We start from the raw sequence: 71697 nt of genomic DNA, 5'->3' as shown, positions 1-71697 counted from the left end.
AGTCAGATACAGCTGACTCATATACAATATGACCTTTGCACCCTTGCCATGACGCGGCTGACATTTCCATGTATGTTATACATTGTCACTTATCCTTAACTTTAAAGAATGACAAAATATCTTTTCACCACAACGACATACTTGAAAGACAGCTTACCTTGTACTCTATATTCCCCTCTTCAGCCTAAGACAAGAGACAGAGCAGTGACACAAAAGGGCAAATTGTTATTTGTTAGAAGACACAAAGAAAAGCAAATTAACTTAGTGGGTTGTCAGTGCACGACTGCAAGTCGTTACTCCATAAGATCCGTACGAACTACTTAGCCAGCTACACAGATTTATGATATAATATTAGAAAAAGCCCCAAAACGTTGGTTTTTATTCAAAACTGAGCCTCATATTAACCTGCAGGACTGTGTGGCTTGAACTGTTGATCAGCTGTCAAAACTTTCCCCACTTTATAAACTTGGTGCCATGAGGACACTGACCATCGTGTTCAGCAGACTTTAATTGCATTAGTTTAATATCGGAAATAAACAATCCAACATCCCTGTCACAACCATATTTTTCAATATGTAAAAACTGAATGAATCACGTAAAATGGATTTAAAAACACTGGGGATTAGCTACCTGCCAAAGCAGTTGTTAAATAGTAGATATCGGAAAAAAAAACAACAACCTAATATCATGCATACCGACATTTATTGATATTAAAATGCACAGTGATTTTATCCAAACTGCTTCGGTATGGCTACAAGTTAAAACTGACAGCTTTAGCTAGCTTGAGGTCAACATTCTATCACATTGAGAGAAAGTCAAATTAATTAATAAAATAGGTCAAGTATATCATTACAGTGTAGTAACATTGTCTGGATAAATGCCAGGAGTAACATTAGACGGATACACGGTGACCGAGGGGACTAGACACCCGCCCCCTGTTAAATATTTACAAACACAGCTGTTCCTCAGTGCTAGCTAGCTATATTCTGCCCTCTCGCCCACAAAAAATGACACTTTTAACTAACACATTCGATAAATATACACAGCGGTGACACGACAGCACATGTACTTACTTAAAGCCGAATATGAACCTTTACCTATCGTTTTTGTTGCCAACTAGCTAACCTACGTGTCACTGAGGGGTCAGAGACGAGCCATGGTGGACTAGCTAACCCCGCCACTCACATTACACATGCACACAAATGCTAATCCCAGTAAAATGTTACAGACAGAGAGGACAATTAGTCGTTAACAAAATTAGCTTGAATTTAAGTGCCGAGGCAGGCAGCGGTTGTTTGACCCTTACCTCTGGAGGTAGATATGGGGTGTTGTTGCTGGGTTTGAAGCTGCGAAAGGACCGAGCCTTTGCTCTCTTGCTCTTCGATGATGCTTTTTTGGGGATTCCTCCGTGTCCATTCCCCAACTTGATGTTGGATGCAACACCTTGAGCTCCGGAACCATGTCCATTTCCAGAGCCAAATAAATCTGATACCCGCGCATCCATCGGCTACTTGAGGACCTTGCGATAACTTATGAGCGTTCCACAAACTGGATAAATAAATATAGGTAAAATGTCCCTCAGTCGAAGCATGCAAGTCGTAGCTCACAGTCATTCAAATCAAAACAAAGGCACCGATCACTCGAAACTCTTCAGGCCGGACAGTATAACAGCGTCGCTGGAGATCGTTTTGAGTTTACAGCGGACATACGTAACAGAACTCAATTCGAAAAGGAGCGCTTGATTTTTTTTACACGTCAAGACGAGCGGGCGGCTTCCATGGTTTCCTACCTTGCGTTTGATGGGCCACAGGTTTAAACCCCAGCCCGTCTAGCTGCTCCGGTGTCAACACAGTTCATATATGTACACGCCGCTTTGCAGCACTTTGCATCAGACGAAATAGGAAGTTGTTTACAAAAGAGACCGATGAAAGTTTACGTTCCAAAGACGAAACCCGGAAATCCAACCAGGTGTCATCCGTTTCAGAGAGATAATGTGACCTTCTGAAACACTGACGAGTCCCTAACTAACCCTAATTCATACGTATTTACGGAAGTGTCTCAGTTTTTAGTTTCATGCACGAGAGCTCAAGGCTCATTTTGCCACCAACAAAGTTTATTGAAATATGATCAAGGTTTCGTGTGCTGACGTTGTCAAGATCATGTCTCATACGATTTTACTGGCGGCAGTTAGTCAAGGTTGAATTGGAATTCGTGTGATTTTACAGAACTTCTGAAATCTCTTACATAAAAAAAAGACATTTACGATGATATCTTCATTTTTCAACAAAGTTTCTGATATTTTTTCTTCAAAAAGAATAAAACTGTCATTGACTACAAGTTATTTTAAAAAGATATACATTCGGCCATATGTAGTATTAATTATTTAATTATTTTCATTTTATAATGAAAACCAAGAGCTGAGATGGAAAAGCATTGGAAGGGCATATGGGAAAAAGAAGCATCACTCAACACTGATGCACAGTGGCTAGTGGACCTGAGAACTGACCACAGAAACCTCCCAGAACAAGAACCAGTAACCATTTCAATGGCAGACATCCAAGACAGAGTGTCAAAGATGAAGAGCTGATCCATGTGTACTGGCTGAAGAAGCTTACTGCACTCCATGAACGCCTTGCAGCACAGATGAACCAGCTGCTCAGGGATGGGATGCACCCAGAGTGGCTGGCCCAGGGCAGGATAGTCCTGATCATGAAGGACCCCTAGAAGAGACCCATTCCTTCCGACCAATAAGCTGCCTCTCCACAACGTGGAAGCTCCTGTCAGGTATCATAGTGGCACGTGGGTCAATACATGAAAGGGGCTCAGAAAGGAATTGGCACCAACACTGAGGTGCCAAGCACCAGCTACTAATTGACAGAGCAGTTGCCCGAGACTGTAAGAGCAGACAGACCAACCTGCGCACCGCCTGGATTGATTACAAGGAAGCCTACGACTCAGTGCCGCACACAGTGTGGAACTACATCAACAGTAACCTGAGAGCCTTCGTCAGAAACTCAATGGGGATGTTGAATACGACCCTAGAGGCCAACTCAAAGCCAGTAGCCCAGTAAACATCAAGCGCGGCACATACCAAGGAGACGCACTGTCACCATTCCTGTTCTGAATGGGCCTGAACCCCCTCAGTCAGATCATCACAAGAAGTGGTTACAGATACCGATACCGGAGTGTGGCAACAATCAGCCACCTGCTCTATACGGATGACATCAAGCAGGAATGAGCAAGAAATTGACTCACTGATTCACACCACCAGGATCTACAGCAAGGACATAGGGCTGTCATTCGGATTGGACAAATGTGGCCGGTAGGTATCAAGGAGAGGCAAGATGATCAGAACAAAGGGGTCAACCTACCAAACAAAACATCTTGCTTTGAGTTTTTTTTTTACATCATCTACCTACAAATAATAAATATTTTTTTTCTCAACTAAACAATTCAGTTGGATCTCTTATGTTCATAGGACCATCAGAAATATGTTAAAACTAATTTCTCTTTGTTGAACTTTTAATCAAGAGGCTTTTTTAAAAAAATTCTATCTCTGTTTGAATAATTATATTTGCTGTTATTATGGTGCCTTTTGCATAGAACATTTCATCTGTCCAGTTATTGTGGCACACATCAGTAAAAGGGTGTTATATTTCAACACAGACCCTCCCTCAACATAAACTGTGAGTGTAAACTTTGGGCAAATAGACTGAGATTTAGAGAAAAACCAGCCAACTCCCCTGTGGGGAGTGAATACTTGGGGAGTGTGACATTTCTGCAACTCTACACTGATTGGACAGGCGACCTCTGATGTAGGGGCTCAGCCCATTCTGTCCTGGCTGAGAGAAGTGTTTTTGAGACTTTTACAGTCTCAGTTTCCCTCAAATATCCACATTCACATCTCCACTCACACACGTTCAAGTGCATCATCGCTTCTGTTCTGCTCTTGAACTGGAAATGAAAATGAACTATCCACTAGTGATTCTGCTCTGTGTGGGACTGCTGCACCAGACCTCGAAGGCCATCCTCATGGATAAACTAGCAGACAAAAAGAGTTGTGGGGATGCAGAATGCTCACGTAAGTCAGACGAACATAAAGAAGTCCAGTTGACATCTTCGGCATGAACGCATGTACTCGATAACACTTTGGTATTATTATACTTCTCTTTCCTTATGTGTTTTCTTAGATGTTCTCTCCATGGCCACGGCCTTGGATGACTTCATCGCTCCTGATTGCAGATTCATCAACATTAGGAAGGGTCAGATGGTTTATGTGTATTCTAAACTCATACCAGAGGAGGGCGCTGGAGTCTTCTGGTCTGGAAGTGTACGTGCAAACACTTGGAATCAGTTGGGAATGTGCAGCCCTTAAAATAATATGTCAGTGAGGACATTTGGTTGGATGTTTAGCTCCTGCATGGAGTGAGATAGATGATTTAAGTCCAGTATGGAACTCTTTAAATGATACTGTATGATGTAATGTATTATAATTTGTTAAAACAGGCTTACAGTGATCGCTATGTGGATCAGATGGGCACAATTGGCTACTTCCCTGCAACCATGGTGAAGGAGACACACAGTTTCATACAAGACACAGTGGAGATTCCCACAACTGTGCGTGAACACACGCTGCATCCAATGTATCTTTTCTTTCTTTCAGTTACTCATTATTGGTTGACATTTACCTAATTTGATGTAATGATTGTTTTTGCAGGCCATGGATTTCTACTGTGATTAGGATGTAACAGGCCCAACACACGCTGAGTCTGCCGCCGCCGCCGCCGCCGCCGCTGACTCCTGTCCGTCTTGCTCTGATTTACACGCCACATTTATTTGCTGAATAAATCTCTTTTTCGTGTCAATCCAAAGATAATCATTTGTTTTGATTGCATCTTCAGAAGTGGTAATTGCATTCTTAAACTCTGTTGACTCGGTTTTTTTTAGCTTGCTTTGAACAGCTGACAAGTTGAAGATCATCTTTTGTACAATAAATTCATTCTTTATCCTGCTGTTGCTTTTTTTTATTGCAGTGTCAAGAGCTCTTGATTCTGTTAATAAAGATTGTTTCATTTAATTATTTGCGTTGCGCAAATTAATGACACGTAAAATATTCACATCATTTTTCATGAAAAGCGTTCAGATATCCTCTATGGGTCCCATGTGGAGAGACAAGAGTAGCCTCTAAATTAGATCATTTAATCTCATTCAAGTTAGTGGAAGGTTAAACTGCAAGTTGGAGGTATCTAATGCACTTCCTGTATTAGCATCTCTAGCTCACACAGGAAGCGCACTAGTGTGTCCTTCTTACCTTTCTATTTTTAGGCTCCGCCTCTGATGTGTACATCCAAGGTTTGTCCGAAAGAGATGCTGTATGGAACACTGCGCTTGGTTTGAGAAGTAGTTCAATATTACATAATCTTGTCATTTCAACAACAACAACAACAAAAAATGTTATGCCTTGCTCTAATTCCATGAATGCTGGCAAAGAGTACTTTGGAGAAAAGTGTACTCGATGACTTCTGCTAACCTGCACGACTAAGCTAACTCTCTGTGGGTCTCAGCTCTTTGACACAGAATAAAGGAGAGAAGGGTCATCTGACTCTGGACAATAAGCGTATTTCCTCAAACGTTGGTGTGTTCCTGCCAAATAATTAGATGTTTTGTAATTTCTTTGTATTATGATAAAGTTAAATGATTCATGTTAAAATCCTTTGCCATGATTATACTGTTGTAACTGTTAAGACTTTCCAAATGATGACTTGAAATTATTTTTTTGATTGCTTTTGAATCATCATCATTATTTCTTCTCTCTGCGTCATAACCCTCCAAGATACGGTGGAGAATGAAATATCTCAATCAAACCTTCCCCGGGGTGGATTATCAGAATGTTTCATTTCAACAGACATGGTAATTTAGTTCATGTTCCTTCTATTTCTCTTCCATGGGTTACTTGACTGCTGCATACACCGATTTGTAGAGCCACTCAACAGGATATTTTCATTACAGTATTTTTGTTTCCTTGACCTCAGGCAGAAAGGTAGGAAATAAGGCTGTCACCTGTTAGCTCAATCTCCTGTCCCTTTCTCTATTCGGATCAATACAAACCTGTTAAAACATAGATGTCGACCTCAGGGGTGTTCCTCAGGCCCATCTTCACCAGTAGCAGCAGTTTCACCATATATAGTAAAAATATGAGGAAAGTAGAGAATTTTGAGAGGTTACCTCAATAAGTGGTTGTCGAGTAGAACGGGTGTTGACCGTACATCTCCACAGCTGCTTGTGATTGATGAGATGAAAGAATAAGCACATTTTAAAACAGTTGCATTACTCCTGACGAGTGACTTACTCCTTACTAAAGTCACTCCTCTGTCAGACAACTGTAGCTTTATGGTGTTACCATGGTGACAGGCATGGATATTGTGACAGAAAAGATTGATGCATATGTGTGTGTGTGTGTGTGTGTGTGTGTGTGCATCCTGTGTGTGTTTGAGCTTAAAGGAGCAGCTGTCAAACACAGGCAACTGTAGATGCTGTTGCTGTGTTTTGTTTTTTTTTTCCATCCGGCGGTGTTCCACCCACACCTCAGCCGGTGGCAGCACACAGCACCCCCGTCGAGCTGTGAAATCAACCGCTTCAGGCTAGGATATCATCTGAGCGTGACATTTTAGACCGAGGCATCATCAGTCGCTGTTTGACGTCCCGTGTGTCTGCTTGATGCAACGTGTTGTGATGCTGTGGAAAAACAACGAATACATTTAAAAAGCTCCTAATCAGAAAACACAAATAGTTTCAAGCAAATGCAGCTAATTGTTGGGATAACACACAATTACATGAGGGAAGAATGATAATTCAACTTTTGTCTGAGAACAACTGACAGAATATAAAACATCGCATTGAGCAGGGATGAGGTGAGTCAGGGGAACATTTGAAGTGAGAACATATTTGTTTCTGGACATGAGGTGACTCAAGGAAAATGTAGTTGTTGATGAAACAGCTCTTTTTTTCCCTTAGGGGGCACACAAGAAGTGGTATTTACAGAGATACACAGAAAGCTTCATTTGTTATCATCGAGGGACTGAAAACTGCTGCATGTGTGTAGACACGCTTGTGTGGTCAGAATTATTCCACCACTGAGTCATCCTATAGTATCCCTTGAAATCAATTGATCAAATCGTCAAATTTCATTTATAAAGCTCAAAATCACAAATCTGCCTCAAGGGACTTCCCAAACTATAGACAATGCAACATCCTCTATCCTCTGATCCTTGATCGGGGTGAGGCAAAACTTCAGGATGTTCAGGATGTGGAGCAGTTTTTAAAATCACCAGGTGGAACACATGTCCTTATCTCTTCCAAGACCCTCGGCTGGGTGGCGTGTGCTAAGGTTATGTCAGAATAATGAGATCTTTCAATAAAACGTTACTGAACAACTAGAACAAAAATGCTTTCGTACAGTAAAATAAAATAAGTTGTGCCTGTATGAAAAAAAGCAGCACTAAAGAGTAATCGCAACTCTTCGAGAATGCACTTTAACTTTGTTAATAGCAATAAAATGGAAAAGTAAACCGCTTAATTCATCAAGGTGGTGGATCTGTCAAGCTGCTTTGAATGAAGGGATGATGAAATCAGAAGAACTTTTAGGACAACATGCGTCTCCCGATGTTAGAAAAATAAGTTTGAGATGAAAGTTTTAAATTTTCAGCCAGACAAGGACACAAAACCGGCAACCCAAAAAGAAACAAAATGAATATTCTATTCTGGGCGGCAATGAGTTTTGACTCAAATTTAAAAAAGAGCTCTACAAACTGTCAGGTGCAAGAGGCATGCTGTTTCCAGCCAAATACTATGAAAGGGTACAAGTGACTGTGTCCAGACGAAATTTAGCGTCTGTATTATCGAATGCTTACCTTGGATACTTCATCAAATGTTCAGATTTTAAAAAATGGATTAATTTGCATAAATTCAAGATATTCAGAGGTACTGTGTGTAGAATGCTTGAAGAAGAGCAGCGCGAGAATGAATCCTAAAACCAGTAAAGGTGTTTGCATTGTTGGATGTCAAGTTCTCTGAAAGTCATCTGAGAGTCAGTCGGCTTTTGATTAAATGCCTCAAATTAAGTCTTTGGTTAACACAACTTTAAGATATTTCACAGCATAAATATGTTATTTTAAGTTTTTTTTTTCTTTATGTGCTTCTATAAAGGCCTTGCGAACAGGTAGCTTTACAAGTCTATAGAGTTTTTCATGGACATTAAATGTCATCATGCCCCAAAATCTAATGTAACAATCCTATTGATTTTCATTCAAAGGGAGTGCTAATTTCATCCCTGCCGCATTCTGTTTGGCAGTTCCAATAATTCTGAGTAAGTAGTGACTGACTTCGAAGCTCTAACGTCTTCCTGTCTTTGAAAAGATAATGTGTCGTCACAGATTTACTTCAAGAGCGCCAGAAAATGCCAGGTCACTCAACTAAATCAATCAATCAGTCAACATGAATCAGTCACGGCTAAACCCTGAGGATCATACGTGTCTTTCTCCATGGCGTCTAAATTTCAAATTGCATTAGTCAGTCTTGTTTTGTGTCAGGAATATCCAGCCACCAACCGGCCACGCCACGTCTGCTATTTCCGTATCTCAAGGAAAAAGTCACAGCCAGCATAAAGTGCACCTTTAACCATGTTATTTTATCTTTTTCAGTCTTTGTCTATCTTTCTCTTTTCTGTGTGTGTGTGTGTGTGTGTGTGTGTGTGTGTGTGTGTGTGTGTTTGCATTCTATCTCTGACTCATGTAATTGCACAAGCTGGTGTAATTCCACCCATTTTCTCTGTCACAAAACCACACAAAGAAACCATTGATTTCATTTGGTGTGTGTTCAACCCTGTAAACAACTCAGGAGGACTCCCATGTGTCTAATACTTGAAAGTTGCACAACTATTTAGGGAGAAAATAACACACAATTGAATTTTGCATTTGGAGAAATCAGGTTGGAGTGATCATCAACATGTTGTTCTTGATTTCTTGTCTCATCTCAAACGATCCTTCCTCTACCTTCCATATCCAAGGAAAATTGTTACATAACGGAACGTCATTTCCATTTTGCTGTGCACTACGGTATGTGACAAGAGAGATTTAGAAGCCCGGTCTCCTTCATATGTATGACCAGTCTAATTATTCATAATGGGATTGTTAAGTGTGCAACAGAAAGTTCCTTAAATTCTGATTTATTAGGCAAATCATAGCGCATCAGGGATCCAAGGTCATTTTTCCGGTAGCAAGTCACACTCTCGCTTCACTCTGACCATGATTTGAGTTTAGACTGAAGACGCAGGCGTCAGAACGTGTTTTCCATCAGTCCGGTATTTTAAGACACTTCTTGTACATTCATGGTGAGCCTTGACCCGGCTAAATCTACAGAAGGGTTTCTAGTGTTGGAGGAGCAGGTACCAAGGTCATCAAGAAACGATGAAGTATCATCACTGAGCTGTTGACCAGTCATCCTATGATGTAAAAGTAAACAGGAAGTAATTGTAAGAGCTGTTATCGGATGAAAGTATGAACAATTGTTTCTTAAGAATTTCCAACAACAAGGGACATCATTGGGGACATTGCACATAGCAGCTGTGTTGCACTGTCTTCATGCTGAGTTCCCTAGAATGTTCCTTAACTGTACAATACAGAGATACAGAAGAGTAAATCTCAGTAGCGAGGACCAGAATGTTGGAAGTTCCTCATCTTTTCATTGGAAAATAAAATATGTTACATCCCTGTAGTTGAAGCCTGCAAGATTTAGGTTAAGGTAACAAAAAATATAACAAACAACAAAAGAACAGTCTTAAAATGTCTCATACAAACATCCAATTCTGTTGTCATCAGGATCATGACTAAAAAAAACAAACATCAGGTTTCTGTTCTCTGCTGCAAAAAAAAGTCTGGCTGTTTCTGTGGTATAAATGACTCAAAAGCACAAAATAACACATTTGGAGCAGAAATGCAAAGTGTTTTTTTTTTAAAAGAACATTATTCACTTGCTTTGATTGTGACTACACTGAAATTAAAGATAAAGAATGTAGAATCAGGTGACATGATTGGAGACTGAAACCCCTCCCCTCCCTCAATAAAGCTTGCAGGGCCTTTCATGTCTAATCCTACAATTCTCTAATCGGGGTTCTCAAATCTTAATCCCTGTAACAAAATTTCTTTGTTAGCTAAAATGCTTAAAGAAATTAGGAAATACAACATCAGCTGACTTTCTAAACTGATCTACAGGAAGTAAATCTATAGATAAATGCTGCTTCTAAGATAGATTTAGATCTTTTTATTTGCAACAAACAGATCCCAACTATCATTTGATGCTTCATCTGGTTTGCCCGCAAGCGAGCAACTTCTAAAATGCTGGTTGTCTGAATGGATCAGGTACATGGATAAGGTATAAATCTCCTCTTCTAAAAGCTTTGAAAGCTTTCTGAAAATGTCCAGCGATCCTGATGAGCAAGTTCAAAGAAACAAAAATGTCCTCAACTCATTCATTGCGTTATAAAATGTCAGTTCACCGATGTCTCATGCTGTATTGATTTTACTGCAACATGAATAAGTATGTGTTCAGAATGCTGCCTGCTGTTTTTGATGCCTGCATATCATGTTTTTTTTTCTTGCAAACATTAAGAATTCCAGCAGAGGAAAGAATGCTTTTCACTGTGATGCTAATGAATATGATTCACTGTCTTCCTTTTTCATTTCCTTCAATATTTATTCACTTCAAATAGCTTTTTTTTTCTTCTAAGTAATGCAAATGTGAGCTCCATTTCATCTGGAGGAGTCTACCAGCATCATGTCTGAGCAGATGAGAAGAACCAGGCTTTTATTTGCCTTCTTTTACCTCGGTTTTTGAGTGGCAGCAGGCTTCCATCACAAAAATATCCTATATCCATCCATCCATCTATTTCCTATACCACTTATCCATTAAGGGTTGCGGGGGGGGGGGGGGGGGGCAGCACTGGAGCCTATCCTAGCTGATGTTGGGTGAGAAGTGGGGTTCACACTGTTCGGGTTGCAAAGCCATCAGGAGCAATTAGGGGCTCAATATCTTGCTCTCCTATGTCCATCCATCCATGCATCCATTTTCTACTGCTTATCCTGTTTAGGGTCACAAGGGGGCTGGAGCCTATCCCAGCAACTTATGGGCAAGAGGCGGGGTTCACCCTGGACAGGTCACCAGTCCATCGCAGGGCCGACACATACAGACAGACAACCATTCACACTGATTATTAATGTTAATTAAGAGTATCAATCAGCCTCGTCCCACGCAGGCACAGGGAGAACATGCAAACTCCACAAAAAGATCCCGTGACTGAGCTGGGACTCAAATCCGGAACCTTCTTGCTGTGAGGCACAGTGCTAGCCACTGCACCACTGTGCCTCCCAGTCTCCTATGTCCTGTCTTCAAATATTTTTGCAAAAGTTTTTTTTAAATTTTTTGTCCAGTTGCTGAGCTATGAATAGATTTGGAGTGTTTGTCATGACAACCAATTACCTGTTACAAAGCCAGTGAGGCTTGTAATGGAAAATTTTAATATCATGCTGTGTTTTCTTATGTTTTTAACTTTAATTGAGCCTTGTGTTGTTTTTCTATTTGCACTATGTTTGAACTTTGTGGTCAAGTGGCTATAAGTTTGAGACAGTTGTATGTTTGGAAAACGTCTAGTGCCAGACTTCCTGTTTTCTGCAACGGAGCGATAAGTGCTATGTTGATTGCTTCTTAGAATTTTCACACCTAGCAGATGCGCAAGCTGATGAGACCCCACTTTCAGCTTCTTGTATATGACAGCAGATTTACATGTTCATATAAACCTTAAAAGGAAAACCTTAAGTATAGGTGGGAGTTAATCTGCAGGGGCGACAAAGAATGTATAAAAGCACAGGTGACTCTGTACTCTGGGGATTCTTCTTCAGCATATGCTCGTTGTGTGTTGAACAAATTTCTCTCTTGCAAGATAAAATAATCGCTCAGACTCAACAGCAGTTTGTTTGGCTATTGTTTCTCATCTCACCAGAAAGTGGAGCCTCTCGGGACAAACATTGTGTCCATCTTAATATGTGTCCACCACAGGCTAAGTTAGGCAGTTAAGAGATGAAACAATATTGTCTGTTGCAGGATTCCTTGATGTGTGTGTGTGTGTTTTTCACATATTTACATGACCACATAGAAAAATGTTCTTTTGACCTAAATGTGTGGAGTCTGCAGCGCAGTTCAACTGTGGTGGCAGTAATCATACAACTTTTTTTTTTAAAAATTGAGCATTTAATAATTTTTTTTTATTTCACTGCTTACAATGGCTTAAGTTGCTCATTATTATTAGGAGGAGCAGTGTTACAAGTTATTCATTATAAAATTGTGACTGAAGAATGTAAGCTAAAACATTTCCATTTCATAATTGAGGAACAACAAACTAAAAATACATAATTTCTCACCCAATGTCAGCTGGGACAGGCTCCAGCCACCACCATCCCAACAGACAAGTGGTACAGAAAATGGATGGATAGATAAAAAGCATTATAAAAATAATTTTCCACCTTCCAGTGAGAGGCGGGGTTCACCCTGGACGGGTCACCAGTCCATCGCAGGGCCAACACACAGAGACACACAACCATTCACACTCACAGTCACACCTATGGTCAATTAAGAGTATCAATCAGCCTCGTCCTCTCTTGATGTCTTTGGACTGTGGGAGGAAGCTGGAGTACCAGAGAGAACCCACACAGGAACAGGGAGAACATGGAGACTCCACACAGAAAGATCCCGCACTGGAGCCGGGGCTCGAACCGGGAACCTTCTTGCTGTGAGGCGACAGTGCTGACCACTGCACCAACGTGCTGCGAAAAGTTTATAATTTTGTAATAAAGTTTGAAATTTAAGTAAAATGTACAATTTGTGGAATTTGTGGTCATTTTACTCACATGAAAATTATTTAATGCCAAACAATACATAATCAATATATTTCAATTTACACTCTTCATATGTAGGTGGATGGGTTCTTAATTTGCATTGCTCTGCTGTAGACCCATATCCAAATAGAAGTGTTCTTTTAAGTTAAGAAAGAAATGCTTTATCATGGTCTCATGTTCGATCAGATTTGTGATTAAATATTAGATATTTCAAATTGGGTCACACCTTTCTCACATTTGGTAAATCAAGCCATATGTCCTGTCAGGAAGTGACTTTTGATCACTGAATTGTTGTGTTCTTTTGGGGTTTTTTTTGCATAGCCGTAGCCAATCATTTTGAACGTACCGTGTCAGCGTGCTGCATAAGACGTTGGTTTATTAGGTTTTGTCCTGCTTCTTTCAAGCTCCATATCTCAGTCTTGCAGCCATCCAAAGCGTGTTGCTCGAGAATGACATGAGTGAAAATGATAAAAACACTAACTGCTATCTGGAACTTCTCATAATGGGAAAAAATAAATCGTCATGCTTTGCTCCATTTGCTGAATGTCAAATCGCAGTGGTGTAAACCGAGCGCAAGCACATGTCGGAGGCTTTTCTTCCATGCAGCAGTTATCTGCGCCCACACATGTACAGTAATAAATGTTTTTGAAGTGGTAGAATATAGTATAAAGCCATTACAGGTGGGCACGCGGCTTCAAAGTACATGGTTGCTTTGCAGAGCCTGTGGGAATTTTATAGTCTAACCAGGTTTGTTAAGCTTAATGGTCCTTGTATTGATTGGCTGGGGTATCCTCACAGATCGCAGGGGCAGAATGAACAATGAGCTTCTCAATGAGGATCTTTAAATGCATTTGGGCTTGTAGTTTTATTGACCCTCCTGGAATAGCCAGCGTAGGGTTTATTTACACACTTTTGCTTTCAGGATGGCTTTACAATGGAGTGATGATCAGTAAAAGAGGTGAGGAAGGAAGGATTGTACATCATCAGCCGCTCAGTTGAGCTGTTAGGATGAAGTGAACATCCTCTAGTGCAGCTGTTGTGTAAGGACAACAATAAAAAATTATGTAGATCAGTGACCTTTGTTCAGTTACATAAATCTTGCAACACCAAATGAATCAGTGCAACAAAGAACTGTTAATTAGAGGCGTCGACTTCCTAGTTAGCAATTTTATTGCTTCGCTGCTGTCGTGTCTGCAGAACCACAAAGAGACTGTGGCCATTGCATAATCCCTGGCTGGATGAAACGACACCGACTAACACATGTGTGTTAAGAGTCTGATAAAAGGTGTCACGGCTGCAGCTTACGTGCACACTGTTCACGCTCAAAGGGGCCTTTTCAGCTTAGACGCATGGAAAAACACTCTCATCACACACACACACATAGATTGTTTTTTCACAACATTTCTCTGCATCCATTGTAACCTTTGTTCTCAGAAACCGTTGCATAAATGTCAAGCGGTGGCGTTAATGACTTTGCGCCCGGATCCCTGGAAATGTTTACTCTTGATCACCTTTTCCTTCAGAAAATTTCCTCATTCCTTCCTTCCTGGCTATTTATTTGAGTTCTTAAATTGCCTATTGTTGGAAGCAGCATCGCTAAAAAGCTAAAACCCATGATATGTTGCTATGTTTACCCTGTGCTGCCTATGAAAAATATCCATTGTTTGCTTTCTTAATGGACTGTGCTCTTTGGCTGCTAGTCGGCCAGTACTGGAAAGAGGCTTGGAAACCTCGGAGATACCATTACCATTAGCACTAATGTCCTAATGGAAAGAGCATCAGAGCCCACACACTGAGACTGCTCGGTATACTGCATGCGTGATCCAGCTGCATTGTCATCATGAAGCCAAGGTCTCCTGGTTCGTCCGTTTTTCTGCGTATATGTGCTGGTTGTGCAGCGCTTGATACATTGGTCAAAGTTACATGGTGATTATTTCCTGTTGTCCATCAAAGATCAGGCTGCCTCGTTACAGATATATTAAAAAAAAGGTTGTTAAACACTACATAGTCAAACGTCAGACAGCAACCGAGGCTGACAATTGCTCTGACATCAGATTGGAGGTGTCTGACTTAGCTGACAACATAATGAGTGTTTGAAAGGAAATGGGAAAGTTGGCAGGTTCGTGACTACACGAGAACTGGGTCCAGCTCAGGAGGCTTGATTTGAATTATTAGCGCTGAGGTAATTTTTCCTACAGTGGCCAATCAAAATCATCAGCAGAAATGTGTTTGGGGTGTTTGATTCTGGCATGTTGGGGGGTACTCAGCATGATACCTTATTCATAGCAATTAAACAACAGCAGTCATACTCTCAACATAATATCTGCCTGCATGCTGAGCATAAAGGCTTGCCACTGTAAACTCCAGGGCACCTGCTGATAGCTGACTATCATCTGTGTTTTAGGCCTATATATATATATATATATATATATATATATATATATATATATATATATATATATATATATATATATATATATATATAAAACTTTCTCTAAAAAAATAGCGCTAAGAGTGTAATTTACCTTTACATTTAAAGGAGGAAGGCCTGGAGTACTCCCTCGGTAGACAAAAAGTTAAAAATTGATAAAACAAAAGCATTTATCAGATTACCATTTCAAGGTGAAATGTATGAAAAATGTATGAAGAAGGCTATTTGTCATTGCAAGTGTTTATATATATATATATATATATATATATATATATATAATAATTTCCCTGTAGTCATTTTTTTGTTGATATTGATATTATATGACACAGGACTGTAGCTGCTGGAAAATGGGTTCAAAATATAAGCCAAACAACATTTCTATCTGAAAGTCCCCGTCAAATTGAATTATCCCAACTTCCAATTTGACTACAAATTGACAACAATCAAACTATTCCAGCTACAGCATGTGCCAACCTTGTCATCAACAGGAACTTAAAGACCGTGTCCCGTAGTGTCATAGAAAATGAAATATTACTTAAATGACTACAAACTGGTATTAAAAAAAACCCCAAGGATGACGTGACCTTAAATGTCTATGTAGATTCACATTTGATATTTAAATGTACTGTAGCTAATCAAATCGCACTGATTATTTTTTTCACCCTCTGTCTGTGTTAATGTGACTCATCCCCATTAATTTGCATGTCCTTTAATTCTCTCCTCTGTGGTGCATTCATTAGGGAGCACAGAATCCTCACCTTGAAATAAGCAATGCACACAGGGAATTAATTGTTTTGATTAAGCATAATCTGTGCTTTGCACAGTTGTTTTTCTTTTCTAATTAAACTAAATTCATACCAGGAATTTGCTTCAAATAACAAAGAAGGTCGTACCATTACTCACTGCACTGCTGTAACAGTTTGTGAGGCGTGAGAAGTGCACTGCTGGAGACTGTGACAGTGGAGTGTTTTTAATGGACATTTTAGTTTGTCAGTTTTACTGTTTTGGGTCATCTTTACTTATCCTAACTTCAACCCTTTAAATTTGGTGATGTGTTTACAAATAGGTGTCTTTAACTCAGAGGCTTTTCTTTGTGATTACAGAATGCAGAGAGATCCGGCCACATATATTTAACTTGAGCTAATGGCGACTGTTGGCTAACAAGAATAACAAAATAACAGCAATGAACTCTCCCGTCTGGGCGATTTTTTTAGTTTGGACATTATCTCTCTTGTGTTGGGGTCATTCTCTTTGTTTTCTTGTGCTCCTGTTGTCATGTCGGTGAAGTTTTTTCATCATTTCTGCACATTTCACATTATATGTCTTGTTCTTCCTGTTTTATTTTGTAATCACCAACCCTTTGTCCCCATTCCAGAGTCACTTCCTGTACACCCGTCCCCATCTTGTCACACCTGCTTCCTGATTGTTCTCCCCTACCTGCATCTCATCTTCCCTGATGACTTCATGTCATAGTCCTCGTCTCCAGCTGGTTGTACTTCACAGTCCTCGTCCCAGCATTCCTTTATAGCATTTATCATAGTGCACAGTCTGCTTGTGTTTGACATTGCTTGATTTTCGACCTTGCCTTTTTGCCTATCGACCTTCGGATACCTTTGCCTGCACCCCTGGACTGACTACCTGTGTACCGAACCCTGACCGGAATAAACTCGACTCGATTTGTGTATGTGCAATTGTGTCCACCTGTTCTGTGCGTGGTGTTTCTGACACCTGTGTCTTTGTGTGTTTTACACGTCCTGTCTTGTTCTGCCTTTTTTTCAGTGAATCACCTGTGTCTCATCAGTTAATCAGCCCTCATCAGTCAGAGCCTTCTTCCTTGTCTCTTAACCAGTGAGCTCCTTCCCTGCCCTCGTGTTTTCCTACTTGTTTCTTGTTGTGCCATTGGAGGAATCTGTATGTAAGTTTAGTTTCTAGTTTCAGTTTTTGTTAGATCCTCGTCTCCCTACCTGCGCTCACATCTTATTTTTTTCTAGTTGTCTCCTGTGCTCTTTTTAGATTAAGTTTGGTCCCCTGTACCCTGCCTCCTTTGTGGCAGGGCGGCATTGGGAGAGTTCGCTCGCTCACTGGCACACCTGGAAAGTGTAAGCAATCCACTCACCTGCTCCTGAACACCTCGTTCTCCAGCTTAAAGCCTCTCTGGACCTGCAAGCGGGCACCAGGTGCATTCACAAGTCGTAGATGGGTCGAACTGTGAGATCTTGCTGAGTAAACCTGTTATTGTTCCGCATAATTTCACCCATGACTTACCTGGACTCCTCGTCTCTTCTTCCCAGTGCCTCCCTCTCAGATCCACCCTCACCAGGCCCCAATCCCTGACATGATCATGTCCCTTATCCCCCTCCCTACAATAAATATTTCCTTTTTTGCACCTTATCCTCTCCTCTCCTTGGCACTTTTGGGTCCAGCTCTAGATTTGACTCCAGCAATCACATCCTTGCCAGTATCTGTATGGGGGCCCTGCTTCCATCACGGCCCAGATTTCAAATGTCTGTTTATATATAGTACACTCAAGGTTATTGTCCCATGTAATTCACATCTTCTCCAGATATGCCAGGACCAGATATTTCAGGTTGCTCTCATGTCCAATTTTAGCTGCCTGTCCAAAATTAAGTGAAAATAGCACACCGTGACGATTCCGCTGTCAGACAAAAGGACACAATGAATGTTAACAGTTGTCTGCTTTAAGATTTATATTATAATTGAGGCTGGCTTCAATCTCAGCAGTGTCCTCTTAGCTTGCACCCTGCAGGGAGAAAAACCAAAACATCACAGCAGCATAATGCCAGACTTTATAAATGACAGCTAACCTGAATTACCTTCCCATATCCTGAGATGCCCTCAGACCTGCAGGAGGGATGCAAACAGCACTTACATGACAACATTTAATTTTGTGGAGGAGGAGATGGAAATGAGAGGAAACATGAAATAATCTTCCAATTTGCCGAGGGTAAAAGAAAGGAGGCGAGCGGAGCAGAAGTACGGTTTAATCCTCTTCTGAGCTGTGTTGTGTGGTCCATGACAAATAGAGTTGGTGTTTCTACCTGAGATGACCTCTTCCACGCCTCACTGCAAGTCAAGGCCGACATCACCTGATGTTGTCCCTCTGGTCCCTGCTATCTGCTTCTCCAGCTGGCCTGATGGTAGTCATAGATCTGTGCTACACAGTTTTAGGGTCCAGTCTGCTTGTTGAGCAGCTGCAATTAAATCCCGCTTCCTTTTCCAATGGTAATTTCTTGTATTTCACTTGCTTGGTAAACCTTGATCCCCCCGAATCTTTCCACCCGCTCTCACTTCTGGGTATTAAATTATATAATATGTTGCCAGAGATGCCCAGGAGTAATATTTCAGAATTTGTCAACTTATTTGGAAGACCTATCTGCTGCTTTTGATATCGGTCTAGAGTGAAGGAGAGTATCTTATCTTACAGAGCCAGAGGCAAGCACGAGCTTCCTATGATATAGAGAGGTACGAATATTTAGAGAAAAGGAAAGCATCACAAGTAAAGCTCCTGAAACTATTAATTTTGGTATAGTACCCACAATCCCCCTCTCACTCTGGGACATTTTGTGCCACAATACTTGCTGGCACTGATGCAGATTCCTCTAAAATGACGAGGAGGATGGGGAATGTCTTGTTTTGCTTGTGTCTATTTCTACCCCCCCCCCCCTTGTGCTGCACCTCATTTTGCTGAAACTAATGGAGTGTGTGTGTGTGTTTGTGTGTGTGTGTGTGTGTGGGAGGGGGCTGTAACATGTTCACAGGCTTTCTGTTCTATTTGAGGTTTCCAAAATAAGTCCTCCCAGTCAATGCCTGCGTACACTGGAAATGTTCTAAGATGTAGAGTTGGCAGCATACTGATTCAACTCATCCATCCATTTTCTACTGTTTGTCCTGTTAAGGGTCGCGGGGGCTGGAGTCTATCCTGGCAGCATTCAGGTGAGAGGCGGGGTTCACCCTGGACAGGTTGCCAGTCCATCGCTGGGCCAACACATAGAGACAGACAACCATTCACACTCACAGTCACACCTACAGTCAATTTAGAGTATCAACCAGCCTCGTCCCCTCTTGATGTCTATGGACTGTGGGAGGAAGCTGGAGTACCAGAGAGAACCCACACAGGAACAGGGAGAACATGGAGACTCCACACAGAGAGATCCCGCGCCCGAGCCAGGCTCAAGCCTTGTTGCTGTGAGGCGACAGTGCTAACCGCTGCACCCCCGTGCCACCATGAGATATCCAGTTAACAAAAAGAAAAAAAACAAACAAGAAACATACACAAGATTCAATCAATCTATTTGTACATCTGATGGTGTCATTGCCTGCACAGGCCAGTGGAAGAGTTCCCTACTCTCTGAATAGTTTGATCTCAGCCTCGTCCTTGTCCCAGAACCTTATTGCTGTGAAGCGACAGTGCTTATCACTGCACCACTGTGCCCCTTGATTCAATTAATTTCGTCAAATTAACATGGAAAAGTAATGTTTGCACATTTTATTCCTACCCATTTCTGGGCAAAGTTTACTGAACTACAGGGGGGTGTTATAACGGGAGAGGCGGACAGTTGAGAACCCTCTTAAATAACCTGATTTACATTACAATAGTACAACGGACTAGAGTCGTATTTTTTATATTTGACGCCTTTGACCGCATTCAATAGTTAAGGTCAATGAGGCAGAGTGACACTTCTTTGTGAGTATACGCTATAAGCAGGAGAAGTTACCTTCATGTAGATGCTGTTTTGCGTTTGGATGGCTCCTGATCTGATCTGCTGGTCACAAACAATGATCGCATGAAAACCATGAATAATTCTGCTGGAATGCTTTAAAACTAAGCTGCCTGATTGTTAAGAATACAAGACGTAGGTGGTACAGATATTTATCTTAAAATGTAAGGGGTAAAATGTTGTAGAAAAGCAAATACCCAACTTAAGTTTTACCTAAAAACCTATTTACTCTAAGTACTTGATGATGTACTTTGTTTCCACCTTATAGCTTTAGTGCGGAAAAAATCCTCTACTCTGTCGTTACTGTTGTAGCAATAAAATGGAGAATAAATGGTTTTGTGTGTCACACGATCCCTGATAAATGTCTCATTTCAATCTGAGAGTTGGATCTCAGGTTTTTTTTGGTCCGATAACATTCGAAACATTTAGAAATATTGGGAAGAGCTGCAGGATTAAATTATTCATCTGCATTCAAGTTAGCAGAAGATATTAATAACTGTTAGATAATGCTTGGTCTTGATAAAAGTGCAGTATGATTGGTTTAAATGTTGGTAGAATCCCTAATCGTATCGTACTTCGAAACAAAAATTGTTTGAAACTTTTCTGGACTGACTAGGATTGGCACTCCAACGCGCTTTTGCTTGTGTGTGTGTGTGTGTGTGTGTGTGTGTGTGTGTGTGTGTGTGCTTGATTATCTGATCTTGTCTCAGCCTGTCTAATCTCTTCTACTCTCGCTGAAACTCACATCAGAAACACCAACAGACAGCCTGATATCCCTCCAGCCTTGGGCAAGCATGAAAAATTCAAGAACCATGTTTTTTCAGCTTGTACTGCAACTCAGATACACTTCCATGTACATACTGAAGAATGTCTTATCATCCTGAGACTAACAGTGAGATTTTCTTCCTTAGAACTGATTTATTTATTTGGGACAAAGCATCAGACAGAAAGTGATAAAATTGTGAGCATCTTATTCTGGTTGAATACGGTTAAAAAACTGTTCCATCTTCCATCTCTCATTGTACTTTCTTCTTTCATCTTTCTTCTTTGGGCGGCATGGCTCAGGGGTAGAGTGGCCGTCTAGCAACCAAACGGTCACTGGTTCGATCCTCAACCCGGGTGACCATGTCGAAGTGTCCTTGAGCAAGACACTGAACCCATAATTGCTCCTGATGAATAGGTTGGCGCCTTGCATGGCAGCCTCCACCATCAGTGTGTGAGTGTGTGTGTGAATGGGTGAATGAGACGACACTGTAAAGTGCTTTGAGTGCCGCTAAGGTAGAAAAGCGCTGTATAAAATTGAGTCCATTTCAGTCCAGAAAATATTCAAACCATGCAATGAGGAGGACGTTTCCAATGCAGCAACCACAAAAAGGTCTAGCTTCTATCTAGAACCTTTAATCTATATATTTTTTTTCTTTTTTGAAAATTGTAGAAAACAGCAAGGCAAATCTATTTTTGGACTCTGCACAACTTCACAGTGCACTTAAATAAAACATTTCTATTAAAAAAAATACTTTTAATGCATGTCCATGATCGAATATTACTTTTTGGCGCGTAATTAGCTGCTTCGTTGGAATTGCTAAATAGGGTGCGGCTTTGAAATCAACAAAATACTCTAAGCTTTTTGCTAATATATTGATTTCCAAGTCAAAAAGAATAAAAAGACAGACTTTATTGATAAATTTAATGGAATTAGTTAAAGATGAATAGAAACAAGGAGTGTCAGTATAATCTCTTGGTCTTTATGTTCAGTGATGGCTGTCTCTTGTGTATATCAGTACATTTTCAGTAGATTCAAAGTTTTGATCGTGATATGTAATAGTAATTGCCTGTAACCCCAAAGAGCTAATTATGAAGCAGCGCATTGACACTGCACCTTGTATTCTCCTCCTTTTTGTTTGTTCAAGGTCTCGCTGAATCCAGCAGGATTTTTTCCATCGCATTTTCTGTTTCTGACTATAAATCCAGTGTGCAGAAAAATGTTGAAGTGTTGACCTTTTCCTTTTCAACAAATTTCGCTTGTGCTTTTAAAATGAACAAAAAAATATGAATGGATATAGACATGTTGTCTATGTTAGGTTAACAATGCCAAGACATCACTTAGAGACAGAGAAAGTGAGAGATTTTTAATCTCATTTACTTATTCTAACATTCCCTGTAAAGGACACACACTCAGGAATCTAAACTGGACTTTTCTATTCTCTTTGAAATTGTGTTTAAAAATGAATATATCTACTTTGTTTTTTATTCTTAAAAAAGACGTCTCCAGGCCCCTTTACGCATCATAGAAGAGATTACGTGTGTGTGACCACCACAGTTCCACCATGTCAAATTGAGTATATTTCATTACAAGCACACCTGCGTGGAACAGAAACATCATCATCGTTATCGTCTCTATGAGAATGACCGATGGGAGATGAAGCAGCTTTAAAGGTGCGCACACCCACTCCTCTCTCCACATAAATAAGAGGTGATTTGTCTCAAAGCGAAGTGATGAGGACTCGCGAGTAAATGGAGAAGGGACGGATTGCGGCTCGTACGAGCTAAATAAATAATCTCTGGACAGCAGCGTGACAGGAGTGTGGGAGGAGGTCTGGAGTGAGGATGGAAACAATTATTAGTAAAGCAAATACACTTAGAGAAAATCCACTTTCATTAATTTTCCTGACGGAATTGATAACGCACTCTGTTCCACGTGTAATGCTGCTCATTTTCCCACACCCTTTGAAACAACGTTATGAAATCAACGTCTGGCTGATAGATCGCTTATGTTCCTTCTTATTCCTACCATGTACAGTGAATATGAATTATTCACAGTTAAATATAATGACCGAGTAGTTGATATGGCAATGGAAATGTGTTATTTTTCATGCCTTGTCACCAATTCTCATATTCCACTGCATTCATTTAAACATTGTTGTTTGGAAGTTTTTGTCACTTACTATCCTTGGGTTTTGTTTGCATGATGTTACGTCTTAAACCTAAACACACGGTCATCTAAGATCATAAATAGGTTAAAACAAACATGTAAGTTGTAGTTCTTTTCTTATTTTACTGGTTTAATCACTGAGTAAATGTTTCTTTTGTTCTCAATGTGCAGGCTTGGGCCAAACTAAGTAGAGGGATATTTCATGTTGCAGCACTCTTTATGTTGTTTTACTTTTGCATTTTTGCGTAATCTTAAGATGTTTACCTTTTATAGTCCCATTTAATATGCAAATGAGCAGATAAAAGAGTTGAAATAATGTTAGCTGATTTCCTTGCAAGCTAAGGTTCTTTGGAGACCCATATCCGTAAGTGGTGATCGCTTAACAGTAAACTGAATACACTATAAAGGGAAAAGAGAAGTGAGGCGCAGCGGAAAATACGTGCCTAAAGTTGCTCCGTCGTGTTTATTTAAGTAATTCTTGTTTTATGTGTGTTCTTTGTTATTTGACCCGACTGCCATGTGTGATCGAGAGCACTATAAATAAAGCAAACACCTTTGAGAACTGGAGAAGTTTACTGTTTTTTTTTTCCAACTTCCTTGCCTGCGTTCATGTTCATGGTAACAAACCAAATTGTTTTCACAGATACAAGAAGCTTCCTCCCATCTTCGGCTGCTTATCTGAAGCCAGGCCATGGAGCAGGGAATCTTCAACTTCCCCTTTCCTTTGCCACATCATCCAGCTAGGGGGCCCTGGGGTGTTCCCAGGTCACCATGGAGATTATAATCACTTGGTCTATTTCTTTCTCTCAGTCCTGGAAATCCTTCCTAGATGGCCAGGTGGTACCCTCCAAGTTTCCTGAACCACATCAACTGACTCCTTTTGATGCAAAGCAGCTTTACTCAATGAGGTGACTGGACTTCGTACCTTATCCTAAAGTGAAAAGGCGGACAAGCTCCTCCCATTTCTTGTATTCACAAGCTCTTTATTTGGTCATGACGCATATTTCAGGAGACTGACCGCTAGATCAAGACCTTTGCCCTCTCTCTTAGCCCCGTTTCTATCACAATAGTGCAGGAAAGCAAACATTTTATTGTGGTTTTCAACCGATGACACTCACAAATCAGGTGATGATGTGAAGAAACACACACCAGATGCTACCAGTCAGAGAACCCTTTGTGTTTTCGATGAGCTTTTTCTCATGTAGGGAGCGTTTATAAAGCCGTGACAATGACGACCACTGTCAAGTCCTTATGTCTCTATTGGAGGGACCAAAATAGTCCTAGTTTCCACCAGTGCAGCAGTAATCACACTCTGCTTTGCACGTATGAGGGAAACTGGTGTTCTCACAGTCGAAGGAACCATTTTGTCCTCTTCCTTCATGTCTCACATATGTACCTGGAATCCCATCATGTGCTATGTAGCAGCGGGGAATCGGGAGGGAGGCGGGGAAGAGGAGAGGGTCTCTCCTCTAATGAGCACGCCGTTTGCAGGCTCCTTTCTAACAACCTGCTGCTCACATCCAAATGACCAATTACAGTCCGGTGGAACTGTTCGTCCATTGCACTTCACAAAGAAGGTCAGGCTGGTCATAATGGATGTGGCATGTCAAACCTAAAAGGAAAAACGGCGGGTTGTAGAGTGGAAGTACACCACTGTGGGCCACCTACAGGAATCCAAATACGGTCCTTCCAAAGGTCTCAGTACTAGTATGAAGATATTTATGTCTTTAGTTTGATTCATTAGTCAGGGGAACATGATTAATTATTATATCTATTACTATTCTTTATGTCGGACACATGGGTCCTTTAAATACACTCACACAACACACACAACATATTTATTAGACAGCTGTGATTTGAATTTGCAGTTCCCAGGCAGGGAATACAAACTTGCATATAAAAGTGCAAAATTTTTCACACAGCACGCAAGATATAAAATCAAACAAAAAATGTCATTAATGGTTTAGAAATGTATGACTGCGCATTCCCTGAAATCAGTGGGAACTGAGTTCTGTGTGCTGCTCGGATTGAAAACGCTGAACTGTTTGAAATTAACGTAGCATCTCTATGCCCTTGAGACCCTTTACTTTCTGCAGAAAGACATTACTTGGTGTTGACAAGGTCATGATCTAAATAATAACACTTCAAAATAAGGGTATGGTTAAGAGTGCTGGATAAGCATTACTTAAGCACAATTAATTAATTTTTCATGTTCTAAGCAACCCTTATTATAAAGTGAGGAACATCGATCCCTAAAACACCTCACCCCCCCAAAAAGCTACTGTCCTTAGGTCAGTTTAAGGTCTGCAATTGACCTTTACACCTCATTCTGGATGGAGTACTATTAGTCAGTTTTTAAAAAATCTTTTTTAATGAAAATTAATATAAAGATTTGCATACCCATGACCAGAGAACTGCAGATGACGTAATGTGTGCCTTGGCATGATAATCTGACCTGCCAAATCCTTGGAGGAGGTGTGTGTGTGTGTGTGTGTGTGTGTGTGTGGGGGGGGGGGGGGTGTCACCAAGATAACCAGCACCACCTCACCCCAATCCCACCCTTTCCTCCTCCAGTTTTCCACCCATCTTTGCTGTATTACGACATAATAATTGACACGTTAGTTAATTTCTAGCCAACTAAGTATTATCAATGTACCCATATTTTGCATGTATTTTATGTATTATGTAATTTATTCATGTAATTGGAATACAGAGAAATGAAAGGTCAATAAATAATACTAACGAATGATGGCTCAAACATATTCACAGATCGAATGTGAAGAAAGCGTGTATGAGCCTCCAGATCCGGTCAGATGTGCGTGAGAGACGGCAAGAACTGTCCAAGGTGCTGAAAAGTGTCCCCAAGCTCATCCGGGGGAGGAAACGAGGAGACACACCCGCCGGAGCCTATTGGAACGACGTCACGCACAGAAACTACCCGAGCGAGGAAGGTAAATGAATTACAGATGAGAGGAGGAGGAGGAGATATGGAGAGAGAAAGCTGAGGATGCATGTTTGGTCCAGAAGCTCCTCATTCGAACCACAGCGGCAGCGGTTTGATGAAACACAACTTCCACTGGTCTCATCAGCTGACGACGAGGAGATGCGTCCGAACAAGCTTTGATTCGACACCCCCCACCCCACACCCCCACCTTACCACCACCATTCCTTCTCCTCCTCCTCTTCTTCCTCCACCTCCTCCTCCTCTTCCTCCCATTACTAACAAGGAGCATCCCGCATTTCACTCCGACGGGCAGGCAGGCGGGCAGGCGGATTGACACAAGCCAGTCACGATGCGTGGATCTCCCCGACATGGGACAGCCGTGGGATTTATGGTGCTGCTGAACGCGCTGCTGCTCGCGACACAGGCTGCAGAGAGAGTCCTAACGGACCATCTCCTGGTTCAGTTGCATGAGGAGGCGCAGGATGAGGCGCACCAACTTGCAACAAAACATGGGTTCCAGAGTGCTCGAAAGGTAGGGAAAACATTGCGATGCGTTGCTGGCATTGGATTTTTATTTTATTTCTTAGTTTGTTTCTGTTGGAGAACTTAGATGATTTAGAAATGCAAACCAAAGTATTCGAGCATATAAGGCTGTTCAAACGTACTGTAGTCAGCAACCATTACTGAGAGGCTTCTTAAGGTCTTCTTTTGAACTGACTTCATAATACTTTTGCTTAATTTGATGACGTCATTCCCTCTTAGGCCTTAGTTAGTAGGGTACCCAATGGCCTGAGGCTCTAGAGGACACAACTATGTCATGGCCCTTTATATTTGGAAACACATCTCATTCCAGTGTCCTATAAAGGAAAGGGCACCTCTGTGAAAGATGCTTCTTTAAAAAGCCCGATCCATGACATCAGCGGGGGTTTCTCTCTCAACCTGAAGGGCTGATGTGACCTCGTCCGTGAGGATTTGATACGTTTAGTCACTGACTTGCATTAAAGAATGAAATGTATCTAATGAAATCCATGCAACATTGCAGGCATAAAAAGTAATATGTCTTTGGCTTTATGAATCAAACATTCCCTGAAGATATTTTACTCACCCGAAACAACACATCTCATCATATGGTTTGATAAATGCAACACACATCATGGCGCGTAAAGACATAACAAGCCCTTCATGGCAGAAAAATGGAAATTATTTCCTAACAGTGTGTCTGTATTTGTGTGTGTGTGTGTGTGTGTGTGTGTGTGTGTGTGTGTGTGTGTGTGCGTGCCTTGTCACATGTCAAAATAAATGTGTGGGGAGAAATTGGCTGGGGCCTGCAAGCAGTGAGGCGTAGCGGCTGAGCACGGAGGTGTTCTGAATGAGGATGTTATTTAAACGTCCCAATCTGTTCTTCATCACTACGACATGTACGTGTGGTTGTTGTGCAGCATCATCAGTTATCTGATTTTTTAAAATTTATTTTGGTTTTGTTTTGTTTTGATTTTGTACAGTAAATCACAGTAAATCCACCACCCCCACCTCCCCCACCTCCCCCATCTACTGCCTTCTTGCCTCTCAGGTTATGTAATCAGCAGCTATATTTGTCTTAATGGGATATGCGCCATTAAACATTGTCTGTGTTGTTTGAATTATCTTCCTATTTTCGCTTAATTAACTAGAATGGGGTACAAGTTGGGGACATATAAGGTGAGCAGGACATAAAAGAGAGAACGAGCGCCATCCGCTATGCTCCAAATATATTGGATTCCTAAAGCAGAAATGCAGTATGTCTCTCTTTTACCTTCTCTCGTATTTTCTGGGAACATTTGCAGAAATACAGTAGTGAAATGTAATCCTGGTCCTTCCACAAGAATTTAATTTTCACATTAATCTGACAGGAGCATTTATATTAAGGACTGACCTGCACCCTGGTGGTTAGTAAAGCATATGGGGTCTTTAATCTGCACACAGTGCCGGAGGAGGGAAAGAAAAAAAAAAAAAAAGCTCTGGACGATGCATCTCATTTCCCTGCCCTTGTGATGTATTATCGTTGATTCCAGCACTGCGCTTCTTAAAATAGGCCTCCAGTGAAAGCCAAGAAATCAGTGCCCTTGTTCCTTCCTGGAGAATCCCCTGCTGTTCTTCTCCTCCATTAATGATCTTTTGTATTTGGATACACCATTCACACCTTACTGTTTTACATGTGTTCAATCCCTTCTTATTTTTGCTCCATTTTCCTTTATTGCTTTTTCTTCCCAACCTCTTTTTACCCAGGTCCCCTTCGGAGAAGGGCTTTTTCATTTCTATCCTCAGGACACTTCAAAGAGGCGGAGCAAACGCAGCACTCGCAGCAGACAGCGGCTCCAAAAAGACAGCAGGGTAAATGTACACACACCAAGAAAAAAAGCACACTTGTGTCTATGCTTGCAACTGCACGCCCCCCCCCCCCCCCCCGACCAGTGTTTATTTAGAGGTTATCATCCAAATAAAATGTAAAATCAGGGTTTTACTATCATATCTGTAGCACTTTCAGATTAAACAAGGAGATGACATTCTCAGAATAGACATGTGACCCAACAGCAGCGGGGGATAGATTAAACAGAACCCACAGGAATCCAAAATTGACAAAATATGATGGATGGTACATGATTTATTTCATTTATAATCAAAGATGAACATGAACTGTGTTACCTTTACACATAAATAATCTGTATGATTCTGAGAAAGTACTCCATGGGTTGGAGGCAAGAGTCAAATATTCACCGAAGCAAAACTGAATATACTGTCAGGATGAACATTTCCAAAGACGATGCACTGGTGTACAATCAGTTTGTTATGTTTTCAGCATTTATTAGCAACAATCAGGGAGTGATAACAGGAAACAGTTCCTCTAATCCAAGAGTAACAAAGCCCTGCTTTCATTCATCAACAAGGACAACTAAAATTAAATCTTTTGGGCGTTATTGTGGAGCACACACAGCGGAGGCACAAAACTAGAACAGTTGAAGAATATTCCCCAGAAGGTACATTCGATGTTTCAAATCTCCAACACTGTTCGTCAAAAAGCGACAAGCGCACCTTTTGACTAATAAGAGTGCGCAAAGTGAATTGAGGGAAACACAGTTTTGAGTGTAGCTAAATTCTGTATCGAAACATATTTCTGAGTTAAACAGGACAGAAAATGTGAGATAACATTGGGAGCAATTTTATTTGAACACTTGAAATTGGACCGTAATGTGGTGAGGCTCCAAAAATGTGCAAAAACGAAACTCGAGTGTCCGCCAGAGACAAAACCTATATCTTGTTCTCCTTGAAGTTGCTGAAACCGTCCTCTGTCAGTTATCTTACTCGTAATGTGGATTCCACTTTCCGCAGAATGACTAAATTTGAGCCAGTGGGCCTGTAACCACTGTATTTTGGGGCTAACAGAGTGTGAGGAGGTGAACAGTTCTTGCTAGCTAGCTAGCTAGCTAGCAACAACTACTGGTTGGTACATGCTAATATTAGCATGTGTTAACTTTTGTTTTAGAGGAAGAGGAAGCAGTTTTAATTAATAAAAAAAAAAATCAAATAGATACATTTTAAAAAAACATTTTGGCACATGTTGTCGAATATATAAACAACGTGACAACAAGTATCTTAACTGAGAGGGTTAAAATACATTTTTCTTTTCAGCTGAACATAAAGTTGCAAAAAAGTCTTAAATTTCTGACTTGCAAGGTATTTTTGAACCTAGTAGACTGCCATCCATTCAATATCCAGCTCTGAATCCTTCACGGCTCCTTTTGTTATGTTTCATTTTTGCATTTTAGCATTGTTCTATTCAAACTTACAGTAAAGAATTACCACAAGATTTGTATTATGGACAGCAGGTGTAGCATTGCAGGAGGATCCTAAACACCATGTTTAATAGGCTGTTCGAAATTGTTTTTATCAGCTTGGAGCTGGAATCAAACTCCAATAGCATTTACATAGCTGTGTATTCCAATTTGGAACTTGTGTATGTCCCTTTGACTCATGACATTAAAAAATGTCTGCTGTGACTTGAAGTCCAGTTTGGATGTAAGCGGAGCTCTGTGTATTTAGCTCCGTCCATAGTTGGAGGCGGTGAAAGTAGAGGTCCTGCAGCAGACAATCAACTAACCTCTCTAATTGCAGTTGTGAGAGGTGCTAATGAAAATAAATGTGAGCCTCTCCAGCGAGCTAATACAGCTAATGGATGTGAGATGGCATGAATGCAGTCAGGTCTATGTTCTAGATGCTGGCTTTTTAATCAGATGCTTGACACGCTCATGCAACGGTTATTGATTTCTGTGCTTCGCAGAAATTGTTGAGGTCCGCGTGTCGGATGATTTAATGTTGTGTGTTTATCATTCTCAAGTGCCTCCCTCTCATCCTTCAAGGTTTGACAGTGTTTGGACACGTCTCAGCTTGACCTGTTTTACCTGTCACATTTAGTCCCAGCGCTTCTTTTGAAATATAATCTTGTTGCCCGGAATCTATACAGAGAAAGATTTGCAAGAAAACATAAAGAACAATTAGAGGTTTAAAACAGTGTTGCGTTCTGCTTAGTCTGTTAGATTATTAAAGATATCATTACATCCTCGTTTCTATACTTAAAACCATGGGCAGCACTGAATGACTGGCGAGCGTATTAGAGTGTATTAGAGTTCAATTTCTTTGTAGGACTACATGAGGGGAACATTTTGACCCAATTATGCCTCACATCCCTTCCTTCCTTCCTTCCTTCCTTCCCCCATCTTCTGCATGAAAAGAACAGTATCAGCAGCTATTTGAGGCACATGAGTGTGTAAAATACACACAGAACACACAATTTAATCAATTTGTTGGAACAAGTAATATCTTGTGTCCAGTAATCAATCACAAAGTGTTATCTTACCCTATGATTACAAATTGACCACATTTTGGGAGCAAATTATTTCTTGTGGCCACAATTTAATCCAGTCATTGGAACAGGTTACATCATGCTGTTGTGACTAATATATCTCTACCTTACTGCCAGAAATTAATGACAGCCTGGATATGAATTATACTGAGGACACAAATTATAAAAGGGGGGACAAGTGGCATCTTGCAGCCGCAATAATGAATTTCGGCTCTCCCTGTGACCACTCCAGGGTTCCACAGAAATAAATAAATCAGAAAATAACAATAGTGAATAGTCAGAGCTGCGTCCTTGGGTACAGAGAGGAGAAAGGCAGCCTGCATCTTTGATTTGAAGGGTTGTGAGCTGTGAACAAGCGGCGGGCAGAGGCAGAGTGTTGCTGGTGAATGGGCACCGTTTGATGTTGTGAGTGGGCAGTATGACATCCTGTCTCAGGGGAAATACCAGCTCTCTTGCCAAATGATAGAATAAATTGATGATGGACGGAGAGAAGGGGGAAATGCAGGGATAATTGAGAATCTGCTGGTAGTTTCCATCTAAATGTGAATGTAATTACGTGATTATGAATGTAGCACGAGGCCTAATCCGAGGGGGGTAAAAACGTGGAATTATTGTGACTATTTTAAGATCCTGACACGAGATAAACTCAAACACAGGGATATTTATTTCTCAGGACATACTGATGTGGAGATTTACCGTGTGTGTGCGCTTACTGATTGCTGAGTGTGTGCTATAAAAGGCTGATGTGGATGAATAGGATTTGGACATTTTAAAAGGCCACCTTAAGTGCTGCTTTACTGCCTTATCTGTGCTGGTAAACACACCAACGGGACAATGCTTCTTTTTCCTCAAAGCAAATGTGCCAATGGTAACCACAAGAGGAGCTCATTTCTAAAATGAAACCTTGAACATCGGCAAATCACCTAAAACGAAGCTTTGACCAGCTCAAAAATACTATTTATCTTTTTGAAATTATTACAATCTAAGGTCTAAACATGGAATTCAATAAATATTTGTCAAAGTGGAATTTATAGTGTGGACTGAAAGAATGAAAGGGAGGTGGACGTCCATGTGAAGTCCTTGTCCTTCAGATCTCACCAAGTGACAAACAGATTGTTGGAAATAAATTTAAATTTGAGCGCTTAATTCAATTTATTTAGCATTTGCCACATCTAATGGGTTGAATGATTCGTCCTTCTCTTATGTCCCCTTCAACTGCTTTTCCAAATGTGTGTAGGTGGTTTACTCAGACTCAGTGTAACATCTGCTACTTCAGTGGAAGCAGGATTTGAAATTACTGAATATTTAATGATGATGATGATGATATGTTAATTGCCGCAAGTGAAGGCAGTGAAACACTGCTTTTTGCCCAGTGATATATTTCTATTTTTTGTTTGTTGGTTTGTTCGTTAAAGACACATCATTTTTTTGAGGAGTCACCATTCAATTCACAACCCATCATGTATTTCCTCTGACACATTTTATCCATACAGAATATATTCTTTATTTATTATGGTGGCACTGTGGTAGCTAGGGTTTTCCCATTATACCACTATCGACAATAATACAGTCGATATTATCATAGTAGTACAATATCTGTTTTCATACGCTTTTATACAGTTAGGCTACCAAATTATTTTCATTCTGGTTTATTGATTTTTGACACAGCTTCCAGAGAGACTGTGAACGGTGAGCTTGGAAAAATCAAGCTAACCGTTTATGAGTTAGCTAACAGGCTCCATGCTAGTGCTCCATGTGTATCTCCCACACGACTTGGTGGAGAAAACAACACTAGATTAACCACTAGCGCGCATAATCCATACAGCGTATGGAAATGAGTACCACAGAGATAACATAGGCAGTGAGATTTTTACCTTAGAGTTCAGGACACTCAACAACTTTCACATATGATTTAGGATTAATTCCTACGCCACTCTACATTAAATTATGTTACACTCTCCGCTTCACTATTTTGAGCATAACTGATTTGACAAAAAAAAAAGAAGAAAAATAATACACATTAAAATGGTAATTACCTGAGAGCATTGTTTTCTATAGATACCACAGGAATGTTAATTATCTTGAATTCCCTTGGCTGTGCTGAGCGTGTACTGACAATCTGACAAAAAAACAAACAAACAAACAAACCCCACAAAACTTTTTGGTACAAAGCACACATTTTTCAAACTCTCATGAATCACAGAAACACAGGCGTATTTGTGATACATACTGTACCTGTTGTTTTCATTGTTCTGAGATGTCTTGTCTTGTTATGTAGGAGACTTCGGAAAGTTGCACCAGCTGAAGTTGTCCTGATTCAGAATAAGAGAAAGGGCCACTGATTTACATACGTGACGTTCTGCCTTCACGGTGCCATAGAGGGGTTGGCTGATTTTACATGTGCAGAGAAGCTCAAACCCTTATTTTTACCTTGGTGTATTTCTTCCATCACAGGCATGTTTTATGAGATCATTTCTGACCAGGTGCTCATTTTTCTTTCTTTCCCAGGTGAAAAATGTCTTAGAGCAAGAAGGTTTTAGTCGCCAGAAGCGAGGATACAGAAATATTAATGACATTGAGGTCAACATGAGCGACCCTCTATTCACCAAACAGTGGTATCTGGTGAGTAATCAGCTAATCAGCCGTCTGCATGCAGCCTGACCTTTTGCACCAACCCATATTATTCCATCTTAATTACTCTGAGGTCCAGCATATTCCCCACTACTTTCTGAATCAACATTGTTATTCATTCTTTAATTAGCCTGGCCAATACTGTCCGTGCCAATCTCACCACTGCATTCCCACCGCTTAGTTTCCTCCCCTCTTGTTTAACCCTAATTGGCAAGTGCGGAGTTTATGACGCGGCAAGCTTGATGTCATTCATCTGGCCTAATATTGGAATGATTGCTCACATGGGTGCCATGAGTCATGGATGTTCTCTGTATTGTTAATAGATAAACACAGGCCAAGCAGACGGGACCCCCGGGCTGGACCTTAATGTGGCAGAGGCTTGGCAGCTGGGCTACACGGGAAAAGGAGTGACCATCGCAATCATGGATGATGGTGAGTTTGTCATCTTGAGCACTGTTTGAAAGCAGTCAATTATACCTGTATCCATTACATTGTTTGAAAAATCCCTTTATATATTTCTGAATTAACAAGCCAGGGTAAGAAAAGATTTCTCCCAAGAATATGGATTGGATTTGTTTTGGATGAGTCATTTTCCAATTAAGGTGATTCAATTGTGACGGGTTAACAGGTCAAATCTGTAAAAATGTGCCAAAATGATATTGAACCAAAAGAGTTTGTTTGGTTTTTGTTTTTTTTCGGAGAAAATACACTTATTATCCAACAACACGACAGATACCCTTCTCTGCTGAGACTAACAGACACCTGCTAGTTAGCTTAGCACGATGAATGATAGTGGGTGGCCATCATCCGATAGAGCTCAGGATCCTAGTTTATGCGCGAGTAATGATCCCAATCATGATTAGTAGTCAGTCAGTCATTCTTGAAGCATTTGTTGACTGACGTTTTGAAGTGCTTCGTCAAATAACTGCACCTTACCAGGAAAGAAGCTCCAGCTATGTGTCTGATCCAAATTTACAATTTCAGATTGTTTAAATTGTTATTTTGTGGCGAATGTTGTACACAACTCCAGTTCTAATCCAAAACCTAGAAGAGGCAAAGGATTCTTTGAGAAAAGTTTATTTGATGGGGTTTGATGGAGGTTTACGAACACTTTCCATCCGCTACCATTCATTGTGTGGAGCTCACATGTGGCCAGCAGGTCTCGGTGGGTCTCAGTCCTGTAATGCCGCGCAGAGAATTAAATGGTACCTTTCTTCTTCTAGTCTGGCTCTGGGGAGGATGGACAATGCCACAAAAAGCTACTGTGTTAATAATAAATGAAGAAGCATAGATATTTAGCAGTTACAAAAACAATAGATCCACTGTTAAAACCCGAAGGTAATGGTGCAGTTTTATAACTAGAGAAAAGCAGGAGAAACTCATTTATTTTGAGCAATGCATTTTTGTCACAAAACACTGCGTACACAAGTTAAATAAGGTAGAAAAAAAATCAAAAATCTCCGTGAAGAGCCACATTTACTTTGCTATTACCAAATACTAAATTGAACTATATTAGTGTTAATAAAAAACCAAAATGAAAGAAAATCCATGTCGAAGCAAATACACAGTTCAGGTCATGCTACTCTGTAAAGCACAAGCTCTCATGATTAATTATCTGCCAAAATTGCATTTCAGGCATCGACTATCTCCATCCGGACCTGGCATCAAATTACGTGAGTTCGTCTTTGTTATTAGTTTTGAAATTTTGCTCCGTGTCTTTGAAGAGCTGCTAATATCTGTGGCTGGGGGCTCAGGTGGTGGATTTCTCCGGCGTCGTGTGAAGCCATTGGCAGTGACAGGTGCTTTCCCAGTTGCCTTCGCGGCTGCTGAGTCTCCTTGTATTCCTGGAGGACACGGAGACAGGAAGATGGCCAGCAGAGCTATTTAATGTTAATGCACACAGCACTGTGGCAGGCACAATGGCAGGCCGATCTGTCACAAGCAGAGATAATGCCAGGGTAGTTGGCGCTGCATAATGTGATGCTCTATCTCCAGAATACTGATAAAACCTAAAAGGACGAGAGGGATGCTCGATGCAACAAGGAAATACAGGAAGCTTAGCTTGATTTGACCAAGTTTGTTGGGTGATCTGTTTACATCAGACGGAGATGTATGCAAAACAAAAAGCAGGGGCGTTCATTCTTTATCGCTAAAATGAAAGATGCTGTGTGTTGTCGCTGATCGCTGTGCAGCGTGCTCCATGTTTTCAGTTCATGCACTGTGTGATCTTTTAAAATACAGTAGGCATACATCTCTTTTCTCCTCTCGCCACAATGTTTGCTTGGCTTTGCACGTTTCTTGCCTGTGAACAGAGATGAGCCCCGGCCCAAAAATAACACTCCACAGCCTCAGCTGGGGTGATGCTGGAGCATGCTCTGCTGGATTGATGGATCATGCTGTGCATGGATGTAGAGGCTGGGCTTGTGTGCGAGAGCACGAGACACTATATGTAATCCCGTTTTTCCTTTTTTCCCCTCTCAACTGTCGTTGTGGCCTTTTGCAGACCCCAAGAGACCTCCTAATATCAGCTGAATGAAACATCCTTCAGTTAGTGTTGCTTGTAGATTTGTGTCTGCATGTGTTTGTGTGTGCAAGGTTGTGTGTGTGTGTGTGTGTGTGTGTGTGTGTGTGTGTGTGTGTGTGTGTGTGTGTGTGTGTGTGTGTGTGTGTGTCTTTTTAAAGATTTCTCATTCGGTGTGATAATCATAATGAAACAGCTCACAAGATAAATATTGATATGGTGTGTGTGTCCTGAGATGAGAAATTTTTAACTGGCTTGTGCAATTTCATGGTGCATTTATCTGAAAAACGGCTTCAGAGCATAAAATGACAAACGCATTTATACAGAATTTAAATTAATGATTTTATGATAGTAGATACAGTGGATCGAATCCCACCTTTAGGATTTAACATCGTGCTGTGGTGAATATTGTTAATGTCACAGAAAAAGTAGACAAAGGCCAGTTATGATGTTGGGTTTGACCTAATGAGTGTGAGTTTTTATCTCTGTTTGAGACAATCCAATACAACAACAGCAGCATTGATCAATGGATGACCTTTTCTCTTGTACCTCGGAGACAAGTGTGCGTGTGAAGGGCATAGAGGTGTGTTATTGGGTTTTTGTGCAATTTACGAGGGGTACATTGCTCTCCCTCCTGTATTCACCCCACAGTGTTACCATGACAACAAGTTATGACGCCACATTACCATGAAGTTCATCTCATATGTGTGCATTAGAGAGAGTAGAAAGGGAAGAAGGGAGGGAGCAAAAGAAGAAAAACTAAGTATTATTATTATTACTACTACCATTTCTCCATTAGACATAGCTGCGTACATACATGTGTTTATACCCCTCTTTTCCATAGCAAGTTGTTGAGCTGCCATTCAACATCCCAAAAGCACAGGAAAACACGGTAAATGAACAGGACAGAAGGTGAGCAGTGGTGTCTCCAAATTTACTTTATCAATGCAGCTAAGATGATCGCTCTGAAAGAGACAAGTTTATCTTGAAATTATAAATGTATCACTTTCACCTGGGATTTTGTGTCGACATCAATGCTGTTTGAAGCCAATAAATAGAGAGCTTGTGTCTACAGCAGAGCCTAGGAATTTAATGACAAGTTAACCCCTTTTCCATTGAAGATAATAGCCAGATGTGGTTAGCATTTTGTTTTTGGTTGTTGGAAAAAGAGGTTTAAGACTTAGATTGTTTGCGAGCTTGATCCATCTCACCGTAATCTCTTCAAAGTGACCTTGTACTTTGTGTTACTTTGAAGAATCTCGCCAAGGACTTTCAAGCAAGACCACATTATACGGAGATCCTTCCTCAGCTCTGCTGTATAATAGATTAGTTTATCAGCCCCAAATGGACTACAAAAATCTGATACACTAATATGACATGAAGAGAGGTATGTGAGGAAGTTTTTTTTTTCATCTAGTCCCTTCATTTATAGTAAAGTCAGCGGCACAACAGGAATTACTGTAACACTTGCCAAAACATGAGAAAGTCCTTGTCTTCATTCCTGAGGAATACATTACACTTTCCAGAGACAAGGGTCAATATTTGTAATGTTTTTTAATGAAAATTTACATGATAACCCATTGTTTGATTGACATATTGTACTGTATATAGATTGGCATAAATACTTTAAATCAGAGACTCCAGCCAATTACTCAGGGTAGGACATGATGAAACTATGTCTTTGTACAATAACATGAGTTCAAAAAGACGTTAGACTGACAGAAATGTAATTCGAGACATCAGACGAGCAGTCTAATCATTTTGCGTAGCTACATTGTGTGAAAGAAGACACATTTGCCTTCAATGTCCCAAACAATTATGTGTGAAAATTATAGTCGAGATCAATTTTAACACCTTTTCCCACTCTGGATGAGATGTCATCTACTCTATCCTCTGAACAAGACAAAAAGATTGACAAGAGAATAGAAATAATTTATGGATCTGCATGCAAAATTGACTGGGTTCTGAGTTTTAACATAATTCTGCTGGACAGGGAGTTGGACAGCCATGGGTGAAAAGTCCTTGCTATGGGTAATTAAGAAAATTCAGTTTTCATTCTGGTCTCCATTATGGCAGCTACTATATGTGCTGTGTCTGTAAAGCGTCCCTGTGGCTGGCAAATGCTCTGAACCTTGTTGCTCACGAGAAGCCGGATGAAGAACAAACCCTGATTGACAGCAAAAGATATGATTTTGAGACGCACAGCCAGTGATTCATAGACATGCCCCTGTGACATTTATTACTGTGGCTCAGCACTTTCCTACACAAAATCCTGTTTGGGAGCGGCTTGTTCTCTCCTCTGAAGGGTTCCACCCGGGATAAAGAAAAAGATATATGTATAATTTTAGACACTTTTATTTTTTTTGGCCAGTTTTTTTTATTGGTGTTTCCTTAAATTTAATCATTTTTTCTATATATTTTTTGAGTCTCTGATACCTCCATATGTTGCTTTGGGGAGCAATTTGTCTGGACATCTGTCTGTGTGGTTTCCTCGACATGAAACTCCAGGCTTTTTTTTTTTTTTCTCAAAAACTTGTAGTTTGTCCTCCATCAGGTCACTCAGCTTTTGTTGTTTTGTTTCTCTCCTTGTCACCTACTGAATACTCTCCTCTAAACGCCATTTGGAAGAGCTGTCAGCAAACAACCGTCAAGATGTTTCTGATGTGTTTGGTTCTATGGCCAGAGAACATACTGATGCACCTATTAATGGGTAGAAAAACAAAATAAATAGAAGGAATCACAGCAGGCAACGATGACCTGAATGGAAATGTTTTGCAGACGGAGCAATAAGTGTGCAGCATTCTGTCCAGACATGGCTATTGTGATAATTATGTTTACTGCATTGTTTCTCTGATAGATGCATCTCCAAGGTCTTTTTCCTTCTCCTCTTCCTTGTGATTCTATTACTTTTGGTCATGTGGAATTAAACGCTGCCAGTGTTTGGGCCATTATTTTCTCAGCTTGAAATCCCCGCTGCGACCACACATTATTCTCGTATCGCCCCAGAGTAAAGCTTTGTAGTTAAGTGTTGCATCAAGGTGCTCTCACTGTAAATTTAGACAAGATTCAATTCTAGCAACACTGCTCCGTTTAACACAATGAAATACGGCAGCGCCATAAAGAGAAGTCTGCATATCCTCCTGTCGGGATAGGAAAATCTACGCTGAGAGTGTCAAAACAATTAGGATAAAATCAAAACATCAGCTGAATTTTATCACTTCATGTCACCGTGAAACATCTTTATTTCTCTCCTTTTTCGAGAGACTGACGTCAAAATCAGTTCCACCTAGCTTAACTTAGCACCGAGACTTTCAAACAGGGAGAATAAAAACAAAAACCTTCTCATTAAAACAGGACATAGGACATAATAGACCAAACACCAAGAAAACATTTGCATATGCTTATTGGTTTAAACCTTTTTTTCTATAAACCAAACAAGAAATTCATATTAATTGATAGTATAAGAGGTTTGTTATCTTTGGATATTGTAGTCTTTATGTGAACATATTGTATATTTTCATGATTTCTCTATATTTCCAACTTTCAACATGCTCAGGTCCACATGTTGAATTTAGCTGTGCACATTTAATTAAATTAACTCTTTCTAGTTTGTATTAATGACTCTTAAGTTTCGTAGATCCCGTATTGTTGATTCATCTTCTCGTCTCTCTTGTTTCCTTTTAGTTTGCAACTCCAAAATGATTTTCTGCCTTTTAGGTCCTATTTTTTTGAAGTACACAAAGAAACTCATCAAAATGGCATAGAACCTCTGCCTGCAACTAGTGTTTTTGGTGGTGTAACTGCAGCATTAAGCAGCATCCGCTGTGCGAAAGCGTTCGTGTTCCTCTGCTGCATTACTTCTTAGTGACTCCAGGGGTAAGAAAGTGCCATGCAACAGCAAAACAGCCCAAAATGTCAGTTAAAAACTGTAAAGTACACCATCTAGATGAATCCACAAACACTTTGATTTGAGGTTAAAGCAAAATGTAAAACTGCTGATTTAGTACTTCCATGAATAAGTAGTACCAGCTGGCACATTACTTTAACCACACACACACACACACACACACACACATCTATACATAGCTGGAGTTTTCTGCACTAAGAAGTAATCAAGAGAAAAAAATGCATTTATGAGCTCAAGGCACACAAAAAACTTTTTTTTTTTTTTGTGTGTGAATTATCCCATTATTTTGTCTTTTTTGGAAAATAAAAAAATTAAAGAACTTCATTCCTTATGACCAAACAGGTCAGGATAAGGTCAGACCCACCTCTCTGCTTTTTCCACTTCTTGTTTTTTCAGTCTTGATATTATTCTCTTTGTAATTGCACCCATTTGGCCCTTTCAGAATGCTGATGCCAGCTATGACTTCAGCAGCAATGACCCGTTCCCATTTCCACGCTACACAGACGACTGGTTCAACAGGTAAAGCTCATCCAGCCATGTCCTGTTTACATTGATGTGTTTGTGTGTGTGTGTGTGTGTGTGTGTGTGTGTGTGTGCGTGTGTGTGTGCATGCGCGCGCACACGCACATATGTGTGTGCCTTCCCCCCAGCCTGGTAGCTCTCTATTGATTTTCTCTCCACATAGTTCCATTAAGACATAATAGTGCAGTATAAACAGAGCCATTGTTCAACACAACACAATAGAAAACATAATACCTATATTTACCTGATCAGTTAGAAGAGATAAGGTCAATAAAGGAGGAGTAGTCTAGTCTCCTCTAAGGGTCGCAGTGTTCACCGGGGCGACCTTCTGTCTGATAACGCCTTATCATCCTCCCATCTCCCAGCGAGTGATCCACTGTGCCTGGAACACATGTTGAAGGCAGCAACAAAGAGGAGTGTATTCCTCCTCTTTCTCTCCTCCCCATGGTGGCCATAGATGTTGCTATATATACTGTGTGTGTGTGTGTGTGTGTGGATATATGTATGTGTATGTGTGTCCATCTGTGTGTTGGAGTGGGTATTTGGGCTTTTCAGTGTAGCATTTGCTGACTGTCTGGCACAACTCACTGGCTAATCAGCTGGTTATAAATAGCTTCCTGTCTGTGGCAAAGCATGCTGGGAGAGAGAGGTTGACTCTCTGTAATATCCCTGTGGGGAGTGGAGCAGAGGGATGGGGGGGGGGGGTAAATATCACACGATGGCAGCACATGAAACACTGATATGGAGAGACACACTTATAGCCAGACTGAAATGAATATCAGCCGAATCTTCAAAATCTGTGATATTAATTTTCCTTTTCCTAAATAATGATGAATTTTGTAGCAACTCCATGGGTAAATGCCTCTGAGTTACAGGTCCCTTACAGTAATTTCAACTGACTTATGGCTAAACCTTTTTTTTTTTAAATCATTTCAGTGAAAGTCAGTAATTTCTTGGAAATGGTACCTTAGATCTATTTCACAGTATAACCTCTAAAAAATGTATGTAAATGCATGCAAATCTTTACATATTCTGCTTTTTAAAATGTTTTATTTGCTTTTACCAGTCATGGCACACGATGTGCTGGAGAAGTATCTGCAGCAGCTAACAACAACATATGCGGTGTGGGAGTTGCCTACAATTCCAAGGTGGCAGGTTTGTATCATGAAGCCTCCGTTTGGACGATGAGAGGGATAACAATAAACATACAGCAACGTTAGCAAATACACATTCTGATAATAGTACGACGAAGGTGATTTGACCAATAAAGGACGGAGTGTTGCTGTGGCTGGTATTGAGGTATATTTAACTGGTATACCTCTTCTAATAGAATTGTCCACATAGCAACATGACAGCACCATTCATCTTGATAGCTCCATGTTTCCATTGGACATAGATTTTTCCTGGAATTTGCTCTGGTTGTAACACAGAAGAAATAAGAAAATGAGTATTGACAGCTTGAGTAATGCGCTGCCAAGAAGCTTACGTCACAAGCTTTTTTTTTGTATGGATTTAGATGCTCTTAGTTATCCACCAAAGGAACACTGCTTAAAGTAATACAATAGATCAATAGCTGGCAATAGTAAAGTGATACTACAGTGACGCTACTAATATATATTTGGCCTGCCAAGCACTCACAAATAGGTGACTTGTGCTCACAAAGACATTTCCCTCATGCGTCGTTACTTCTTTGTGACTCCAGAATGTAGAAAAAGCCAGCTACGTATATATTTAGCTGGGAGCTAACAGTGAGACAGCTAAAAACAGCAAAATTGCCCAAAAACGTCAATTTACATACACACATCACAAGCGCATTCTCCAAAGTGATGCCTTTTGAGCTAAAATCAAACTACAACTCTTCTGGATTTGCATTTGTTCACAGGAGCACAGAGCGTGACTTGCTGGCACGTTCAGTTGAACTGTTACATGTTAAACCTCGAGTGTTTTAGTTCATTTTTAGCTCAGATCAAAGTGTTGGTGTATTACTAGACAGATGGCTGGATATAGACGACCTTATTTTTACTGGATGATGCACTTGAGAGTTTCAAATTTTTACTGTCTTTAGCTGTTAGCTTCAAGCTAAATACACATGACTGATTCTTTCTGTATTCTGGAGTCTCAGAGAAGTCATGCAGGAGGGGAAAACATCTTTTTAAGCTCAGAATGCTGATTTTAGAATACTTAATAAATAATTTTTTAAAAATTTTTTTTATGTCTGAATCATGTGGATGCACTGCTTCCTCAGGTATCAGGATGTTGGACCAGCCCTTCATGACTGACATCATTGAGGCTTCATCCATCAGCCACATGCCTCAGGTTATTGACATCTACAGTGCCAGCTGGGGACCAACTGATGATGGAAAGACTGTGGATGGACCTCGAGAGCTCACGCTTCAGGCTATGGCTGATGGTGTCAACAAGGTGAGGCAGAGGCTCAGCTGCTGTCTGAGGGTTTCCCCGCTGAATATATTTGTACATTTGCTGCACAGACAACCCTAATTATTTTTGTGGACTCCCAACACTCCCTACACTTGATTTGCGTTATTCACATATTAGATTATTTGGTTTTTTTTTGTTTGTTTTCTTTGCCAAAATTTAATGTTGTTCTGGATTCTTCTGACATTTTGTAGATGGTTTTAGTGGCAAATAGTGATGATTAAATTAATCTGGTCAATCTAAATTGAAGTGAAGTTCTAAAATCCCTCCTACAGAATTCTATTTATGCCATCATCATGAACGCAGCCCTAAAAAAATCAATCAATCAAAAGTGTATCAAAGTGGGCTTTGAGGGTTAAGCAAGGCCTGACAGTTTGGACCTACAGGCTGAAGTGCAGATTTCTCATGTTACCACTGGACAATACATTTGACTTGCATTATTTAATCCGGACAGACAGACACGCAGAGTTGCCATGCTAACAGTGCCGCTGTCAATTACTTGCTTGATTAATCTTCAGGTCCAAAGCACAGGCAGGTGTGGGTTCCTCTAAAATGACCAGTCTCCCGCAGGATAGCTGAGGAGGTGCAAAGCTGACTGTAATCTCAGATCATGTAAACACAACTAATCAAGAGGCAACTCTGCAATCTGCCTCTAAGATTCTAATGATCACTAGTATTGGGTCCAGTAGGCTGAGCATAACATAAAAATAAGACAAAAGAGGGAACCATACTGTATGTTGCTGTCAAACGATCTCCCCAGAAATCCAGGGTGTTCCTTTTTTGGCCTGAAGGCTCTACGCCTCCACCAAGCGAGTGAAAATAGGTCACTTTTGCTCATAGCTGAGCTCAACGATGCTCAACCCAAATAGAGAGACATAAATAAGCACCATGAAAGGAAGGCCGTGCCACTCCTGCTCCACTTTATCCTTTGTACTGATGCAAAACGGCCAGCCTTTTGTAGAGACACGTGCAGCATCTGTTGAAGAGGAGGCTCTCTGTATGCCGTCAGGATCAGTTGTTTCATGTTTCAAAGCACTCTATTAGTAACAAAGATGATATTCTACCTCATTTGAACATACAGAAGATAATATGCTTTTCTGGAAGCACCCCCAGTCCAAAGGACATCAAACTCTGCATTTAGCTCTTAGAAGTGAAGCGTAACAAACCACAGACAGAACATGTTATCTTTTGATAATAGATAATAGGTCACAGTCCGTGAGGGTAATTATTTCAGAGTTTGAACAAAGTAAAACATCCTGATATCTAGTTGCATATTGTTATTAAATTCAGACTAAATAACAGGCATGGCAAATCTTACATACTGAATAAAAGTAAAAAAAAAAAAAAAACACTTTTATTGTATGTTGACCTAAATTGCTTGATGATGATTACGTTCAAGGGGCGAGGAGGAAAAGGGAGCATCTATGTGTGGGCATCAGGAGATGGTGGTAGCTATGACGACTGCAACTGTGATGGTTATGCCTCAAGTATGTGGACAATCTCCATCAACTCGGCCATCAACGACGGGCGCACGGCCCTGTATGATGAGAGCTGCTCCTCCACTCTGGCGTCCACTTTCAGCAACGGCCGTAAAAGGAACCCAGAGGCCGGCGTGGTGAGTGTGTTAATGGCATAAATCCATTTTACATGACTAAAAAAACTAACACTATGATAAATCTTATAGTAAAGATAGACTTGGTCAAATGTCAGGGAAGTTTACAACAGTCATAGATAGATTAAGATTACTCAGGCGTAGATGGAACGATCCTGAAAAAAACTGGAGAAACTGTTCTGCTGTAGTTGAGACAGTTTGTGAAGATTAAGAGGCTCAGGAGAAGAAGTAGCTCTTTTTTTTTTTTTATCATCCTCCCGGACATCCACATGCATCATTTTCTTCGAGAGGCTTATAAGGGCCGCCGCTTTATCCTGATCATATTGTGGGTGTGTTATTTGGAGGAAAAAGGTTAAGATTTGAGGTTTGGTTTGCTCTTTTTGTCAGATATGTATATATGAGCCGTACTAGCTCCATAGTTTAAGGACCACAGTCCTGCAAAACTTAAGACGTCGTAGAAAGACATTCCTATGAGCCCCAGCTGTGTATTATTTAGTGCTAATTAGCTAACAGAATCATCCCAACAGACTAAAGTCAAGGTTAAACATGAAGGCCAAATGAATGTTTCAATCATCAGTGCTGATCCATTATGTGAATTTTGTCGTGCAAGCCGGTTTTGCTGCGAACTGTCTGAACATTGTAATAACCTGACACTAATTTATTTTAGAAATTCAAGTCCACAGACCAACCTGCAGCTCATGGCATGTGGAGGAATTGGGCTTATGGTTTTCCCTCAGGAGTCTTTTCTTTTTTTTCGATATTAACTTATTTTCTTATTTGAAAAAAAATCTATATTTTTTGTCGTCTGTTGCTTTTTGGTCACGTTAAGAACCCGAACCTGTTAAGAACCTGTAGCTTTATGAAAATATAATTTTTTTTTTGTGTAAAAATACAGCCTTACACTTTTATATTTATGTCGCATAATTACCAAGTGTGAGGCAAACTTCTCCCTAGTACCATTCAAAGCCTCTATTTGAGGATATGAAATCATATTTTGGAAAATACCAGTCAAATTTTATTATAGATTACAAATCATAACGTGATACTCAGATGATGAAGATTTAAGGTCAAATGAATTCTTTCACAGGCTTAAAACATAAGTTCTGAAACCATCAAAGTTACACATCGGCTTCGAATGCAAATATCTGCATGTTACCACCTGACTGAATGTTCTTTGCGTGTCTCATTGCAAGTCATTAGAAAAGACACAGGCTTCGCTTGTGTGAATCTATAATGTATTTCTATATAAACATTATTTTAATGTTTTCGCGGGTCATTGCAACTACCAAGGAGAATATACATTTGCAGAGAAACCAAAAAACGAACACTGTAAAAACACAAATATATCGTATTGATAAGAGTAGAGTGACACGGATGAGAACAATTGCAAGAGTATCTCGAAATTGAGCATTAGTAAATTTATCTCAGTTAATTTTCAAGTATGAGTATGTGTGTACACTTCAATCAAAAATGGACAAGCAGCTGCTTAGGAGTTAAAAAGAGTATTTATTTTTGCACAGTTTTATGCGGCGGCGTCATCAAGCCACTGGTTGGCCCCAAATTGGGTACCGAGGTTCAGGTGTCAGACATTCTTCTGCGAAAAAAACTAATCTTACAAAAACCAGCTGTCAGTCTTTAGTTGCCATTTCTAATTCGTGCTGACTTTTCGAACAATGGCACTCGTTACATAAACAACTAACCTTTGCTTCAGTAGCACAGTGCCTCATTTTTTTTAAACCAGATATTACAGGAATGAAACAACACTTAAACCATCCATATAGTATCTTTCCTCTTTAACCTGAATGTCTCCAAAACCTAAAAAGAGATAAAGGTCCAGTCATTGAAAAAAAAAAAAAGTAGAAGGATTTCATTGTTTGGTGAACCTCAATAGTCAGAAAGTCACTGCCTATTCCTCTGGTGCTGTGTTTCCTAAATGAAAGTTTGGCTGCATGAAACAGCAGGTCAAGCTCAACGGCAAAATCATGGAGTTTCAAGAAGGGTTTTTGACTGTGCTGGGAACAGCTGGTTCTGCTTTGCACTGGCTGGATCTGCCCCTGATCCATATTAATACCTGGTTCTGGTTGGCTTGGATCGCTGCGTAGACTGAAAATGTTTCACTTCAGGTGATCTTTAAAAAAAAAAAAAAAAATTTGTATGCATTCGTGGCATGAAAAGGATCAAATAGACACAAAAGTGAATAACTGCAGAATCCATTAACTGCCTCACAGGTATTGGAACATTTATTTGAAGAACTGTTATCATGGCTGACGCCTGGATGAGTCAGCTGAATCAAACAGAACCATCTTTCAAAAGAGAGACAGCTGACTGCCTGACAGATGATGCTTATATCTCTTTACTGAGGACATTTGCCTGACCTTGATGGTTAATGTTTGGAAACTGAATGCTCATATATCTCGGCACACCTGCTGAGAATACTGACTGACATTCTCCACCACCGCATTGTGTCTACAAAGACTTTCCCATTGCATAAATGCAGCGGTCTTTGTGTTTGTGATTATGCAAATCACCTCTAGCTGTTGACAGAGTCACATATCTTCCCTAGGGTTTCCACTCTAATTGCAGTCAATCTGTTATCACTTCTAATTAAGCGCCAAATTAAATAAATAAAGGTTTGTTCGATAAATATAAACATAACTTGTATGCTGACAACAATTCAGTTTTCTGTTCTGCAGCCACTCCTTAAGAGCCAGAAACTTATTAAAGATGCATAAATATTCCTCCTTCACTGTGTTATTTTAGGCCACCACAGACCTGTATGGGAACTGCACACTGCGTCACTCTGGAACATCAGCAGCAGCTCCAGAGGCAGCTGGTGTCTTTGCTCTGGCTCTTGAGGCTAAGTATGTTTTCTACTGTCCTCACGGGTGTAATAATTGGCTTTATTGATTTAATCCGTTTGTTATGTCACCTTACTCACCTCCTCTCTGCTGAAGAGAGGCCTGGGCAGAGGGTGTAATTGCACAATAACATGCTTTCAACCATTCAATAATCATTTACATGCTCACATTTAACCAGGCAACTTCATCTGACTGCAACCTTGAGCTGTTATGTTGCATCGATGAATTGGCATCTGTCTGTTTTCTTTTTTCCTCTGTAAAGGCATAAATCATGTCTCCCCTTTCCACAGAAAAGATTTATTTTTCACAACCATGAACCAAAATGAAAAATAAACCAGTGCTTAAACAACGTCTGATGGGTTTGAGCCAAGGACACAAATTATATGTGGATCTGCCCTCTTTAAATCTCAGTAGAAGGTTATAAATATACAGTTCATTTGCTGTTAAAGTGAGTCCACTGTTTATGTTTTATTTATTTATGTACTTCCCATTAGCATGAAGCAGAGTGAATCGAAGCTGGATGATGAAACACACTGCAGATAATCTCAAGCTGCTAAAATATTCATATTTACAGATGGTTCAAAAGATCCAGGGACTGAGGAGACAGGTGCAGCATTCTTCATCCCTCAGTGGGATGTAGCAGTGGAACAGACAATAGCTTAGTGCTAGCTAGCATTGCAGTGGGTGGAAGAAAGGATGATGTCTATGAAATGTTCTACGTGCTACTCAGGATAGTCGACTATAGAGTTCCTTTTTTTTGGTTTCTGGCCCATATCGGGTGGGCACTTGGGTACTCCAGCTTCCTCCCAGTCCAAACACATGCAAGAGGGGACGAAGTAAATTGGATACTCCAAAAGGACCGTAGGCGTGGCTGTGAGTGTGAATGGTTGTCTGTCTCTATGTTTTGGCCCAGCAATGGATTGGCGACCTGTCTCGCGTGAACACTGCCTCTCACCTGAAGGCAGCTGGGATAGGCTCCACCCCCCTGCGACCCTTAACAGAATAAAAGGAAGAAAATGGATGGATGGATATCTCTTATAAAAATAGGAACAGATTTTGAGATATGAATTAGTACAAGGGACAAGGGATTGGAAGTGATGTGAATCCAGTTGTAGCTCTTGGATCATGAAGGCTGTTCTTGGTGGCAGGATGTAGTTATTAGCTATATTTTACTGGACATTTCATCGATGAATTTTGATCAAATTTCCTGGATTTACTGGACAAATTTGCAACAGTGGTGTTTTGGTTGTGATAGAACCACGATTTTGAGGCAGGGCCGGTAAGTGTGTCAGACTTGTACCTGCATCAAATCCTAGTTGCTATCATCATCTACATCTATGCATTGTGATTTATTCACAGCCCTCATTAAGGAAACGTGCACCAGTTGATGTACAAGTACATAAAGTGAAAATGTCATTTCTTTAAAGGCAGAATTTGTCTTTTACAATAAACTACTCTTTGATTCTAAATCTTGGTTTACAACTCTGTGTCAAACCACAATGGAGAGTCTCTCCTTCCTCTCAGATACTCAGTTTCTCACATTAAGGATCTACAGCCATTTAACTAACAGCCCTAGTGGAGTCAAGTAAAGAAACACTGTTTGCTTTGCACACACGGTAATGATGTTGGTGTTGGGAGGAACGGATGCTCACCCACTCCGGCCGCAAATAACTCACGAAGCAGTTTGAACGTGTGCACGGCCTTTTTACTGCCCAAACACACTTGAATCATGTGATGGCAGTGAGTCAGCCAGAACAAAGCTGTTACAGCCAAGATAATGAGGAGAGGCTCAGATAAAGGGAATCATTTGTTCCAAAGCTCAGACACTATGAGGTTGAGATATCACAACCATGAATCATGTTATTTTACTAGCTCATTTGTCGCTGCTTTATTTTAGCATTTTGCCTGAAGAGAAGATGCCTACTATGAGTAACGCTCCCTTTATCCCCTTTCCTCTGATGCCTGTTAGCCCAAACCTGACGTGGAGAGACATGCAGCACCTTTCAGTACTGACCTCCAAGAGGAACCAGCTTCATGACGAGGTTCACCAGTGGAGGAGGAATGGCGTGGGCCTCGAGTTCAACCACCTGTTTGGCTACGGTGTGCTGGATGCTGGGGGGATGGTTAAAATGGCAAAAGAATGGAAGACAGTACCTGAGCGTTTCCACTGTGTAGCAGGATCCATCCAGGAAACCCAGTGAGTCACATAATGACATTACTATTCTATTCGTACCACATAACATACGCACGCTACATCGGCCCTCACCAAATTGTTGAATGAAAAAAATCACTGCTAAACACAAGAGACACAGTGATCCAATTACGGGGTAATCCCAATAAGGCCTAATTCAATAAAAACATCTGCAATGGGAGTATCCACTTCACGAAGCTGTAATATTTAGATTTACTACTCAGTCATCATTTTTTATATACTTACGGATCGAAATATTTAACCAAATGATGAGCAGTAGGTACACAAATCAACAAAATATAGACACTTGGATCTAAGGACTTAAATGAGAGACAGAGAGGTCAAATCCTTGCCCTTCACATAAAATTAACATTCTTACGCCTGACAGCAGTTAAGTCAAGGCCTCTGTGTGGATGACGGGCACCGACCAACTTCTTTCCTGCGGTTGCCAGCTGTCAGCAGAAAGTCTCAAGTTGATGCATTTGATCAGCTGTACGAGAGGCTGATTTTAGGGTGTCACCCAGATGCAGCAGTCGAAAGTTCTGATCCCGAACTGGTGTAGTGACAAAATCCTCAGCGGGTATTCTTGTCTGATATTCTAACAGTCGTTTTCAACTCATATCCTGTATAGGAAATTACGATAAATGTAGTTCTGGTTTAAACTTACTGACTTCTAAATATGGCATTAACTGTAAAATCTTAATAAGTCACCCCCCCGAAACCACTGGTGGTAAATCAGACACTTGTTGGGAGTAAACTATGTGTTGGATGTGGATTGTATATACATATGTCTCATTTACTATATTGGATTCATCTATCGGAGCTCTGCGGTGTTTTGATAGCAGCCGTCTGGTCTGAGCTCTGACAGAGATCCTCAGTCGTTATCTTACTCCAATGCAGCTGGGGTTAACGCATCCTCCTTTTTGTCTTATCCTCCTCTTATCCTTCTGTCTCAATCTCCTCAATCTCTCCCATCTACAGTAACTCTCCCTCTCCCTCTCTCTCTCTCTCTCTCTCTCACACACGCACACACACTGTCCAGCTTCCCTCTCTATATGTTCTACTATTCCTCTTTCCCATCACCCTCCACATGCCTCATAAGGGTTTCTGTTCATCTAACCTAATCCTGAGGCTTAGAGCTCACGTGTTTGATGGTGGGTGGTTTCCTGTGGCTATTCCTCTTATTAGAGCACCTCGATTGGCCCAGCATGGCGTGCCCTGGAAACACTGTCAATCAGAATGACTTACAGTTATCAAGGGACGAAAAAGGGGAGGTGTGCTAGTCTGTGCTAAAACCCCTGATGCATATCAGAGTGTTTTTGCAGACCTTTACCACTTCCTTTGTTTTAGAATCTAAACAGTAGTGCACGGATGACCCACCAAGGACAACATAGTGTAAAGGTATGATTGGGTCTGTTTTGAGAACAGAACCAGATAATGCCCCTTCACCAAGATTAGAATGTTCAGTTTTTATTGAATCCGTTTAAGAGATGTTAATTATTCATTTTGCCCCTCTGCTAGTCGGGGGAGCACCACAGACCACCACACGCTTCCTACGTCACGCGTGGAGCTGTCGGATGCATTTTTCACCTGATGCCGAGGGGGCATACATACAGCACATGGGAAGGTCATGCTACTCACTCAATTAGCCTCGCTCTTGAACAGATGCCCCAACCAACCAGAGAAGTCTCTGGTGCAGCGACCAGGACACATACCCTCATTCGAGCTCCCACCATCCTATTGTGTCTGTGTGGAGCTGGAGGCAACAGCGGGAACCGAAGCAGTGGCTCCTGTTTTAGCAAGGCAGCACAACAGGCCTCTGCACTTCTCTGCTCTGAGCTCTTTTTTACTTCAGTAAATGCAACTGCTCTTCAAAATGTATTGGCTCCAACCCCAAAACAAGTTTCTGTCTTAGAAGCTGCTCGACTAGTAGAGCACAGCCCCACAGGTATGAATTCTGATTTTAGCATAGGTCATGTGGTTAGACCACAGTTTAGGGTCTGTGTAGACCTGCCCCATAAGTATAAACCAGCTTTTAGAGGAGATTTCTTGCAGACATTCTTTTAGATTAGTGAAATGCTTTGATTTATCTTTTCTTGAGGTTCCGTAGTATGCCACCCAGTCATTTTCTTCGAAAAGAAATCCTGCATCTTGTAAAAATACATTCATTTCTAGGTTATATCATTTAAATTCTACACACAACCTAGCGACTTTTGAACGACAAATCATTTGTGTTGGGTGAAAACAGGGTTCTATTCTGAAACACTCTGTTTAAACCAGCCTGCATGGTCAAAATCGATCATCAGAGTAAAGGAACAATGAACAAAACACATTTTCAGGTGGAGTGGTGACTAGTAGTGTTAATGAAGCAATACCACCAGTAGTAACATTTCTCTCTTGCGTGCTAATTTTAGCAGTGTGTTAAAGGCTGTGCCGTATTTTTCATCAGTTCACTGTTTCCACAGCAGCACCACAGGGCCTCTGCAGTTGCTATTGTGGTGGAGAAATAATTACAACAAGCCCACCTCTGATGATAGTGTGTCAACAGTGAAAGGCAATAAGCCCCAATATAGCGATGCTTGCCAACACAGGCACACACAAACGGCTAAACACTGATGTGTTTGCTGCTCTGGATGACTGTGATCTACTTAGCTGGAGAAGTTCTCATTGTCAGAGGAGTATTACAATGCACCGATGTGTGTGTTTTAATCTCTGCCGATAATGCGCTGCCCTTCAGAATCCCCCTCCCACCCTTTCTGTTCCGTGACCTTGTAATTACTCATATTATCTGATGGGGAACTATGCAGCTGCCACACAAAATCATTTTGGGGAAATGTGCATGTATTCAGCCTCATATTTATGCAGTCACATGTCCTAACAAAAGAAAAAGAAGAAGATAACAGAAAAGTTAAACAAATTGAGAGACATGTAAATTACAAACAGAACTGCAATGGAAACTGCAGTAATCTTAGAACAAGAAACAGGTGAGGAGGGCAGGGAAGGAGCTGATTGGATGAGACATGGTAGGAACAGACGCTGCGACTGAAGGGGACTGATTACCTAACAGGACGGAGGGGGTTTACTTCAAAACAGTGGGAAACACACAGACAGTGACAAGTAAGAAGCCATACCAGGGAAGGAGTTTTCAAAATATGCATAGAGCAACTGAAAAAGGTAGATCAAAACATGAAATAGACATCCAGGGCAAAAAGAAATGACACAAAAACCCCAACTGAAAGGTCAATAATAATCAAACTTGACAGAGTCCAAAACTAAAAGTTAACACACTTCAGATGGGACCGTGACAGACGTTTCATAAACGAATTTTGGCTTCCAAGCATCATCTTGACTGGATTCTGTAGTCTGGTTGTCAGTGGTCGATTTATTTGAACAATTATAGTGTATCTTGAGTATTTTGAATGGAGAGGAAAAAAACAGTTGAACATTTCTTCCAAAGATGTGAAGTTTTCTCAGATTTTATATGAACACATGACCACCCACATATACGCTGAGCTGTGTTTTTCTGGGAAAATAGTTAAATTGTTTTGGTTTTGACAAGTTTCCCAGCAGTCATTGCTGGGTGTGAGAGTGATACTCCCCACTGTTATCCCAGTGATGGTAATTTGCTTCATCAGCCTTTCGCAGCTCACCGCTGTCCTCACCTCTTTACGTGCTCGGCATGGCACACAAACCACTCGTCAAACCCAGTGCTGCTCTGTACATCTCTCATCCTTGCTTTTGTCTGCCCATTCCCACTCCTGGTCTCAGCCTCTAATATTGTTATTAAGCCTCATCATAACCTTTTGGGTAGCACCCCTGCCCTACTGTGTTCCCACTCTTTATTTCCATCACCCAAAGAGATGGAAACAGCAGTGTGTCCTCTCAACTACAAAGCAGCAGCTAAACCTCGACGAGCCTGCTTTTACATAACGTTCTGGAGAAGTCCTTCATGACAAATGACAAATAATGAGAGAAGAAATAATAATGATTTAAAAAAAGAAGATAATCTCTTGATGCGCTGAAAAGGAGCCAGGATTCAGAGGTGGTCCGACATGTTACACACGTACTTCATTGTTGTAGAAGTACACCTCCACCAGTTAAGACCGAGAAAAATGATTTATCACTAAATTATTTCATTTATTCCTGTCTGAATTCAGAATAGAATACTAATCAGGTATGTTTATTGTCAATAAACTGTAGTGCTTAAATATAAAGAAAATTCACATTTTTTTAATGACTGTAAAAGCAGAATATCTTTTTTCCAGCTTCTCACATGCAACATTTTTCTTTGAATCTTTTACGAAATTAAAAATGTTATATTATGGGATGTGAATTGCTGGTTAGACAAATCAAGGAGATCACTTTGATCACTGATGATTATGATAGATTATAGAGAGTTCACATCTTTATTTACCCCCCCATGTGGCCCTATTTGACATCCTGGTAAATCAAGCGGTGTTTCCTTTATTCATAAATGATTCATTATTATGATAAACGTACACAGCTATGCATTTCAAACATCTTCAACTGGTTTTTAAAAAGACTTTATGTGTCAACCGTGTGGCACTAATTGCAAAACTATGCATGTCGAACATGTTATTGCCTCCACAAGAGTCAAATTACACGGTAAAGAAAGCAGACACGACACTCTTCTCTGCCGTAACGCCATGGGAGATCAAAAAGAGCTTTGACGCTCTGTCAGAGCTGATAGTTCTATAGCAAAAATAGGTCAAGTAGTTTACTTACTGGAGCACTGGAGATGAGGAGAGCAGCCTATCAGTTGACTCCTCTGTTGTCCGTTCATTCATAGTCCACAGCTTTAACCACAGGAATTATTGTCTTGTTTTTGTGCTAAATCCTAACCAGACTTAATCCAAGTTCTAACATATTATAAAACAGACTATTTTTGTTTTTATTTTATTGCAGCAAATCCTGTTATCTGGGAGTTTCATTGCAACAGTTGTCTGAAAATTTTGTGTGCGATTACAGATACCGGTGGTTTTTCCTCTGTCTGCCACACGGTGTAAATGTGCTGAATCTGTGTCTCTTTCTACAGTAAAATCCAGTCTGGCAACAAGCTTGTGTTGGCCATCACCACTGAAGCCTGCCAGGGGAAGGATAACTTTGTCCGATACCTGGAACACGTTCAAGCTGTGGTCACTGTCAATGCCACCCGCCGTGGTGATCTCAACATCAACATGACCTCACCAATGGGCACAAAGTCCATCCTGCTGAGCCGAAGACCCCGCGACGACGACTCCAAAGTGGGCTTTGATAAGTGGCCCTTTATGACCACCCACACCTGGGGCGAGGACCCACGCGGTACCTGGGTTCTTGAAGTGGGATTTCGAGGCGAGGAGCTACAGCGTGGAGTCTTGAAGGAGTGGACTCTCATGCTGCACGGAACACAAAGTGCCCCTTATATAGACCAGATAGTGCGCGATTATCAGTCCAAACTTGCAATGTCAAAAAAAGAGGAGCTGGAGGAGGAGCTGGATGAGGCGGTAGAGAGAAGCTTGAAGAGTTTGCTGAGTAAAAACAACTAAAAGATCATCTGCATGTTCCCAGCTCTGACTCTCCCTCTTTTCTTGTGCCGTCCATCTCTAAATCTCACCGCACCTCCTCGGTTCTCTTCGTTATTCTCCTTCTTGTCTACCTCTCTTTCTCTCTTCACCCTGCTTTTTGTAATCAAGTGTTTTAATTAGCCCCAATGATGTCTCAATCATAATAAAAGTGTAACCTTCAGTAATCTGTTCAACATAGAAAACTAACACCTGAATTTTTACAGACCCGTCCATAAACTAAATATAATCCACTCCAACACGCTCTTGCTTTGAATTCCATGTACCTCTCCTCTGCCAACTGTTGTACAGTTTGTGACTGTAAATGATTTTTGTGTGTCATTCTACTTAAAGTTTAATATCTTGCAAACAGAGCAGTGATACTTCTCTTTCTGTTTATATTTTTGTGACTGTTTATATAAACAAAGAAAGGAATGTGTGATTTATTTGCAGCCTGTGGTCCTCAGTTCATATTTCAGAATCTTTGACGTCTACTACAATAAATCTATTCAGCTGTTTATTAATAAAGCACTTGGATTGATTTGCAATGCACTCCTCAACATTGAGTGTAGAGGTTGCATGCACTTTGACGGGACATATTGATGAATAAGACTGAGAATATGTCGTTTCTATTAAAAAACCCAAAACAAAACACTTAAATGCTGAGCACAGGCAGCATGCAGTCTAGCATACCTGGTTTTAATCTATAAAGGCAAAATCCCTCTAAAAAGGGGAAACAGTTCAAAATCAAAGCATCGTTATTTTACTGTCACACATCCTCGTGTAGCAGCATCCCTAAGTCATTGTCATACTGGGGCTGGGCTTCAGGGGTTCAAGGGGGGGCTGGGGTCTGGGCTGCACCTGGGCTCAGGGGTTCTGAGAGCCCCCTGACAAAAAAAAATCATGTTAATCATTCTACTTTTTGAACTCATAGATGGAGGACCATGGAGTTATAGGGCTGGGCCCTTGACCTAAATTTATACCATATCAGACAACATTCTAATTTTGTTAAAAAAAAAAAGTAAACACCTGTCATAATCTGATTTAGATTATATTCCACTAAAAACCTAAATAAAACACCTGGAATATGCCTGTATTTACCAGGATTTTTTGGTCATGTAGAAAGGCCAAGTGGAAAATGCTCCTTACCGGGGTATTACGAAAACAGAATATTTATCTGTTAAACTCACAACAAAACTTTCAAGGGAAAAGTTGCCATGACAACCGTGCTTGAGGTGCGCTTCTGCATCCAGGTCCAAGCGAAACTTATCCTGCCACTGCTGCCAAACAAAAATTCAGATAATACATGATCAAAACATAGCGAGGGAACACCGAGCTTCACTACACTGCAAGTATGTCTGCGGCTCCCTGCTTTACTCTGGATAGCACAGATGAGGAAAACAAAAAACAAAAATCCATTGCTGTCCTGATTTTAAAGCCCCTTGAAGCAAAAAATGGTAATATGTGATTTGGGGCTTTTCCTCTGTACCTGCTGGATTTGTAAATGAGCACCTGTTCAGCAGTCAGAAAATCACTTGATGCAGTTTGAAGAGCAGGTAAGGAAACTGCATTGATTTGTTATTAAAAAAGATGGAGAACTAAACAAAATAGGAGAGGTTGGACTACTGAAGATAAGGTAGGAGCATTTTCCTAATCAAGCGGTCTCGTCAGTGAGCTTGTGTAGACGTAGTTCAGCTGAACAGCAGCAGCCTTCAGCCTGTGCGTAGTAGGACACCGGTGCATTATCGGCTTGAGAATTAGTGATACAGCCCTCAAGCTGACGTACACAGCTGGACACGGGACTGCAGAAATTTATTAACAAAAGGTCATAATCAAGACTTTTGGTTCATCTGTGACGTCCATCCTGACGTGTGATGATCTTGCTGTCACAGTCCCATCAGAACCGTGTCGAATTCATTTGTGGACACTTAGTTCTGGACTCTATGTTTGTAATTTCACGAGTTCTTTAGTCATCATATATCTAAGTTTCTTGTGTTTCCTTGTTTGTGGTCTGATTTTTATTAGTCAGCTCAGTTCCTGTTTATGTTGTACCACTTCCCTAAATCACTGATGTCACATCTGTCAATTAGTCCTCATCAGTCAGAACCTGTTTCCTGTTGTCTCAAGAGTTTAAGTTCAGTTTCTTGTTTCATGTGGTGTTGAATCCTCATGTCACCACACCAGGGGTTTTGTTTCAGAAAGCAGGTTTGGTGAACGCCCTGAATCTGTTACCTGTCCTCACATCACCATGTTAACAGCTAGCATTATAATGATGTGTCAAGCAGTAGGTAGGGGTCTTCTCGGTTCGGTTTTTCTCTTCTTGCCCCCATAAATGGCCTCTTCTTGAATTCTGTACTGTAGTGTTGTGTTTTTCCTGCTGCTGGAACACTCCTGAATAAATCAAAGTAATGGGTGCATTTTTAAAAGCTAATTGCTAACGATAAATAGAGATATAAACACGAGTGCATTTTATTGTTTCAGAAGTACTTGGCATGTACACTAACATTATCACATGACTGGCTGGGAGCCTGATATGCTTGGTACCCACCAAAAGATTCAAAACAAGTATAACAAGCGGTTCATTGATGTTTGATTATTCTTTATTTCATGATATCAAAGCAAATTAATACACAGCAAAATTGTGCTGAGGGCAGGCAGTGGCATCCAATTGAACAAATGAGCTCAAGGGGAAAAGTTGGAGTTCTAAGACAGAGTTCAGAAGGGTGGCACAACTTTATCATTTTTTTTCTCTGATTAATTTTTATAGGTGGCACGTTGCTTTGTTTGTTGTTTGTCCCAAGTTTTCAGACAGTAAAGGACTATAGCATGAGCGTGGGTGTGGAGTCGAACAACAACAGCAGTACTCATGGAATCAGCAAAACGTATTCTGGACGCAAGACCAGAGACTGCAAGCAAATGGAAGAGCATTGAAGATCAGAGCAGGAATGTTTAGTTGGTCTTGAAACATGGTTGGTCTCCCTTAAATACAAACACACTGGGTTTCTGTTTTTGACAGTGGTATATGTAGTCTGATACCAACAGAATGGTTTCTTGAGGACCTAGACCATGTGGGACCGTGGTGGAGTTGACTGACGCTTTCAGATGATGTAGTTTTACTGTTTCTTCTTGCTGGACTTCTCAATCATGGTCTCCACCACCATGGAAGTTTCCTCGTAACCCTTCATCTTGCGGCCGTTGGAGAACTTCTCAACAGACTCCACCACCTCCACCTTCTCGTAGCTCATGGCGTCTGGAGTGAAGCCGCTAGAGATGGTGCTGGTGCTGGTGCTGGTGCTGGAGCTGGAACTAGAGCTGGTGCTGGCACCACGAGGTGCAGGCTTTGGAGTGGGCCCACTAGGGATGTTGTCATGGTTTTTCTTGGAACTGGCAGGATCAGCAGCTGGTGTAGGATCTTTGGGGCCAGAGCTTGGGCCAGAGGGAGGAGGGACTGGGCTTGGATCTTTGAAGAAGGGTTGAGGCTCTCCATTCTTCTGCTTGCCTTTGGTTCCATTTTCATTCCCTCGTCCTCCCTTTGTGTCATCTTTTCCTCCCGTGGCGTTAGGTGGCGGCGTTGGACTAAGAGGCCTGGGGTCTGGCATGGGCTGAGGACGTGAAGGGACAGGCATTGGGGGTCCGTAAGGGTCGGAAGGAGACATCATTCCATCTCTGATAGTGACAAAGATGTGGCCACCCGATGGACTGGAGGTGCAGAAGCAGGGATCCAGGTAGCTGCCTTCACCAGTAACAAGCACATAACGACCCTTTGTGTAGAAGTCAGCGATCTGCTCTGGTTTCTTGTACTTTCTCATTCGGTCTCTGACGATGTTACAGAGAGTGTCGAAGGCTTTGCTGATCTGAGCTCCGTCTGGGACATCCTGTGGAGATACTCCAGTGAGCACAGGTCTCAGTTCTGTTCTTTTCACCCTCTCGTCCTGCACCTCCTCAGAGGGAACCCCCTTCGTTTCCTCTTCAGCTGCCTCTCCAGCGGCTCCTCCATTCCTTTCCTCTTGGCCACTGTCCATCACATCTTTTGGGGTCAACTCCTTCTTCTTCAGGACTTTCTTGGCTAAGATTTTCTGGCGGGGCTTGATGCTCGTGATATCCTGGATAGCCTGGGTGATATCTTGACACATGAGGTTAAAAAAAAAAAATTTTAGTTGTTGAACTAAAATAAAAATTGAAAATTAAAAATTGCAGTGGTTTGACACAGACAACAGGTTCATGTTGGGAAATCCGTTTGAAATGTGCAATCAGTTCAAAGGTTTCTTTGCTTGTTAAACGTGAGATATACTGTAACTTATTTTGTTCATATAATGGCCCATCTCTTATAGCACCACCAGTTTGACGAGTGTGGAACAACACCCTGTCCTCAAGTTTAAAGGGGAAACTTTACGCCTCATGTCCACGTACGAACATTGGGGGCCTTTGAATCCACTTTCAAGTCGATTTCATTCTCTATAAACTCCTCTGAGACCTTCAGTGTGTTTGCGATCCTCCTCCTTTCATTTATTTTCAGCTAAGTATTTGTTGCTGCGGATTTTAGAGACTGTGGACATTGTTCTAGCAAAAACAAGCTAACAGGCTACAAATGAGCAACATGCCAGACTTGTTTGCTCTAGCGACAGCGATCTCTGAAGCGTCCATGTGGATATTCCACAAACGTAGATGCCAAAAACAGACACATCCTCTCACCATGAGAGACCACCAATCGATGGCAGCTTGTATGTTTTTGGGAAATATGACAAAATTACATCTACCAAACGTCTGTTAGTGGTATCTGATATACTTTTGCAGCACTGCGTTTCACAAATTTCTTGCTCAAGTTTCAGCTTGACTAAAACTGCATTTTAGCAATTTGTGTCAGGTTTTTCAGGCACATTCGTGCTGTCCAGCTTTTGGCAATGTCTGTATATACAGTCTCATCACGTTAAAATTAGCTTCATGTTTGGTATGAACAACAGCATAAGAGAGAGTACAGTTGATTGTATGTGTACTTAAATAATGACTATCTGTGTAAATAAGCTGCGATGTGTTGATGATGTCCTTACCTCTCCCCCTGCTTGAGGCAGAGGGCGTGTGGGTGTAGCGGTAATTAGTGGTAAACAGGGTAATGGGAGTGCCAATTATTGCTGAATTCAACCTGCAGGCAAAAGAGCATTAATAATTCACTCATGCTACAATCAGATAGTGAACAACCAAGCTAAGCACGGGAACAGAGGTGTTAGAAAAGGCACGCGATTGTTGATCATGAGTAAAAACATCAGTTTTATTTAACCTGCATTAGAGCTGACCAGCCTAACTGATGTTGAAGATTCTGAGCAATTACCTCAGTCCCTCTTCATGCATTTTTGATAATTCTCTCCACTGGAGTGAACCTCGTCAATCAGGCCAATCAGGTCAATAAGGCCAATCAGGTCAGTGTGTGTTTGTGTGTTCGACCAGGTGGACGTCTACCTGTTATCTTCGTTCTCGATGATCCTCTTATAGCGCTCCAGCTCGTTCTCCAGGGACGTCTGGTACATGGCCAGGTGGCGACATTCACTGGTGAATTTCTCGAGGGATCTCTCAGCTTCCTCAATCTCTTTCCGCAGAGATTCAATTTGCTCGTTGTACATCTGGATTTCATCGTCGTAACTCTCCTGTGTGCTTTTAATGGCTTGCTCCAACATTGCGGTCTGGGAGAGAGAGGCAGGGTTTAATTAAGAAACTCTGATGAAATGATTTTTAACATTTACAAAGCCCTTTGCAGAGATTTACTGTAACCGTGCAGACCGCAGGTCATTCGTACTGACACATAACTGTCTTGTCAATCAAAGAGGCTGAAGAACATGTTGCAAAGCTGGAAATAAATTAGTGCTTTGCTTGTGGTTCATAGATTTTCTAAAAATGAAGCAAATGAGAAATGTTTTGGACTAAATAAAAATGTTTTTGGGATTAAAAATGGTATTAATAGCTGAGGTAGACAGCTTTAACATTTATCTAAGGTGGGGGAAATATTTCTGATGCATAATGAAGACACAGAGAAGACGGTGATTCATGCATTTTAGCTAGAACAGAGAGGGTGTTCACTCTTCAGACATCAATACAGCTCTTTCCTCTAGTAGAGGAGCAGGCGTGTGTCCCTATTTCTGAGGAAACATATGAAAGTCCTTGCTGACATCTAGTGGTAGTTCTGTTGCTCTTCGTTCCATTCAGGCATGCTGAGAAAACATTAATTCACTTATTCTTTCAGTGTGAAATGCTAAAAACGTTATGGTCTGATTTAAATTGTAATGTTTTCAACACTGTTTGCACTGTTGTCATTCATTTGTTACGATGGCAACATTGGTTACAAGCCTCAATTCTGTTGAGATTGTTTTTATATTTTAGTCATACAAACATTTTGATAGTTTCACGAGTCAATATTTTTTTTCTTTTTTTGGATTGAACTTTACCTGTCTTTAACTCTTTTACACACAAAAAAGTGTCTAGTTCCTATAATGCGACAGAGACGTTTTTACTGAAACTTGCTGAGGTCAGCTTAATTGCTCTCTGCTAATAATATTGTTTGATCCATCAATCCAGATCATTACCTGCATGTTAAGCTTGATTAATTACACAAATACATTATTTTTTTGATGAGCATGTTGGGAGTATTTCCCCACACAGAGCAGGAGTTTCCAGTGACACACCGTGATCGGCCTCTCTTTTGCTCGCTATCTTTTTGTGAATAATGGCTTGATGAAAGAAGAGACGCACTGCATGTAATCAATGTGAAGGCTCCGTTGTCATGGTGACGGCGACCCACCTCAGTCTGTAGGCGTTGTTTCTGGGCCTGCAGCTGACAGAGGGCGCTCTTATATTCCTCCAGCTGACTCTGTAACCCTGGCACCTTTCGCTGGGCCAGCAGCTTCTCCTGCTCCTGTACACATTAAACACAAATCAGTACAAGCATGCAGAAAAATACGATGTCATTATCGTGTGGCACACCACAGTATACACACAAACACACACTCACCAAGCAGACTTTTTTCTGAAGTCTCAATGTATCAAATGCTTCTCCAATCAGCTTTGAATTGATTGTAGTTTATCTATTCTGTAGGAAGAATAGCTGAGGGCAGCTTGTTCTGCCTCATAATAAACACGGCTTGGACGGACGCATTAGGGTCGAGGAAATTAAGCTCATATGTAGCCATCAGTTCCACAACTTTACTGTTACTGTATGTGAGCAAGAGAAAATTGAATATGGGACTGTATGGATTTATTGGTATGGAATTAATCAGGTAGACTTGATAATGTTGCTCTGGGGCTACCAGATATGTAAATTGTAAAAGACTTCACTTGCAAAATTGAAGATGTAGGTGCAATATTTTGGATTATTGTTTCCCTTGTCAGATTGACTAACGTGCGAACTTTTGGGAAATATCCATCCATCTCTATTGTGCTTATCCATTACAGGTCTCGGGGGGTGGACAGGTTGTTTTTTTGGAAATACTTTACTTTTATTTTCCATCCTGGCCACAGCCCAGATAAAATGATGGATACCCTTTTCTCCTATGTGCTGCATCGAGACCTGCAGAGACCAGCTGACTGCTAGTTAGCGAAATGAATAGTAGAGGATGGAAATTTTAGCATACCTTGGTCAAAAGATATCAAATACATAAAGTTCCAAATCTCGGTTTGCTCAGACGACATCTTCCTCACATGACTCATAAAAGCAGTTGCTGTTCTGTTTTTCAACAAATGTTTATTTTCCTTGACTGAAGTTTTGAAGTGATGCACAAAATTACCGCGCCTTCGGGAAAGTAGTTCCGGCAATGTGTCTACAATTCTACAGTTTCACTTAGCAGATGCTTTTGTCCAAAGCGACGTACAACACAGGCAAGAATTGCTTGTCTGATTTTAGATTTACAACATTTTATAATTCTAAATTGGACGGCACGGGAGTGCAGTGGTCAGCACTGTTGCTTCACAGCAAGAAGGTTCTGGGTTTGAGCCCTAGATCGAACATGGATCTTTCTGTGTGGAGTCTGCATGTTCTCCCTGTTCCTGTGTGGGTTCTCTCTGGTACTCCAGCTTCCTCCCACAGTCCAAAGACATCAAGAGGGGACGAGGCTGATTGATACTCTAAATTTACCGTAGGTGTGAATGTGAGTGTGAATGGTTGTCTGTCTATATGTGTTGGCTCTGCGATGGACTGGTGACCTGTCCAGGGTGAACCCTGCCTCTCACCCGAAAGCTGCTGGGATAGGCTCCAGCCCCCGCGACCCTTAACAGGATAAGCGGTAGAAAATGGATGGATGATTTTCTAATTTTAAATTGTTGTTTCAGAATGAACTTTATGCACAACTAAAAAAACTAGGGAAAAACTGAACTAGGGACAAATAACTAAAATAAATGCTAATACTTCCCATCCACTACCATTCATTCTGCTAAGCTAACTAGCAGTCAGTTGGTCTCTGTGGGTCTCAATTCCAAAAACAGAGGAGAGACGAGTATCTATCTTCTTATCTGGCTCTGGGGAGGATCAACAATAAGAATGTTTTCCAGAAAGTTTTTTATCAAAGTATTAGTTGTCAAGTTGGATCCGTCCAATGTATTTAAACACAGAAAATAATTAGTACAACTGAGGGAACTTTAAAATTGAATATTATATGAGGATAATGTTGCATTGAATAACCATAAAAAAACCACCATTTTTAGAATTGAATTCATCCTTCCACACTGCTTAAACTTCATTTGAACAAATATAAATGATTCTTTTAAGGACTAATATTTTATAGTGCACCATTCAGAGGAAAATGCAGTGACGTTGAAAGTGCAGTTCCTCCATTTAAAAGGAAATAGGATAAAGTGGGAAATCTGGTCATCGTGAAGGTCATGCAATCCCATCAGACTCTTCAGTGACCCTCCAGAAGCACTTTCATTACCTCTGTCACAGACGTTATGTTTCCAGTGGCGTCTATTTGTCTGTCAGCAAGATTAGGCAAAATCCATACAACTGATTTTTTTCAACTTAACGAACGGTGGAGGGGTGTAGGAGGAGGGATCCAATCAAGAGCTATGCATGTATTGTTCGAATTCAGTTCAAGTATGTCGCAGTTAATTTAAAATGAGCATGCCGTGCTATTCCTCTTCATTCTCTTAACTGCTTGCCTGTTCGTGTGTTCTGGGAACTGCTTGACTGTCGCCAATGCACGCAAACACGTGCATTGGCGACAGTCGCAAACACGACAAAAAACAGAGACGAATGCAGACACGGGCAACCCATTGGGCTGAGAATCCAGTAACTTCATCACACCCCAGACACGTAGGCAGGCCTAACACACATGCAAGCACCATCTTCTCCCCAAGGGACTGCAGCACACACACACACACACACACACACACTGTGACAACATTAGTGACCTCACCTCGGAGATGCCCACTGACACATTTGGAACAAGGGGAAGTGTCTGGTTGATTTGTTGCAAAATGTTCACGTAGGTCTGGATCTCTGCAAGATTCTGTTAAGATAAGAAAAGAAACTGCAACTGTAGAACACGTACAAAAAAAGAGAATCATTATGTTTGTCTCTCTCGCGTGTTATTCATCGCTGAAGATGTGTGGAGAGAATTAAACCGACAACAAAAGACTTTCATGTAGCTGATACATATTTATGTTCTATATTCTGCAGGTGCTTTCTTGTTTTATTGAAAAAGGAGTTGGTTTTTTTCTCTTCATGCAATTACACCAGTGTGATCTCAGACTTAGTCATAAAGAGCACATATATTTCCTCTCCCAAGAGAGATTCCTCAAAGCTGCGGACTAGAAGACCAATATTCATGGGCGCTGACTCCCCATTCTTTCCTACATAATCCAGTAACAGGAGCACCTTTTGATATGCTATGGCAATATTGTAGACTCACAGATGAACTCGTCTTCAAAGCACGAGTGGGTGAGAAGTTAAAAGGAAAGAAACTACTCAGGCAAGAAATTCTGTGTTTGATGCATTATGCAATGGTGAAGTTTGGTTTAGTCTCAGCACTTTTGTGGCCATTGTGTCGCACCTCTGTGCCATTATTTGCCTTTTTTTTGTCTCTCCACTGTGTATTCCTGTCATCATTCTATGCCTGTGAAGAAAAGAGCTAGGCTTTTCTAGATTCTCCCTGTACATGGTGATATATCCTTTGTGTACTTACGGTATACGTCGAGGCTTTGTGATCCTTATTCAACACAGCAGAGTGATACAAAAATATGCAATACACTGATTTCCTTTGATGTGTAGCTAATAAAACAAGCGCAAAATCAAATATCCTTGAAAACCAAAAAAAATTACCTTCGACGAGACTCATTGATAAGGTTTACAATTTGAGGGCACACACGCGATTGCGGTCACCTCTGCATATCTTTTCACTTGCTATCAATACATAATGATTTATGTAAAGAATAACCTCGCTAGTGAGCCTATGTTGAGTAGTTCTTTGAACACACAAAGTACAAACTGGATCTTTCTATAAGTTTCATTGCTAATAATTAGCATTCACATCCCAGATCATAGCTTTCATCCAAAGGCTCAGTGAAGCTAACTATACATATATGTATATGTATGTATATGTATATATATATATATATATATATATATATATATATATATATATATATATATATATATATATATATATATATAGTTTTATATATATAAATCTTAAGGTGCCTAGTAGGAGCTGTTTAAGGCTACAGAGTCACGCGGGTTTAGATTTACCTTCTTGTGTCTCTCTCTGGTGGAGTTGATGTCGTCCTGCAGGAACTGCGACTGGATTTGGTACTCCAAGTTTCTCAGCAGAGCACTGTCAGCCTCCTGCACAAGAAGAGAAGAAAACCCAAACAAAATGTTGAAATATCATAGTTTTATGGAGGTTTCTGATGTAGGTGACATACAAACGGCACGTAAGAATTTAAATTTTGACCATTAAATACTTCTCTACTTTTACATTCGTAAATTTTACGGATCTGTGTACTTCTTCCGTTACTTTGAAAAAAAGGCTTAATATCCGAGTTCTTTCAAGGTATACCTCAGTGTTATATAGTTTGGGGGAATTGTGCCATTTCTCACTTTAATAAAGTTAAAAAATAATAAATGACAGCTCCTTTTTATGTATTTGGTGTATTTTAAAGTGATTAAAACAACCTCTATAGACTACTTTTGATCAATTGTTGAGCAATTCTTGAATCAAATAAATCAAGAAAGTTCCATGAATGCCAGAGAAGAATGAAAAGATTTGCAATAATCATGTAATCAGTGACTAATGATAATAATCAAGCTAAACAAAATTAAACTACCCATGTCTTCTTCCAGTGTCACAAACTCCTGATTTATTCATTAATGTATTTAAAAAAACACACACACAAGTTGTGCGAAATTTAACCCTGCCTCATCTTTCATACAGATTTCCCAACTTTTATACAGAATTATTTTTAAAATTCTTCGGTACCATGCTTTTATGATAATTTCATGTATACAATACCTTGTTTAGCTGTTCCAGAGTTCCTCGTAGCTGCTCTTGGTAATCACATTCATTTCTGTATCTGGAACATGAAATGCAACAGTTATGTGTTTATATGAAACAGGAAGAGATCAGATCAACCTTATACAGTTTATTACCTGTTTAATTTAAGTATTGTTTAACAATGGGTTCATTCCTTTACATTAACGATGACATTTGAGCTTGTGTGCAGATATGGGAATATTTTTTTTCTTCTCAGAACTGTAAATGTGTTGAGGAGATTGACTCGTGTTCTGCTGCCACTGTGGAAATGAATTCCTGGTGAATGAAAAGTGTCCCCTGATTTTGAGAGCAAAAACAATCAAGCGTGTGAAATCTGGTATATTCTCCTCCGTGCAATGACTCCACCTGGAATCAAGTGGCAATCGTGAACACTGGAGATTGGTAAAAAGTGAGATTCAACACAGAGGTACACTTAAAAAAAAAAAAAAATTTTAAGGACATATTGTCAAGTCACAGCAACACCTAGTATATAGAAAGATGGTGAAACCCAATGCTCGTCACCCGCTGACTTAACCGCTAGTCAATATTCTGCTCAACTCATCAATAATGTAGCGCAGCTCTCCTGCCATCACATCAGTGCCATAGATGTGAATGGAACCTTCTTTATGGAGCTCCCAGATAGCATACAGATGTGGGCCACTTTAGGCAACAATGAGGCACTGTAAGCATTCTTCTGGCCCGGACAAAACAGATGTGAACCTAAACTGGCCCATGTAGTGAATGTTACATTCGGCCCAAATATCACAAAACAAATACGGCCCCCATTTGACAAATATCTGGCAGAATAGACACTGGTCACTCTGTAAGTGAACCAAAGCTGGTCCACATATCGTTCAGCACACTTGGCCTACCTTTGTTAAACATATTTGGGGCAGTTTTGGCTGAAATATGGCAAAGTTCACACTGGATGATCTGGACGTGAGCCTAAAGTGGCCCACATTTGGCTGAGTGCTGGGTTATTTGGTCTGTTTTTGGTTGACATCTGGAAATGTGATGGCTTGGTTGTGGCCCACCTCTGGCAAACAGGAGTGGAGCGCCCGAGGGCCATCATTCCATATCGTATGTGGGCCGGATGAAATCTTGAAGTGTGGCCCAGATGTGGGCCCTAAGAATTTTGCTATCTGGGCTCAGATCAATGAAAAATAGTTGAAATAAATGTTTCTTGGATTATTGAGACTATCATGAGGACTTTCAAACTGCTGCTTCAGTTTTTCAAGTTTCATTCGGAAGGATTGACATCCTGCCATTTCATCTAAATGACTGGTTTATGAGGTCTAAACATTAAATAGATAGGTATCAAATTACTACTTTTGGACTCTTCTGATCTAACTGAATCATTTTGTCACTTTCTCACAATGATAATTACATTTCAAATCATAAGCTTCATGTCTTGAAAAGGCAATTGTAACTCTGACAAGCAGGTTTGGCTTCCCACTCTCTTACTTGCTGGTGAATTCATCCAGCATTCGGCAAGAGTCCTTCAGCTCTCGCTCCAGTTTGGCGTGGTCGGACGACAGCTCTCGGATACGCTGCCTGTTGACTTCTATCTGCTCTCTGAATGCCTCTTCTAGGCCGCTGGCTTCTTCCATCCGCTGCAGAGTGTCCAGCTGCTTACGGAACACGGCGTTGCGCTGCTCCAGGACTCGTGCCCGGTTGATGTAACGGGCGAAGCGGCTGTTGAGCTCCTGAAGGCTCTCCCAGCCCTGGATGGCTGAGATGCCTGCAGAGGATTCGCAGCCTTCGGGTTCCTCATCGAAGACGTCTGAGCGCTCGTACTTTTCCTTGCGCACTTCACGCAGGTAGCTGGTCTTGAACATGGTGGTAAGTTTGTCTCCCCTGGGCAGGTGGTCTCCCTGGAGTACTTAGTCCCCTTCAGCTCCTTTATTGTGTGAAAACTCGGGTGCTCACCCTTGGCTGTCTCATGCTAGACTAAACACTGTACAGCACTGGCTGGCGGCGAAATAGCCCAGAAAACCTGCCCCTGCCTGTGGTCATACGCGCTGCGAGCCTGGGGCCTTCCAGAGTTCATTGTTGCCTTTGTGGCAGAGATTAGAAAAGCCATGCTGGTGATGACAAAGCAAAACCACAAAAACACACAATTAGCCAGTCCGCGAAAGCACTGGGTTGTCACACGCCATTATTGTGGTTCTTAGTCAGCTGCTTTCTAGATCCCTGTTTGATATGGGAGGTTGGATGTTAGCCCACTGCAGCACACAGGCGAAATTTCCTGCTGTGCAAATTGTGTGGACTGTTGAGCTATTCCTGAAAAATAGGGTTGTTGTTTGTTTTTTTTTTAAGTGCATCATTCCAAACCTAAAAAAGCAAAACAGTGAACATTTATTATAGCATTGTTTTAAAGGTCTGAATAGAAAGGAATGAAAAACTGTCTGCACTGTAACAAATATTATTGAGGATGTAGTCCTGATTGAAATACAATCACAAATATTAAATCTTTATCCTGCACAATATGGTTATAAATATCTTTTATGTTTTCATTCTTCCATTTTAATATTACATCTCTCTCTGTCAGCAAGCTTAGACGTAAAATCAAAGTCACAATGACCCTCGAGCAAGTTGTCTGTGAAACAGCTGAATGGAACACAACGTCAAATGGTTTTACATCAGCGTTTCAGTATATTTTGACCCCAGGGAACCTTTTGTGTCTCAAGGGCAGATCAGTAGTCAAACAGCAGAATGCAAATTGAGCTGTAGGCACGATAGAGTTGACTGCTACAGTACAGACAGTAGTCGGTTTCTCACTCAAACATTCAGGCTTTTCCTGGATTTTCACGGTAATTGGATTAATGCATACTGTGTGTTCATCGATGATGTGATGAGCTTCATCAAGTTGTAGCTACCTGTAGTAGTGGAAAAACCATTACATCAAGAATGTATACAGAACAGGAGCACAGTATCCTCACAATCCTTCTTCTTTGTTCCCAACTGCCATAAAAGAAATGAATAAAACTTGTCGTGTCGAAAAAAAAAACTACTGTTAAGAGCTTTATCCTGCTAATGACCTTGAACAGTCCTCGGGATCCTGGATCTAAAGTCTGATCTTGAACACCTGTAAAAGCTAATCACCTTGTAAAGCGACCTTCTTTGTGGTGGCATCGTGACAGCTAGCTAATGCACCATCCAGTTAATGAGCAGCATTTCAAAAGAAAAAAAAGGGGAAAGGGGGGGGGGGGGGGGGAGTCGGATTCCGTGTCTTTGTGTCTTCAAGGTACCAGCAGAGATTGATCAAAGAGCAGCACTTGTTGCTTACAACAGCAATCGGTGTGTCCTTGTTAACGTGAAGTGGAATGACTCCCTTAAAAGCGGTCATGTGACATTTCAACAGCAGAAATCACATTAAGACATCAACTACCGGTTCAGATTGTGGCTTGCTGTCAGACCGTTTTATAGCACATGCACTAATTTTCTCTTAAATAAATGTCACAGAGGATTCATTGTTAAATTGCATTAAAATCCATCCCAACGTCAATGAATGGTGGCACTATAACAAGGAGGAAATGTGCGGTGACATTTAAGTGTACCTCTAACCTGTAGGCAGTTATAGAGGGTTAATTTCTAAGTGAATCAGAGAATGAAGCATGTATCGGAGACCCCCACACTCCAATGGATGCTGCCAAATCGCTCCGACCCATCGAGGCATGACTCCGCTAGACCTCCGAAGATGTCACGTCAAATCTGGCTCCAAGAGGCAACCCTAAATGAAATGTTGCACATTTCTGCACACTAATGTGTCAGTGTTATGATTAAAGTCTCATCAGGTTTGGGCAAACATGACAACTTTGCAGATCAGTTATCTCCTAATTTGAAGTGTGAGGCATGGGTGAAATATTGGACCAGTACATACCATAGTCAAACTGAGATCTGGGAGTATTTGACGCCCAGAATTCTAGTTTGTGTTCCTTACACCATTCCTGAGCAATCTATTATCCTGCTGAAAGAGGCCACTTCCATCAGAGAATACCATGAAGAGGTGTACTTGGTGTACAATAATGTTTCGGTAAGTGGTGCATATACACTTAAAGTTTCTCAGCAGAATATTCCCCAGAGCATCCCAGCTGTCTGCCATCTTTCATTGGTTTCATCAGCACCATGGCAGGCAGGCAGCAGGAAAGGGGTTAGCCAGCCAGCCCTTGAGCTCTGGGTGGTGTGCAGCTATTGCTGTCACTGCTACTGTATGTTCGAAGAAGGGTGAGCCTTCACCCTCACACCAAGACTAGAGTGCCCTTGACTCAGGTTTACTTGTTCACCGCGGGTCTTTTCTTGGCCGCTTCTGATGGCTGTAACCGCTGCACACCAGAAACACGACTTCAGACTTCTTATTGCCGATTAGTCTGGATGTCTGTTAGCAGGCCAAAAAAAAAAAAAAAAGAATTGCTGAATTTTGATGAAATTTGATGGAAAAATCGAAATGATTTTGAAATTGACTCTAGATCTGCTGACTTCATATCGCCTCGGCGGATACTCCCCGAGTGCTCCCTTGCTGTCAGGGTCGCTTGGCTCATTTAGCTTTGCCATCCTCCCTGCATCCGGCAACTCAACCTAGAGAGCAGTTGCTGCTCAATAGGTGAAGTAATGAATACTTCACTTGTCAAATACTGTATTCATGTACTGCGTATAGCAACAACGAAGCATGAATGTTTGGGGAAAAAAAGAGAATAACAGCATATTGGTTCACCACAAGTAGCATTCCTTAACAAAATTCTCTCTTAAATTTAAACCCCAGATATACTCCTCTTCTTCTGCTTACTCCCCCATGTCTACAATAAATGTCAATATCTGTCCATCCTCTCATAGACCATCTTGTGAATATTCTGAGGAGAGGTGGTCAAGAAGGTCACCCTGTCATTTTCTTTTATTGATCTTTTTTTCATTTGCTATGAATGACTGTAAATCTGAAGCCTGGCTGAGATTAGAGAGCTGCCCACTATTGGAAATGAAAGCCTAGTGTTTATCCCTCCGGTCGTGCCTTCTGGGCAACCATGACGGACAATAGCAAGTCTGAGTAAGTAGTCCCTGATATTTAGA

The 71697-nt window shown here is 40.9% G+C and overlaps 4 protein-coding genes and 1 long non-coding RNA gene across 6 annotated transcripts in view; 3 read left to right on the top strand and 2 right to left on the bottom strand.

Annotated features, from left to right (window-relative positions):
* The window catches only part of gtpbp2a (GTP binding protein 2a), an 11135-nt gene extending 8981 nt beyond the window's left edge, over positions 1 to 2154 (bottom strand). The window contains exons 1-2 of the mRNA XM_086180706.1: positions 1307 to 2154; positions 158 to 184 (exon numbers count right to left, since the gene is read on the bottom strand). Of these exons, the coding sequence (XP_086036832.1) occupies positions 158 to 184; positions 1307 to 1504 (225 nt within the window). The 5' untranslated portion in view covers positions 1505 to 2154. The remainder of the gene's footprint in view (positions 1 to 157; positions 185 to 1306) is intronic.
* Positions 2155 to 3843: 1689 nt separating this feature from the next.
* LOC147247438 (otoraplin-like) lies at positions 3844 to 5011 on the top strand. The gene is made up of 4 exons (XM_086180707.1): positions 3844 to 4081; positions 4191 to 4330; positions 4507 to 4617; positions 4718 to 5011. The coding sequence occupies exons 1-4, from the start codon at positions 3961 to 3963 to the stop codon at positions 4739 to 4741; spliced, it is 396 nt and encodes a 131-aa protein (XP_086036833.1). The 5' UTR covers positions 3844 to 3960; the 3' UTR covers positions 4742 to 5011.
* An 11905-nt stretch (positions 5012 to 16916) lies between these two features.
* Positions 16917 to 17763, top strand: LOC147247437 (uncharacterized). Of its 2 annotated transcripts, none has more exons than XR_015109339.1 (4): positions 16917 to 17056; positions 17155 to 17290; positions 17389 to 17552; positions 17667 to 17763. It is a non-coding gene; the product is annotated as an uncharacterized LOC147247437 (long non-coding RNA). The 2 variants fall into 2 exon arrangements; XR_015109338.1 differs by having other exon boundaries at positions 17367 to 17552.
* An 8234-nt stretch (positions 17764 to 25997) lies between these two features.
* pcsk2 (proprotein convertase subtilisin/kexin type 2) lies at positions 25998 to 55657 on the top strand. The gene is made up of 12 exons (XM_086180047.1): positions 25998 to 26522; positions 28256 to 28360; positions 33396 to 33509; positions 33842 to 33950; positions 35154 to 35191; positions 40389 to 40465; positions 41535 to 41623; positions 42714 to 42889; positions 44304 to 44519; positions 47277 to 47377; positions 49344 to 49571; positions 54622 to 55657. Exons 1-12 carry the CDS (start codon positions 26340 to 26342, stop codon positions 55109 to 55111), a joined length of 1926 nt encoding a protein of 641 aa, XP_086036173.1. The 5' UTR covers positions 25998 to 26339; the 3' UTR covers positions 55112 to 55657.
* Positions 55658 to 57735: 2078 nt separating this feature from the next.
* bfsp1 (beaded filament structural protein 1) lies at positions 57736 to 68632 on the bottom strand. Its single transcript, XM_086180323.1, has 8 exons — positions 68098 to 68632; positions 66613 to 66673; positions 65850 to 65945; positions 64519 to 64611; positions 61914 to 62027; positions 60581 to 60801; positions 60175 to 60266; positions 57736 to 59249 (listed from the first exon to the last, which is right to left on the bottom strand). Exons 1-8 carry the CDS (start codon positions 68469 to 68471, stop codon positions 58240 to 58242), a joined length of 2061 nt encoding a protein of 686 aa, XP_086036449.1. The 5' UTR covers positions 68472 to 68632; the 3' UTR covers positions 57736 to 58239.
* Between the last annotated feature and the right edge of the window lie 3065 nt (positions 68633 to 71697).

This window comes from Aulostomus chinensis, chromosome 16, assembly GCF_037954235.1.
Source record: "Aulostomus chinensis isolate RoL2024-O1b breed Wild chromosome 16, RoL_Achi_v1.0, whole genome shotgun sequence".
NCBI classification, from domain to species: domain Eukaryota; kingdom Metazoa; phylum Chordata; class Actinopteri; order Syngnathiformes; family Aulostomidae; genus Aulostomus; species Aulostomus chinensis.
The sequence above is the reverse complement of the archived record's forward strand: the minus strand, read 5'-3'. Positions and strand labels throughout refer to the sequence as shown.

Bases quoted from the DNA above. Each gene is read 5' to 3' on its own strand.
- LOC147247438 (XM_086180707.1), top strand. From the start codon at position 3,961: ATGAAAATGAACTATCCACTAGTGATTCTGCTCTGTGTGGGACTGCTG. The intron at 4,082-4,190 runs GTAAGTCAGACG...GTGTTTTCTTAG, and splicing joins TGGGGATGCAGAATGCTCAC to ATGTTCTCTCCATGGCCACG. The intron at 4,331-4,506 runs GTACGTGCAAAC...TTGTTAAAACAG, and splicing joins GAGTCTTCTGGTCTGGAAGT to GCTTACAGTGATCGCTATGT.
- pcsk2 (XM_086180047.1), top strand. From the start codon at position 26,340: ATGCGTGGATCTCCCCGACATGGGACAGCCGTGGGATTTATGGTGCTG. The intron at 33,951-35,153 runs GTGAGTTTGTCA...ATTGCATTTCAG, and splicing joins CATCGCAATCATGGATGATG to GCATCGACTATCTCCATCCG. The intron at 35,192-40,388 runs GTGAGTTCGTCT...TGGCCCTTTCAG, and splicing joins CGGACCTGGCATCAAATTAC to AATGCTGATGCCAGCTATGA.
- bfsp1 (XM_086180323.1), bottom strand. From the start codon at position 68,471: ATGTTCAAGACCAGCTACCTGCGTGAAGTGCGCAAGGAAAAGTACGAG. The intron at 60,267-60,580 runs GTAGACGTCCAC...TTTTGCCTGCAG, and splicing joins ATCGAGAACGAAGATAACAG to GTTGAATTCAGCAATAATTG. The intron at 59,250-60,174 runs GTAAGGACATCA...TCATGTGTCAAG, and splicing joins TGCCTCAAGCAGGGGGAGAG to ATATCACCCAGGCTATCCAG.